Genomic DNA, 72,089 nt, shown 5'->3' with positions numbered 1-72,089 from the left:
GCATAACAATGCTAGATAGATGTGCATAACAATGCAATGAATGAGCATAACAATGCTAGATAGATGTGCATAACAATGCAACGAATGAGCACAACAATGCCAGTGGAACGCGCGTAACAACACCCGTTTGAAACAAAAATACCGAATAAGGGAATACAAGCCTTAAGTAGACCAAATTCCAAACGCAACCTCCGATTTACCTCTCGGAGGGGTCACGATATATTCCAAAAAGGATACACCTCGTGCATGCCGACTGACGATGAGCCACACATCGAAGATATGAGTTGAAAATTCCGCAGAAACATTTTGAACTGAAAAGAGTGGGTTCTCCTTGCACTTTCTTGATTGTACTTCCAAACCGCAGTTACTACCTTTCCTTCCTGGCCATGTTCACAACTTTCCCTATTCTCCAACGGGGTGACAGGCTAGGTTGATTCAGTATCCAGAATCGAGGCGCATTCACATGCTATCTCAATCTATGGGGCTGCCATACAGATTTCAAGCCGAGGGCATGCCTCTGGGTATTTAAACCAGACTTTGGTCTCGGAAATCCCGAACCTTTACGTTCTAGGCATCGGCCATTCGAACTCTAGTTTCCACCGTCGCAGTTGGTCTCCTAGGAACTCATTGCGAACACGGCCAAGATGCCTCTGGCGGGGAATGGTACTCAGGGAGAGCACTTCTGATTACCATTTTGGCTTGAAGCAGACTTGATCTTGAGCTTGAGGTAGAGGCACACTCATACTTCGGAGCCTTGGCAAGACTTGAAGAGGCACACACGGGATGTAGTCTCGGAACTTACTGAAGTTGAAACAAACTCAGATACCCGACATTTCCTCTTTTGCTTTTGCTTTGTAGTTTGGAACCCATATAGCTTCAAATAGGTCCTAGTTCTATTGTTCCGACATGACCCGAGTTGAACCCTGCGATTTTATGAAAGAACAAATTTTGTTTTGTACAAATGTGGAGAATGGCATGGCACTCGGAGCACAAAACGATTTTGTTTTTGAAATTCAGAGATGAGCTTTCGACCAAGTATTGAGCCTATGACTGAACGCAGCAAAACGACGCAACAAGGAAATAAAAGGCACACAACCTAGACACATCGAGTAACACTCGAAACGACTCAAAACAAGAATCGAGATAAAACAAAAAGACACGACACTCAGACGTGCACAGGGAGCCTGTTTCACCGGGTAGTGTTTCCCACCCTTTCTTATTTGTGGTTCTCACATCACTCGGCCCTCAAGCTCTGTTTTTTTCTGAAAAAGCCCCTTTCTCACTTTTTCTCTCATCGTACATCTCTCTATTCTTCAATCTCTCGTTTTTCATCCCTCCCCTGGGTGGTTGATGGATGGACAGGAAGTTGCGGGCTCACGCCCAACATAATCAGCTCGCGGCTATTTCCTTCAGTGACATCTGTCGATGCACCGGATGAGGGAATGGAGCATCTTGATCCATTCCAATTCGTGCTTCGCACTCGGCTTGATACCTCGCTGCTTGGAGGATGAGAGGGCTTTCAGCCCTTTGTTGTTAACTTTAGTTGTGCCCTATTCTGGCAGGTAGAGTGCCCTTCTGGCAAGTATGTTGGCAATGGGGAAAAGACAGGAAGCCTGACTCAACTGTGCCCGTAGTTCATCATTTTGACCATTTTTTAGTTTTAGTTTTCTCCTAAAAAAAATATTTTGACCAAAATGAGAGTTAGATTAACATACTTGTTCAATTTTCTGATTTAAAATCATGCAAGTTAGGCAGTGAGCACTGAGAGTTTTCCTTTTTTGGGTCCAAGAAATGGTCCAGTTTTGAAAATGGAATACTTTTCGAGAAGATTAGTCAACCTCAGTAAAAATTCTCAAAAACTATTTTCGCAAACGACCACTGCTCAACGAGCATGGGACCTACTCTTGAGATGCGCAACCTCGGATCCATGGTAATGGAAAATTGCCCCTTGTCTGAAGGACACTGCATGGCAACGGAATGTTGCCCCTTGTTTGAAATGACACCGCGGTGCATTGAATGGCAACGGAAAGTTGCCCCTTGTCTGAATGGCACCGTAGTGTATTGTAGTCAGTCCTCAGAGCGATGATTGCAACCGAACTCTTGGATATAGAGAAGGCAACGATTATCAGAACCATTACATGGACATGATTGAGTTTGAAGTGTTTTACGGCTGGACTTCAGAATGAAGTTGCCTACGTATCCCAAAGATGGGAATCAAGCCTCACGTAGTTCGGGGTTAAGGTACACTCGGGTATTAACCTCTCCTTTTTAGGCTCTAACTTTTGCCAAGGCGCCCGTTGCGGGTTTTCGACCTTGCGAGCTTTGTTCTTCTTTTCTTTTCAATTCTTTTCATTTCTTTTTCCTTTTTTTGATTTTTTCGTTCTTTTCTTTGCATCTTTCTTTTTTGTTCTCTTTTTTTCTTTTTGCATTTTTTGCTTCTTCTTTTTTTGTATTTTTTTCCTCTTGCTCTAACTTTTGCCTGGGTCGCCCTTCCGGGTTTTCGGCCCAGCGAGCCTCTCAAGGGTAAAAGTATAACAAGTCCATGCCAAATGGTTTTGAGATCCTAGAGTCATCTGAATCCAGGAGAATGGCTGCTGCTTTACAAGAGGACTCATCTTCAGTTCTTCGAGCATGTCTGATATCTTTGCCCCTAGTTCGAGGGGTACTTCTGTTCTAGCTTTGCAAGCTTCTTCTGATCTTCTGATCTTTTGATCTGACTTTCCTGGCCTCTTGTTCGAGGGCTGCTTCAAATCTAGCCACACAGGCCTCACATCGTAGTTGACCATCGAACCTTCTGATTTCAAGTTCAAGGTTTGGAAGCGAAGGGGTTGAGTCTCGAGGCTGAGAGCGATCCTAGGCTGCACAATCTCAAGAGCGATTCCACACAGGTCTTCGCAAGACCGCGCAAAACATTTTGTTTTTGAAAGTTTTTAAGAAAGCGACAAATCGCTCGTGCTGAAGGTAGTGTGAAACCAGTCTGGATCAAGCCAGGGTCCTTCTCAGTACTCACGCTAACAAGCATGATTTCATTCATTAAGGGCTTAGCATGCCTCTCTTTCTCTCAAATGATCAAAGTTTTGCAAATCCCAAGGAATTCCTTCCTCTTCGTTTTTACTGCAATGTTCAAAAAGAGTTTTGAAAAACTTAGGTCGATGCAATGATTCTGGGGCACAAGAGAGCAGGTGGAATGCACTGTCATTTCATTCAGATTCCATCACACCTAGCACACGGCAGCAGCGAACACAGAAGTGCAAAAATTACTGCTGTTTCATTTAAATCTTTCTGGCACAATTGGCACAAAGCAGGAGCAAGCACAAAGCATGAAAAAACACTGCTGTTTCAATCAAATCTGCTGGTGTTACTGGCTCCCTGGCAAAAACAGACTCAAAACAAAACGAAAAGACAAGCATAAAACAAAATGGTGACGCCCGAGGTAACATCCCCCGGAATCACCCGACTTCTATACAACAGGACTGACTCGATACAACAAGACAGACCCAAAACAAAACGACAAGACTGACTCAATACCCAAGTCAGAAAGCACAAAAACTAGTATTTGCAAGATGTTCAAAACAGTGCGTGCCATACGCCACATCCGGAGTAATCTGAGTGCCGCCTGCAGGTGGTTCATCCCTCGATCGTATCACATTATCCCCCACAAGTTCACTGATCAAGTGCCGATAGACTTTGCAGGACTTGGCGCGGGGATGATCCCGTTGTCGATCAGATCTTGTATTTCGTGGCGGAGACGAAAGCACATGTCAGTGTCATGGCCGGCTCGCTGATGGAAGGCACAGTAGTCGGCTGGATTGTGCGAGAGAGGGAGGTTCTTTGGTAATGGTTGCGGCTCCAGGGGCTTCAGATGCCCTTTCTTGATCAAAACCCCAAGAGCCTTTGACAAAGGCATATAAAGTGGGGTGAAAACCTTCTTAGCTTGGGGTGGATATTTGGCCGCTTGTGAGCTACTTCCGGACGCACCGGTGAATGGGGTAGCTGTTTTTGATACGGTGGTAGCAACCATGCCCACATCAGAAGATCTTGCAGCTGCATCACCACTGGTGGTCGCATTCGAACTGCGGGAAAACGCCCTCCTGGGCTGCTCCTTATCCTGGTCAAACAGACCCTGCCTCATTGCATCTTCGATTTGTACCCCCATATCGTGTAAATCTGAGAAAGTGGGAAAGGGAATTACAATCATTCTCTGCATTAGCTTAGGCTGGAGATTGCGCACAATCATCCGAATTTGATCCTTATCAGTAGGCCTTAGAGTCATCATCGAGGCCTTCGCCCTCCACCGGATCACAAAGTCCGAGAAAGATTCCTTGGGCTCTTGCCTTGTCGTTTCGAGATCACGAGTTGTGATCTCGATTTGAGTGTTGTATGAATATTGTGTGACAAAGGCCTCAGCCATCTCATCCCAATTCTTCTTCACTTCATCTTGTAATCTTGCGTACCAATGGGAGGCCACACCCGACAGGGTTCGGCCGAATAGTGAGAGCTTCTGTGGTCGTGTTAGGCCCATCGGCCGCAAGACGTCTGCAAACAGTCGAATATGGACCATGGGGTCGCCGGTCCCGTCAAAGCGGTCGATTTGTGGCATTTTGAACCTATCAGGGAGTGTTACGGCCTCCTCGGTATATCCGTCTCCGATATCCGGCATAGCCTTGGCCCCTTGGGATTTTTTGAAGAGCTTCTCCAGTTTGCTCAATTTCAGAGCTGTATTATCAACCTCGACCTCGAATGGAGAGTCAGGGTGATTGGGTGTATGGACCTTGGACAGTTGTGGTGGAAGCGGGGGCGGAGCTGGCCCCGTTGGAAGACTTGTGTCCTCTTGCTGGTTCTGGATAGTCGGCACAGTATTCTGGATGTTTGGAGGAGCGTTCCGAACAGCAAGTATCTGCTCAGGTAATGGAGCCCCTGCCGGTGGAGGAATTTGTTGTGAAGCAGATGCCTCATTCTGCTGTTGCAGTCTAGTAATCAGTTCGGCCTGTTGGGTCATGATTGCGGCCTGTTGTTTGGAGAACTCCTCCTGACGGGCAGCGTCCTGCTGCATGAGTTTCATACTTTCTTGCATCTGGCGCATCATGGCCTCTATCCCTGATGTGTTCTGCCGTTCCATCTGACTGATTGGTATCTATCCCTTGCCTCTGGTGGAGGAACACTGATTGCCCTTGAACTGAATCTCTGACCTAGCAAAGTCTATCAGCACAAGTTCGATGAACCTCGGGGGATATCGGAGCCTTCAGAAGCTATGGTTCCCAGACTACCTAGCAAAAGAGAAAACAGACAGCATCTCAGCCTGATTCCATCTGAACGGATACAAGCATAGTTGAATGAGTGTGCCCTCTACTGAATTCTGCCCCAAAATCCTGCCCTAAACTGAGTCTGATACCCACGGGTAAAGCTGACTCCCAAATACTGATAGTAATGCCCGCAGGCCTGATGCCCAAACTCGCAAACTGGTGCCCGCAGGCCTGACGCCCAAACTCATACACTGATACATGCATTCCTGTAGAGACGCACTCTAAAGCACATAACAGATAAGTGAGAGCCAAAACACCCCTATGAAGGGGTAAGGTTTCCCTGTCCTATTTTGTCATGAGCTAGGGTTTCACTACGCATGCAGCGGTTTCAAACAACCTATAAACGGGTAAGCAACCTGTCCTAGTATGGAATAGTCACTATGGATTCCGAATATGCACTAGGTCGAATGGTCAAAGAGGGTGCCCCGGTAAAACCGGGGTTTGTGTTCCCATACTGGCAGAGCCCACAACCGGTCAGCCTTATGGTCATGCCTTGACAAGACAAGCCTCCGGCAAACCGTTCAGGAATAGCAGATGGCAAACACGGTGTCCTAGGCGCACCAATGCAAATGCAATGCAAAGAAACACACAAGTGTAGTAAAAAACAGATATCATGAGTTCGAGTCAAGTTCTCTAAATCCCCAGCAGAGTCGCCAGAAACTGTAGACGTCCCCGAACGCCCCGGGAGGGTTAGTCCCGTTCTGTTCATTTGGGGTCACTACAGCTCGGACTCTTAAATGTCACGGTTCTTAATCTGAACCAAAGAGTCCAAATCCGGCAAATTGTTTTGAGAAACTGATTTTTGAAAAAGTACCAAACATGGACTGCTTTGCCAGATACAGAGTCGCCACCTAAATATTTTTTAAATGGGAAATTTAGGAAACCCTGACTCGGTGCCAAAAGGCCACGTGTCCGTCATCACCAAAGTTGCCTCGGCTCGGGAACTTGGGTACGATTGGGGAAGGTCACTTCGTGAGCACCCCCGCTCGCCCGGTCATAGACCGGCCTCTACTAACCATGATATCAATTTTTGAAAACATTGTGAGTTCTTATACCGGTTATTAGCCTAGGTTACTATGTGATGCTCACAGCATATAAGTATAGACCGGGTCGCCCGAATTGGAACAAAACATTTCATGTTTGTTTTTGAAAATGGTTTGCTACCCGTAGGTAGGCTTGAAACATTTTGATGATTCATTCCAATTTAGATAACCCAACCTTCACCCACAGGCATTCAGGCAGATATATCAGATAAGCACATAGCCTCATGGTAAGCATCCTATCATGGCATTCACTCACACGCATGCAAGGATGCTAAAGCATAAAACTCACCGAGTACTCCAAGCCAAAATAGAAACTATATTAGAAATCATGCATGATCCTAAGTGTACAGAAATGCCTAATGCAACACATGCAAAATGCAACTATAGCAGGCTCGGCTATTTTAAACATGGCGTATGGAATGCTACAGCTATCATGTATTCAATTTTGGAATTGAAAGTACAATGCAGTTAGTATGATGCGCCGAGCCCGGTGCATGCAATACAGATGGATGATGCAAACATGCTGTCATACTGTATGCTAATTTAAATATGCCCTAATCTAACCATCATAAGCGGATAAATAAAAGGGAGAAAGACGTGGGGTTGGAAGACATACATCACACTCACGCACACTTATTACAGTTATGCCCTCACTCGGAGGGTCCAAATAAATAATACAGTCCAAATATTACAGTCCCCAAATAAAAGAATATTACAGTCCAAAATATTACAGAATTCTAATTAATTAATGAATTAACTAGAAAGCAAATAAACTGGCGTGCAAGCCAGGGACTGCCTTGCTTCTGGTGGATGATGCATGTCCGGACTGTCTTGCGCGGAAATCCACCGGAATGCCCCAATTAGCCTCTGTTTACACCTGTTATTTTTTGAAAAGCGTGCCAAGTCCCGGAAAGTTGCTGATTCCTGATTTTGCTGCAACAGAGAGCAAGAAAGGGGCATAGCAATGTATTTGCACAAATACATGCATGTCTCGATTCTCGTGCCACCAATCACGCATACCGAGGCATGATGGCAGAGGAGTCGAAATGCACAACTCAATATAGGATGAATGCACATGAAACTACAGCTAAAACCTAACTCCATCATGGATAATCCGGAGTGTCGGTGACTGGGGAATTGAGACACATTCCGTCACTCGGAGTACGAAACATACCTCGTTTCCCGTGCCCGGGCTAACTCATATTCCGGACACGATGCAATATGCATGATATGCGTGAAATGCCACTAAGATGCAATCCTAACATATACAATGCTATGAAAATGAGATGCCTCGAAATGCGTGCACACAGGCACGCAAACCGAGAAAGTGACGGGATGTTGAAAATGAGATGCCTCGAAATGCGTGCACACGGGCACGCAAACCGAGGTAATGGTAAATGCAGTGAAAATGAGATGCCTCGAAATGCGTGCACACGGGCACGCAAACCGAGGCAATAACAGATGCAATGCAAATGAGGTACCTCGAAGTACGTGCACACAGACACGCAAACCGAGACGATGATAGATGCAACGAAAATGAGATGCCTCGAAGTGCGTGCACACGGGCACGCAAACCGAGGCGATGACAGATACAATGAAAATGAGATGCCTCGAAGTACGTGCACACGGGCACGCAAACCGAGGCGATGACAGATGCAATGAAGATGAGATGCCTCGAAGTACGTGCACACGGGCACGCAAACTGAGGCGGTGCTAAAGTGACATGGAAATGACAAATGGGCTTATACCAACACGAGTGAGCCTCAGCCACACTCACATCGGATGCCAATGGCGGAAAATGAAGTGCCTCGAAATGCGTGCACACGGGCACGCAAATCGAGGCAATGCATACGCAATGCATATGACATACAGAATGCAATATGGACTTATACTAACATGAGTGAGCCTCAGCCACACTCACATAAGATGTCGGTGGCAGAAAATGAGGTGCCTCGAAATGCGTGCACACGGGCACGCAAACCGAGGCAATGATGAAATGTGATGCAACATGGCAAAAATGATATGCAAGCATGCTAATGGAATTTCAGCAACAAAACAAGGGGAAAACAGCCCCGGGATGAGGCGAAATGACGTGAAATGCAAGGAAATGTCCCGAAATGTAACATTAGGCACCCGAAATGATCTATAGCTATGCTAAACATGCACAATATGGACATGCAATGCAAAGACAAAAGCTAGACAGTCCCAAAATAAGCACTTTTCCAGTTATAAACATGGCCAAACAGCAAGTATAAGCATGGCAAAAATGGCATGCAAGAATAGGGGCCAAGATAGGGGTAATGAAGCAAGTGGTATAAGCTAAACCCAAACTGAAAAATTTCCTTCTACAACACTGAAGATGGACCAAAAATATGAACATTTACAGTATATGGCAGCCTCAAAATCAGTATAAAAATATGCTAAAAATGGGATGCAAAACAAGGTCCAAAAGGTGCTATAACATGAAGTATATAAAATAATCACTAAACATAAAAAAAGTGTGAATGAAACATGAAGTATAGGCCAAAATAAGACCACTTTCAGTTCGGACCAAGGTCCAAAAACAGAAGCAAAGAGGGCTATTAATTTATGCAAAAATGGGGCTAAATAGGGGATATAACTACAAGTGACATATGGAAATACCAAACAATGTTGAGCTCTTCTCCAATGTTGAAGAGGGGCTCAAAACATGCCTCATATCAGTTTATAACATGCTCGAAAATAAATTGCTCATGGGTCAAAAATAGCATGCAAAATCATGACATACAACATGGTCAATGAAGCAAGTATATTATGGAGGGCTCAAACAAGGTTGAGCCCTTAATGAGAAGTGAATATGAGCTCAAAATATGGCCCTTTTCAGTTAGGGCCGAAGCTCGAAACCAAAAAGAAATGAGGCTTAGAAATAGATCAAAGGAAAGGGTCAAAAGGATCAAAGTGTAACTTACCCTTGAAGATCCAAGCTTTTGTTACTTCTTGGGTTGATTTGCAGCTTCTTTAGCCTTCAAGAATCCCTCCTAGCTGCTGGAAATGAGATGGTGGTGGTGGAGCTTGGTGGTGTAGAAGGAATGAAGATTATAGACTTAGGGTTTTTTGAAGAATTGAAGAAGAAGACAATGGAGTTTAGGGTTTGTCCTTGGAGAAGAATTTTTCTAACCCTCATGAAGAAGACCCTCAGCTGGTTATAAGGTCAAGAAAGGGGTGTAAAAGGGGGGTGAGTTGGAGAGGAATCCTCTCTCCCAAAATATCTCCCGGATACAGAAAATATCTGGGGGATATTGCCCCACAGCTGGAAAGGGTACAGTGAGGAGAGCACGGCCGGCCGCTCACTTTTGCTGGAGGTGGCCGGCCGGCCACACCCCCTAGCCGGCCGGCTAGGGGTCAAAAGGGTCAACCAGCTTTTCTGGCCGGCCAGGTATTGGGGAGGTAGCCCTATGTGTGTACAACACAACCATGTAATTGAAATTCCAAGAAAGTGGGCCCAAGGGGTTCAACAATGGCTCGGAAAGAGGGGGTCAAAAGGGTCAAGTGACCTTAATGGCCGGCCATGAACTTTTAGGGGCCTCTCAGGTGTGTAGATCACAGATATGTGGTTCAAAGTTCAAGAAAAAAGGTCCAAGAGGTTCAACATTAGCCCGGAAGAAAGGGGTCAAAAGGGTCAGGTGACCTTAATGGCCGGCCATGAACTTTTAGGGGCCTCTCAGGTGTGTAGATCACAGATACGTGGTTGAAAGTTGGCAACGCTAGCTCTAAGGTATTCAACATTAGCCCGGAAGTGCGAAAAACGGGCGCCGGGAGGCTCGGGAGGAGAGATAACTGGTTGCTGCAACAATTACTAGCCTCCCACCCTTCAGTGACCTTCCTGGTGATAAAACAGAGGTACCTGCCAAAAATGAACGAAAACTGATGCAAAACGAATGTTCGGGGGCCAAAACACGCAGTTCGGGGCCCCGGAAACTGCCCGTTAAACACCGAAAGTGGTGTTCGGCCACGAAGTGGGTTTCTCAGACCCCAGTGTCCCTCAAAAGGGAGAAAATAGGAAGTATGCCAAAAATCAGAGCAAACGGAGATGGTTAAGTGGTCCCGAACCGAGGCACACGGCCTGACGGTCCCGGAAAACCGGAAACCGGGCTCCGAAATGGGCAAAATGGCCTACGGCCACCAAATGTAGCCTACGGACATTGAGAGATGGTCTACTAGACCTCTCCCTCCCCTCAGGAAAAGAAACTGAGAAAACCGAGTCTGGTTCGCAAACCGAGACAAGGCACAGAAGAGGGTTCGGAAGTCCGGAGGCAGGGCTCACGGCCGCAACTCTGAAATTTCTAAACAAGCACATTATGCAACATCACCAAGCGCTCAATCGGTGACGTCTGAGTCTTAAGGTCGGTGAAAAATGGGGTGTCTACAGCAAGCTATAAAATGGACTGCCTCAGCTCTTGTTCTGAATGATGAAAGATGCATGCATGCTCGCGTCGCCTCGTCGGTAAATTCCATCGCGATGCCTCGCCTCACCCTTGTTTACAATTGATCTCAGAAACTTGCACAAAGCTCCAGAAGGCTGAAACCCCACCTTGGGAAGGCCACCGACCAGTTTTTAGCATGGGAGACCACCTGCCGACCACCCTTTGTAGTGAAGACCAAAGAGGGTGGTCGGCCTGCCAGAAAATCTGGTCGGCCGACCAGTTTCCACCTCTGGTTTCTGGTTTTTCTACAACAAAGGCAAAAGAGAGAAAAGACAATGTATTTTCAACAAATGTGTGCATGACCACTCCCCCCGTCCTTGCACAAGCTCAAGGGAGTGTAGTCCTCGATCCTCATGTCACCAATCACGCATCTTGATGCATGATGGCCGAGGAGTCGAATTGCATGACTCGATGTGAAATGAATGCATATATAAGCAAGTAAAGCCAATAACTCAATCATGGACAGTCAAGAGTGCCGGCGACCAAGAATCGAGGCACGTTTCGTCACTTGGAGTATGAAACATCCCTCGTTTCCCGTGTTCAGACTAAACCTTACTCCAAACACAAAGCAATGAGATGGCATACACAATGTGACTAACATGCAACCTAGCATACGCAATGCTATGGGCTAAAATGGCATACACAATGCACGTGACATAACATGGCATACACAATGCACTTACGAAGACTATCATGCGCACATGAACTAAATGGCATATACAAATGCAAGATGGACTTACACCAATATGAGTGGACCTCAGCCACACTCACATCAGTGGCCATATGATGGAAATGAGACAACCGAAATACATGCAAACATGCACGGATGCAAAGGACTGATCTTAAGGCACAACATGCAACTCTAACTAAGCATGTTAAAGGATGAAGTATGGCATGCAAACACACATTTTCCAGCTCTGAAACATAATGTACAATGGTCCCGAATCATGCAAACACTTCACACGATGCATGCTAGATGGCCCGAATACCGAAACTAGTGAAGTGCATTACACTAGAGGTACACAAAGCAATGCACAAATGGTAAAACCAGCCCCAAACAGACTCTAGGCAGGTCCAATACAGTGGGAAATTGGTCTAAAATGATGGCTCGGAATGCATTCGAATGAAGCCCATGCAATGGTCGGTAAATGAGGCATACAAGCCCAACTCTCTAATGCACTTAAAGAGTGGAAATCATGGGAATATGACATGCATATAAGCTCTAAAATATGATGTGAAATGGCCCCAAAACATGAAAACACCTCAGTATATGCATGCAATGGACCTCGAAACTCAAAGTTAAGCATGGATATTGAACTACAAGCACGCAAAACAAGCATCATTCGACCATAAGACCCAAAACCAGAGCTAAGGCAATCCAAAATATGCATAAAATCAGTTTAAGGCATGGCCAAAAAGTGCTAAGAAAGATGGCCAAAACACCATGCCAAACAAGCCAGTGAACCATGATTTGCACTACAACTATATGAAGCACATGAGAGGTCACCAAACCAGCCAAAAAACAGAAGTATGCCATGCCAAATAACACCCAAAAACCCACTGAAACTCAGTCAATGCATGCAAGAATGATGTGTCCCTTTGAAAGGCCAATAAGGGGGTTATTCTACACATGCATAATAGACCATCAACATGGCAAAACCACCTCTGGTCAGAGGTTATGATGGCCCTAAAACTCACTGAAATGGGCCTGAAATGAGTCTAGGAAGCATGCAAATAAAGGCCCCTTCGAAAGGCCTTGAAGAGGATTACTCTACACATGCATAATAGACATTCAACATGGCAAAACCACCTCTGGACAAGGGTCATGCAGGTCACAAAACTCATCAAAAATGGCCTGGAGCATGGCTTTGAAACATGCAAATAGGGGCTCCTTTGTAAGGCCAACAAAGCTAGTAAACAAAATAAGGGGTGAGAGGGTCACCCCTCTCTGATTTTGAGGCTCAAAACAACATGTTAGTCACTAAAAATCCACTGGATTTTAGTGGCTAAAAGGTCAAACAAAGCACAATACGAAGGCCTAGATACATGGCTCAAAACAAGATGAAAACAAGCATGCAAGGGGGTGGATGACCCCCAACAGAAAAAAGACCTTAAACAAACATGTTTAGAAGCTCAAAAAAAGACTTTTTTCAGTTTATGACAAAGCCTAAATATGCTTGCAAACTAGGCTAAAAGATGAAGCAAAATAGTGCTATAAAGAGGGAAATAGAGAGTTACCCTTGTAGAGCAGACCTCTAGCAACTTCTGGACCAATGTAGCAACCTTTCAACCTCTGAGAAACAGCTCCAAGGTGCTTGGATGGATGGTGGAAAGGTTAAGCTAAGGGTTGGTGTGTGATAGGCCAAGAACTATGAAGTTTTGGAGGCAATATAGAGATACAAGAGGGAGATCTATGCATGTATGCTCCAGCACTTTTATGAACCAAGGCCAAGGAGGGGAGGCCCTTCCTTTATAGAGGAGAAGGTCCAAAGCTTCTCAAAGAAGCTTAAAATCTAGGCCAAACATCTGGAACACAGCTGGAACACACTCAGAGAGAGGAAAAAGCAGATGGCTGCCCGACCAGTTCAGGTGGTCGGCCGACCATGCCCCCTGGTCGGCCGACCAGGTTCAAAAGGGTCAAGCTCAAAAGGTGGTCGGCCAGCCCATATTGGTGGTCTCCCAGGTGAATGCAACTCAGTGGTGGTATGGGAGACCAAAAAATGTGGCTCAAAAGTGAGGGAGACCACCTACTTGTCAAGAAAACCGGCCGACCGGGGAAAAGTGGTCTCTAAGAAGAAAATGTGGTCTCCCACCCTACTACCACCTTCCCAACAATGAAACTAGAGTCCATGCAAAAAATGAACCCACACCGATGCGAAACGAAGGTTCGGGGGCGAAAACGCGCGCCCGGGGGCCCCGAAAACTGACTATTAAGCATCAAAAGTGGTGTGCAACCATGAAGGTGGTCTCCTGGGCCACAGTGTCCCTCTAAGGAGAGGAAACAAGGTGTGTGCCAAAAATCGGAGCAAACGGAGGTAGTTAAGAGGTCCCGAACTGAGGCACACGGCCGACGGCTCCAAAAATTAGAAACTGGTCTCCAAACGGGAAAAATGGCCTACGACCACGAAACGTAGCCTACGGCCACTGAGAGATGGTCTACGAGACCTCTCCCTCCCTTCAAGAAGAGAAAACAGGACTTGGTTCGCAAACCGAGGCAAGGCACGAAAAGGTTCCGAAGCCCGAAGGCAAGGCTCTCAGCCGAGACTTTGTAACCTCAGAACGAGCACAATATGCAACATCACCGAGTGCTCAGTTGGTGACGTCTGAGTCTTAAGGTCGTTCAAAAATGGGGTGTTTACAAAGGGTTGTGTTCCCAACGTGGCAAGGCCCACAACTGGTCAGCCTTTTGGCAAGCTTTTAGGCAAGCCTCCAGCAAACCGTCCAGAAATAGCAAATGGCAAACACAGTGACTTAAAGAACCAATGCAAATACAATGTAAAGAACATATATGTGTAGATAAAAAAATTACATCATAAAGTTTGAGTCAAGTTCTCTAATTTTTCCAGCAGAGTCATCGGAAACTGTGGCTTGCTTTTTATGCTCCTTTTGGATACGACTAGCCCTACAGTTTGGATTCCTGTGGTTCTGAATCTGACTTCACAAGTGCAATGTGAAATAGATAAACACTAATGAGTCCAAATCCAGCAAATCCTTTGGAAAATCAATTTTGAATCAAAATGCCAAAAATAGACTACATTACCAGATACAGAGTCGCCACCTAAATGTTTTTGAAAAATTTAGAAAACCTGAGACTCGTGCCAAAGGCCACTTACCCATTATCACCAAAGTGTCTCGGCTCGGAAACTTAGGAATGAGAGGGGAAGGTCATGAATTGAGCACCCCACTCGTCCAATCAAAGATCGGCCTCTACTAATCATGATGTGATTCTTATTTACCTTATATGCTCTTGTTCCATTTATTAGTCTAACTTTACTATGTGTTGCAGACGAGTATAGACTAATTTGTGAAAGTTGGAACACTTCGATTTCATGTTTGTTTGAAAATTGTTTGAATATGTACCACTTGAAAAAAAAAAAGTGATCTCATATGTACATTGATCAAATTGTCCCAATTTAAGCAATTAGCCTTCATCCACAGGCATTCAAACAAGTATATCACTTAAGCAATTGGCCTCATGGTAATCATGCTTGATGTGGCAACAATCACACGCGTGCGATATGCTAAAGCAAAAACGCTCACCTAGTACTCCGAGGTGAGCCAAAGCAAGTAAAAATAGTTAGAAAAGAATGCATGATCTTAACTATTCAAATGACTAATGCAACACATGCAATATGTAATTTAATAGGCTCGGCTACTAACATGACATGTGAGTTGATTTTGATAGCATGCGGTTTAAGCACGTTTTCAAAGAAGTAATATACAACAGTGTTTGTTTAGAATGATGAGCCGAGCCTCGTATGCATACGAGACAAATGGATGCAAACATGGGAAGTGTTAAAAGAAGCATGATGTTCTAGGTTATCCATTGTAAGCAAAAAAATGAAAGGGAAAAAAAAACAGGGGTTGGAAGACATACACACGTTATTACATATTTGCCCTCACACAAGAAGGTTCGAATGAATGATTTAGCTAAGCTAATTAACTCATTATTACAACGCCAATTTTAACTAATTATTCTAGCTAATTAAAGCATTACAACACAAAATTAATTAATTTATCCAACTAATTAATTGCATCACCAAGATTACTTAGCTACTCTAACTAACTAGCCAATTAGTTATAAGACAGAATTAATTAGCTATGTAATTAATTATTACAAGTCTACCACTAAAACATAATTAAATAAGTCCCGGGAAGTGAGGGATGGCCCATGCATGAATGCGGAGTTTCCACTCGAAATGTCCTCTGTTTGGCTGCCAAATGTTTCTGTTTTGCAGTCAAAAAATTACATTGTTTTTCACCTTAACCTCTGCTCTGTTTTGCAGAAAATATGACACTGTCTAGCTAAAAAAAGTGGCCGGCCGGCCAGAAGTGGTGGCTAGCCATACAGTAAAAGTGGCCGGCCGGCCACAAATGTTTGGTACTGCCTTGCTGCAACAAATATGAAACAGAGCACAAACAGAGTATTTTCAGGGGATGTTTGTCCACCCTACCTCTCCTTATCATTTAAATAGATCAAAGGAAGGGGTAGGCTTGGTTCACAAACCATCAATTGACACAAATTCATTGTGTGATGATTTGTGGATCAAGGGACAAAAGCTTAATAAATGAAGCTAAAAAAAAAAAGACAACAAAACCCCTCCCTATCATGCTTGATCAAGGGAAGTGGTTGACCTCGAATCTTGGATCGTTGTCATCACTAACAAGTATGACAAGACTCAAGACTCGATGAGCTCAATTAATGTCTGATTGAACCCAAGTTGGTATTATTATCTTGTTCCATTTTAGTTCCAATTTTATTACCTCTGTTAATTACCTTTCCATTCATTAGTCATTTTAGTCCAAAAATGAGCACTAAGTCCGCTAATGGAGGGAAGTGTCAAATAAGAAGTTGTTTGGGCATGAAAGAGAGGTCATGCCTTTGGTAATGAACCCTCGATGGGATTAAACCATTAAGCATGGAGTGACCTCTTCCTCAAGCTTAAACAATACTCGGTTGAAGCAACCCTCAAAGAGATTAAAAAAAAAAAGCCAATAAATGAGGGAGGATGCAGAGGTGTTTATGCCATGAACACAAGTATGAAAAGCTTGAAATAAATGCTATCAACTCAAATAGGTTGGTGTCTAATGCCTAAAATACCAAACCTATGAGGACTATTACACTACAAGCATACTATATAAAGCATAAATGAAACTAACAGATAAAAACAGTCCTAAGAGGCTCAAAACAGGGGCTCTTTGCTGAGGAAATCGAACGTTCATACTACGGAAAACTTTCATCATCGGGTGATCAATCGGTGGCGCCCAAGTCCTAAGGGCGGTCAAAAATGAGGTGTCTACATCTGCGCTTGAGCGGTTCCTTCTGTGCTCATGCGGGCTCAGCTCGAGCAGCCTTTCTTGCGCTCAAGCGTTGGTCTATTGTCTGAAAAACTTCTTGCAGTGTGCATTCTGCGCTCAAGCAGCACTTCTTACGCTCGAGTGGAACAACTTAGTGTGCCTGACACTCGAGTGTCACTTCTTGTGCTCGAACGGACTGTGCATATATCAGTTTGTGAAAGTGGCTTTATACATCACCTTTTCATATCTTTTCTCTCAAAACCCAAAAGTTGAGACCCTCTATCTCTAAAACCTACATTCTCTCTACATTCTCATCTAGATCTAGTGGTTTCTCCACCTATGTGCCTTTGTTAAAAAGGTAGAGCATGCGGTGGACTCTCTTTTCATCGGAACAAAAGTTGGTTTCGGTTCATTTGAGGTTACTCCACTCTCTCCTTGATCTCTAGCTTCAAGGTAGGAACTTTCTACACTCTTCTATGAGTTTTAACTTAGTTATTTGTTGATGTGTAAGAAATATTGAAACTTGAGGAGATTTTGAACAAACCTAGGGTTTTAGTTTAAAATCAAAAGAGAGGTAGGCTATACAAGCTTTCACGGATATTTCGTTTATGGGAAACCGTAACCAGCACCCATGTAAATGTAGGCTATACAAGCACTACTTCCACCATTTCATGGATTTTCATCCGCGAGAATCGAAACCCATGTATATGCGCAGTTTTCAAGATTTTCACCCTAGACACACAAGCCAACTTAATTCAATGGAATACATCCCCTTTCTAGTTCACCCATTTTTCTCCAAAACGTTATACATGTACAATGTATCAAGATGTGATAATGTTCAATGCAAATGGATGATAAATTAGTTTCAATTCACCTAATCCTCATGCAATTTCTATAACAATCATAGCTATCCTCCACCGATAGCCCAAAACAGATATTTCTAAACAGATATAAAATCTCTAATACGGATAAACTTTCCAAATTTCAAGATATAAGTGATAATACATATCCAACTCCACCATCCATATCAATATCCATTCAATTTTACATTTCCAACATCAATTCCATTTATTTATACACAATAAACATTTGAGACATTTAGGGAAAAACCCCTTTTTCTTCCAAAATCCATTCCAAGTATTAAAACAATAATTTTATCACAACTCAACCTCATTTTCGCTCCCACAACCATTTTCAATACATCCATTTGAAAAACCCTCTTTTGATTTTAAACCAAAACCCTAAGTTTGTTCAAAATCCTCCAAAACCACAAGATTATTTTATAAAAACAAATAGCTAAGTTAAAAATCATAAAAGAGTATAAAGGATCCCTACCTCAAAGCTAGAAGACAAGACAAACATGAATGAAACTCAGATAAAGCTGAAACCCAACTCTATTCAGATGAAAACGAAGCTCTAGGTGAGCTCTACCTTTTTAACAAAGGGAGTAGGGTGCAGAGATCAATGGATGATAGTGTATTTGAGAGTTAAAGATGAGTTTTAGAGAGAGAGGGTCTCAACTTAGGGTTTTTAGAAAGTTTAGAGAGAGAGAGAGAGAGAAATGAAAAAGTGATGTAAAAAGTGACTTTTACGAACTAATATACGCGCAGTCCGCTCGAGCGCAAGATGTGACGCTCGAGCGTAAGACACAAAAATAATCACCGTTCGAGCGTAGGAAGTGATGCTCGAACGAAGAATACAAACTCTTAGAAATTTTACAGACAGAAGACCAACGCTCGATCGCAACAAGGGTCGCTCAAGCAACACCCGCTTGAGCGAAGAATACCAATTCCTAGTAGTTTTGCAGACCTGCAAAAGTACTGAGAGTTCACAAAGACCACTCGAGCGCAAGAAGCGACGCTTGATCGTAGAAGCAAAATTTTGGGTGTAGCTCGGCTTTTTCGCGCCCTTTTTTTCGGAAGTTCGAAACAAGACCTACAGTTTGGACTCCTGCAGTTCTGAATCTAATCTCACAAATGCAATGTGAAATTGATAAACACCAAAGAGTCCAAATCTGGCAAATCCTTTGAAAAATTGATTTTGAATCAAAAATGCCAAAATTGGACTGCTTTGCCAGATACAAAGTCGCCACCTAAATATTTTATTTTGGGTAAATTTAGGAAACCCATGACTCGTGCCAAAGGCTACGTGCCCGTTATCACCAAGATTGTCTCGGCTTGGGAACTTAGGTACAAGAGGAGAAGGTCATGGATTGAGCACCCCCGCTCGCCCGATCAAAGATCGGCCTCTACTAATCATGATACGATTTTTTATCAACATTATATGCTCTTGTTCCAGTTTATTAGGCTAGCATTTACTATGTGATGCGCACAAGCAAGTATAGACCGGTTTGCCTAAATTGGACAATTCAATTTCATGTTTGTTTTTCGAAAAGAGTTTGATTTTGCCACTTAACAAAGTGGGCTTAAAGTTTATGAATTTGCCACTTGACAAAGTGGGCTTAAATGTACATTTATTAAATCATTCCAATTCAAGCAACAAGCCTTCATCCACAAGCACTCAAACAGTTTATCATTTAAGCATTTAGCCTCATGGCAAGCATGCTAGTCATGGCAATCACTCACACTCACGCAAGTATGCTAAAGCACTAAAAACTCACCTAGTACTCCAAGATAAGATAAACAAAAGAGTTGGAAAAGTATGCATGATCCTAACTATACAAGATGGCTAATGCAACATGCAATAATGCAACTAAATAGGCTCGGCTACTTAATATGTTTATTTGCAACAATTTCGTAGCATGCGTTTAAACATATATTCAACGACGTAATAAATGACAATTCAAGTTTGAATGATGAACCGAGCCTCGGTGCATGTAATACAAATGAATGGATGCAAAGATGGAGAATGCTAATCGAAACATGATGCTCCTAATCTAACCATCAAAAGCAGATAAATAAAAAGGAGAAAGACGTGGGGTTGGAAGATATACACATTATTACATTGCGCTCTCACAAAGGAGAGTCTAAATGAATGAACTAGCTATCCGACTACGCTAAGCTAAGTGAAGCTAATTAAGTTAATTATTACAAAACCAATAAAATTAGCTAAACTACTTAACTAATTATTACAATACTTACATTAATCAATCAGCTATCACTAATTAATTACAAACAATTAATTGCATTTGATAAGAGCGTATTGGAAGATGGACGAAGGTTGCATGCGCAACGCTTGGAAGATATTCTGTCTGCCCAAGTTGCCTCTGTTTCACCTTAAGCCACTGCCTCTGTTTCTATAAAACTACACTGCTGGCCACACACCGAGGGCCAGCCATGCATCACCGACAGCCGACCGGGTCCACAGATGACCGAGCGTGCATCAATTTGGTACAAAGCTCTGTTTTTGTGTTCTGAGGCGAAATCAGTGCAGACAGAGCATTCTCAAGCTCTGTTTGTCCTTTCTTCCTTTTCTGTAATAGGAAAGCCTTGAAAGAAGGTAGCAATTAATTCCAAAGCCATCATTGAGCAACATGATTGCTTGATGGTCTCGGATGCAATTTTGGACAAAAGTTAATAAAATGTAAAGAGTAAGACCACCCCTTCCTCTTGTCATAGTATGAACTCAAAGAGGGAAGTTGCAACGCTTCGAGAATCGTCAAAATGCCATGGATTAGGATATGACGACTCTTGACACAAGTAACTTGGCATAACGTCCGGCCAAGTTAAAGCAATTCAAGCCACTTTCTTTATGTGTGTTGATCCAAGTTTTAAACCAATTTTGTATTAGGCCTTGCCATTCTTTAGTCTATTGGTCCATAGTGATGTTAAGTCCTCTAAACAAGAAGTAATGTCAAACAAGAGGTCCTTCGAAAGCATGAGAGAAAGACTATATCATTGGCAATGAATCTTCGAAAAGATTAAGCCATTAGGAAGAAGTCTCTCTTACATATCTTGAACAACCTCAATCGGTTGAAATCATTCTAAAGCTTTAAAAAATAAAAATAAAAAAAAGATGGATGGTGGATTGATTGTTGAAATGAAGCTTTTAACATGAAGATGAGTAAAAGAAAGCTGGGAACAACATGCATCAAGTTACATATGCTAACTTATGAGACCACAAATGAATTAAACATGGCATGAACTAATTGAAAAGGCTTAGATAGCCCTAAAACAGCCCTTAATACATGGAAAACAGAGGCTAAACATGCATGAAAATAGCTTGAAAAGCCAAACCATAAAGAGAATAATTAAGGCTAGTAAGCAAGAAGAAGGAGGGGTGGCTAACCCCTCTACTTTTAACACCTCAAAACATAATTTTTAGCCTTTTGAAAACTCTAAAAATCAGTGTAAATATCAAAGGAAAATAGTAGAGAAATAGAAGGTTTGAGTTATAAGTAAAGGTATAGATAGAGCAAGCTCTCTCTACCCTTTTGGTAACTCTTCAAACCCAACCTTAAACACTTCAAATAGGCTCAAAACAGTACAAAACAGCAAGAACTATGAAGCAAGTGATAGAAATGAAAGCAAGAGAAAAGATAACAAGCTTATACTTTTCAAGTAAGCTTATTGTTGATGATCCAAACTTGGTTTCAACTCACTCTCAAGCTTGAATTATGCTTCTCCAAGGTCAACCAAGGCTCTAGGGTAGTAAGACAAGGTTGTGTATGGAGTATAGAGAAGACACAAGGAAGTTAGAGCTTTGGTTTCTAAATTTTGTTCAACTCTCAAAACAATCTTAGAGCTTTGTTTATATAGAATTCAAGCTCAAAAGGTGATAAATATCTTCAAAAATAGACAGCTGGTGGGCTCCCGCCCAGAATAGTGTTTATCGCTATCGAGGGCTGGCCAGCCATTCATAGCCACGGCCGGCCATCACTGATGCACGACCAGGCTTTGATGGCCTCCCCTGTTTTTTTCGTTCAAACTCAACTCAGGCTGGGAAAAGGTCCAAAAATAAAACCCACAGGTTCAAACAAGGTAAATGTTGAAGATTTGAAGTTATTTTAAAAGCCTAACAGAATCCGAATCGTTGCAAATTCATAATTCAACTTTCATCATCGAGTGCATCGAACCAAGCGCCTAAGTCTTTTGGGTGGTCAAAAATGGGATGTCTACACTGGGCAACAAGGTTTTTGAAAAACAAGGTACCAACTTGTTCCAAATGCAACTAACACAACCCTGTAGCTTGCTTTTCGTGCTCCTCTCGGATACAATTAGCCCTACAATTCAGACTCCCGTGGTTCAGAATCTGGTTTCACAAGTGCAATGTGAAACAGATAAACACAAATGAGTCCAAATCCGAAAAATCTTTTGAAAAATCAATTTTGAATCAAAAATGCCAAAAATGGACTGCATTGCTAGATTTCAGAATCGCCACCTAAATATTTTTGGGGAATTCAGGAAATCTGTGACTCATGCCAAAGGCCACTTGCCCGTCATCATCGATGTGTCTCGGCTCGGGAACTTAGGTATGAGAGGGGAAGGTCATGAATTGAGCACTCCACTCACTCGATCAAAGATCGGTCTCTATTAATCATGATATGATTTTTATGTACAGTATATGCTCTTGTTTTGATTATTTTGCTATCTTTACTAGGTGATGCACACAAGTATAGACTAATTCGCTCAATTTGGGAATGCTTTGATTTCATGTTTGTTTGAATATGTGTCACTTGAAAAAAGTGGGCTCATATGTACTTTAATCAAATTATCCCAGTTTAAGAAAATAGCCTTCATCCACAGGCATTCAAGAGATATATCAAATAAACATGTAGCCTCATGGTATTATGCTTTTCATGGCAACAATCATACGTATGTAATATGCTAAAGCGAAAATGCTCACCTAGTACTTAATCGAGGCAAGCCATAGGAAATAAAATCATTAGAAAAATGCATGCTCTACTATGCAAGATGACTAATGTAACACATACAACATGCAATTACTAGGCTTGGCTACTAGTATGGCATGTGAATCAATTTATAGCATGCAGTTAAGCACGTATTCAAGTAAGGACTTTGAAATTGACATTGATTAATATGATGAGCCGAACCTTTATGTATGCAAGACAAATGGATGCAAGTCATGAAAAATGCTAAAGAAAACACGATACTCTATGATATCCATCATAAGCAAGTAAATAAAAGGGAAAAAGAAACGGGGGGTGGAAGATATACACAATATTACAGTTTTGCCTTTATGCAAAAGGGTTCAAATGAATGCACTAATTAACTAATTATTACATTACCAAAGAAATGGATTAACTACACTAACTACTTATTACAAATTAGAATTAAACTAACTAATTAGTTACAACACGAAAATAATTAACTAAGTAACTAGCTATTACAAATTGAAAGCTAATTAATTACAACACATTATATGAAATCTAATTTGCGTGGGAACTGAAGAACCACACATGCAACCAAGAACATCCCCCCAAAAATGCCTCTGTTTTGCTGCCTAATTCTGTTATGTCCGCAGTCAGAAAATAATTCTATTTTTGCCTCAGCTCCTACTCTGTTTTGCAAGAAAAATCTCACTGTTTGCTCAACAAGAAGTGGCCGGCTGGCCAAGGAAAATGGTCGGCCGATTTCAAGGGTGGCCGGCCGGCTACTAATTTTTGGTACTGCCCTACTGCAACAAAATAGAAACAGAGCAAAAACAGAGTGTTTCCAGTGAATGTTTATCCTCTATGCCTCTCTCTATCATGAAATTGATCAAGGGACGAGTATAATCAATTTACAAATCATCAATGGTCGCAAGGTTGTTGCATGATGATCTATGAATCGATGAGACAAAGGCTTAATGAATGAAAATGAAATACCAACAAAAACAACCTGCTCCCTATCATGGAGTTACCTCAAGAGAAGTGGTAGACATTGATTCTTGAACCATTATCATCACTAGAGAGTATGAAATGACTTAAGACTCAATGTGTTCAATTAACGTTCAATTGAACCCAACTTGATTTTATTCTCTTGCTTCTTTTAGTTCAATTTTATTACCCCTTTTTAATTACCTTTCGATTCTTTAATCATTTTAGTCCAAAATGAAAGTTATGTCCACTAAATGAAGAGAAGTGTCAAACAAGGAGTTGTTCTTGGCATGAGAGAGATATAATGTCTTGGTAACGAACCTCTGAAGAGATTAAACCATTAAGCATGGAAGGGTCTCTTTCATATGCCTCAAATTACTCTCGTTTGAAACGACTCTCAAACAAAGAAAACCAAGAAAAAAGGGAGGTTGCAGAGGTGATTATTGCAAGTATGAGTACATGTATGAAAAGCATGAAATAAAAGCTATCAAGTCAAATAGGTTGGTGTCTAAGGTCTAAACCACCAAACCTATGAGGACTTACAACAACAAAAGCCGAATATTCAAAGTATAAATAAGTAAACACACTAAAACAGTCCTAAAAATAGCAAAATAGTATTGGAAAATAGGTTTGAAAAGCTTAAAAAAGTGAGATAAAATATGAGAGAAATAAAGCTAGTAAACAAGCCTAACTACCCCTCCACTTTTTGGACCTCAAAACCACATATTTTAGTCTCTGAAAATAGTCCAAAAAAGTCCAAAAATAGCCTAAAAATATAGTGGCTAAAATCAGATAAATAAGTGAGAAGAAAACTAGTAAGTAAGACTAAGGAAGGGTGGCTAACCTCTTCACTTTTTGGACCTTAAAATCACATGTTTTATCCTCTTAAAACTCTGAAAATCAGTGGCCAAAAGTTAAGAATCAAGTGGGAAACACAAGGGTAAAAGCTTAGATAACAAGGTTCAAGAAAAGGGGGATTAACCCCTCCACTTTTGGTAACTTTAAACCACAAGTTTCAGCCCATTAAAACATGTAAAAATAGTCCAAAAATAGCAAAGAAAGAGAGGGCAGAAGTAGTGCAAAGAAGGCCAAAGTTATACCTCTTGAAACGGAGTTACTCTTTTGTTCACAAACCACAAGATATCCACTTTCAAGAGCTGAAATTTTAGCTCAAGAATCTCAGCAAAGAGCCTCAAATATTTGGTTTAGGAAGTGTATGGGTAGTGTGTGTGTGTGTGTGTGTGTGTGTGTGTGTGTGTTGCAAGATAGAGAGAGAGAGAGCTTTTTATGAATTTGAGCTTTTGTAATTTTTTTCTAACCTTGAAAATATAAGGGAAGGTCAAGTATATATAGAAAAATATGTCACTATCTCAGAAATATCCGTATAGAGATAGCTGGTGCAGTGCATGCACCTGTGAGAACAGCTGGCAGCAAAATATCTGCTCTGCCGAGAAACTTGGTCGGTCGGCCGGCCACTTGGGGGACGGCCGGCCACCAAAATCGGCCAACCGGGACATTGGCCGTCCGGGCACTTGAATTGGCCAGAATTTTTATCAACTGGTCTGCTACTTAGTGGTCGGCTAACTACTTGCAAGAAAAACTGTTTTTCAAGCCCGACTTTAAACGAGCATATCTTCCTCATCCAGACTCAGTTTTAGGTAATTCTCCAGTCTAAATTGAATCTCCAGAAGTCTACTTTCCAATGGTGGTAGCTTCACATCTAAATTCTAAATGTAAAAAGATATCTGCCTATTTTAGTGAAGGCTGCTCATTTATTTCTTAACGGCTTGATGCCCAACCTTTTACCCAACTAGTTTTCTTCCAACCCCTCCTATTTCCTTCAACTCTAAAGCTACAAATAAGATGTTTTTAAAGATTTTTTTAAAGAGTTCACCTCACTTCCATTTTGTCCTTGCTCGGTTTACCGAAAAGTGCAATATTTTAATCGAAATACGAGCCTCAGAACATCATAGAAGCATTTGAAAAAATATTTTGAAAAATAGGGTTTTAAGGTCTAAAATAGTTTTGGTCTAAAACAGTTTTAGTCAAAAATGGGGTGTAAGGTTGGGATTTAGAAACTCAAAACCGAAGCCTCTTGTGAAGGAAATCGAACGTTTGTACAACGTATCTTTTCATCGTCAAGTGATCAACCTGAGGCGCCCAAGTCTTAGAGGCAGTCAAAAATGGGGTGTCTACAAACCCAAAAGCCAAACTCAAAGAGGTATAAGGGAAATAAGACATGAACAACAATACAAAACAATGAAACTGAAATCTAGAATATCAAATGGGTCAGGTCTTAAACCAGAATCGCTATAGTTTTCAAACCCATACACAGATAGCCCTTAACTTGCATAACAAAACAAAACAAATAAATAACTGAGCCTTGTGCTCCAAAAAGATCCTCCACACCTTCACTTCGGCGAAGGCACACCACAATCGCCTAAAAAATGGTTTCTACTAAGGGATGAGCATAAAGCCCAGTAGAGATAATCTAAATAAAGTGCATGCAGTTTAACAATATCATGAGGTGCAATGCATATGAGATGCCATTTCCAAAATCATAGATTTTCCCATTTTGAAATTCTCACTCCATGCACTTGTTCAAAAACATAACCAATTCAAAGATCCGTTCGATAGAACAAGAGGCGGTAAATACGACACTGGTAATTCGTAGACTGGTGTCTATAAGTAGGCATAACTAGCACTACCAATCTCCACTTTACCGGTCCCAACCAGAAGGCACGTGGTACCTACTCTGCGCGTGTTTTGGGTCTTTCACCCTTGACACTCAAGCCAACTTAAACAATACCAATCTATACCCCTATCTGGACTTACCAAACGTATTTACCCCATAACTCAACACATTTTAAATATTCCTAATGAATCGATTTGAAAAATAATCAATTTCTTAAATCTAATGCGAGGATTAAATCATGAGATTATGCAATGTTCAATGCCATGCATGAATTTGTAAATATTTCCATTTACTTATTTCACATGTAATTTCTACAATAATCAATACTACCTTTTACGGTTGCCTGAACAATTATCTCTATACAAAATATAAACTTCAAGAGGACAAGTATAACTCATAATCTCATATTTTCAATTATTTCAGCATAGGAATAACAATCACATGTTCAATCTCCTCTTTCCCAACTCAACCAAGAATCATAATATTCTTAAAAAAAATTCATCAATCTTCCATTTTTATTCATGCACAAGAATTCACCCAGAATTTTCATAATGCCAAAAATAACATATATTTCTATCAACAATTCTCAATACCTCAACATGATAAATATTTTTCATCTTTCTCAAGTGTTCAATATTTTAAAATTAAAGAATTTCCAAAAAGAACCTCAATGCTCTCCAATATTCCCAACAACATTCTCATCAATCTCATCCCTTTGAGTTGGTTAAGTCAAAATATTTTCAAACTCTTAACATGTGAAGTATTAAGGCTTTTGTTAACATAGCATCTCCAACCCACTAGACATATAATGTTTTTTAGTCAAAATATCTAGTATAACTCACTTTTTTCAACTCCAATGCACTAGTCATATGATTAGACATTTTAGCTCAACTCACATTCACTAGTTACATGTAGCTAACCTTCAAAGGCTAGGCAAAATGTATTTACTCATTAGGATCATTTCCCTCCATCTTTGTTGCTGATGTGACATTCTATAAAATTAATAGTATTTGGATGAATAGCTAAAATAAAGAGCATGGTTGGAGTAAAAACATGAAATAGTTAATAGGCAAAGTAAATGTACACTCTATAGTAATGTTTAGATAGGTAAAATTCCTATTAAGCATTAAATTGGTACAACTACCTTCATTAGTATAGGAAGTTGTAAAAATTGTATAGGAAGTTGTAAAAATTTAAATGTTGTCTAAATTAAATAGTTGTTTTTTTTATAATAAGTCCAAAACACTCTTATTGTTTTTCTTTTTCATTTTAAAATTTTATTTATTTATTTATTTATTGGTATAGAAATAATTTTTAAAAGTCTGAAAACATTTTTTTTTTGTTTGTATTTATTTTTATTAAATTTATTTTTAATTTTTCAAAATAAGTTTTGAAAATTCAACCACACAAAAATAATATCCAGGTCTTTCTAATTTGGATTAACTTGTTATAAAAATAATGAAAGATACAGTACATAAAATTAAGAATAAATGGTCAACAATTAAATAACCATTTATCATAAAAGTTTGTTGGGCTCTCACATGACAATTTTAGTTTTTTTTTAATTTTAATTAATTATTATTTTTTTAACATTACATTGTAATAGTTAAAAAATTTACCATCAATTTCATACCCCGAGAATGGGGTATTTTTGTCCACATAAAAGAAAATATCAAATTTATTAAATTTTTAAAAAACATTAAATTTATCTATACTTTTGTTCAACATTCTCCATACTAGTGGAAGTAAGTAAAGCTAATTATTGCTTTCTGTGGAGATGTATTTTGAGAATGACGCCACGTGGCCGAGGTGCCGCTAAGGAGTCGGCTGAAGCGCCATGTGGGCTAGGCACGTTGCCGAGGTTCGATGTGGCAATGCTGGAATCCGAGATATTTGGATAGGGGACAGGAGTCCTAGATAAGAGAGGACACTTAGTCTAGATAATGATAAGGCTCTCGAGGAGTTTATCCCTATCTAGCTAAGAGTCCGAGATAAACATTGTGCTTAAGTCCTATGAAGTGAGACTTTCTAGGGGACTAGGGCACTGTTGGCTATAAATGTGAGGCACCCCTGTGGGTCTAAGGCATGCTTTTACTTGTGCATTAAGTACTTGTTTGATATCTTTGAGAGATAAGATTGACTAACTTGATCGTTGGAATGCCCCTAGGTGGACGAGCCACCGAGGTATTCTTGTCTTCTTGTTGGTAGGTGCTTGTCTATTCTACTACGTGCTCTCCAGCTAAGTTCCCTATTTAGTTGTAAAGTCATAAATCGACACCCACAATTTGGCACAGTCTGTGGGAATTTAGTAAGGATAGATGGCAAACAATAGACAGGAAGTGAAGATGAAGGACGACATTCACGGTGAGGAGGAAGAACACATGGATTCCAATATTGGAGGGGGAAACAACAATGAAGAAGTGCATGGGGTAGATCCCAAGGTGACCAATGTCGTCCGGGATCGAAATGGGAATATGAAAGGCAACCGAGATGAGTACTACCATGAAGGCGATATTCAGGTATGGAATGATAGATGCTTGAGAAGGGATGAAGAGTTAAAGGAAATGGCGAAGAAGTTGACAGACTTGCAGACAGTAGTTGTAGACTCGACTTTCTTCGCGCCCCCTTTCGGAGAGCTCGAATTGGTCCTACAGTTCGGACTCCTGTCACGGTTCTGAATCTAATCTCACAAAGTGCAATATGAGACTGATAAACACCAAAGAGTCTAATCCGGTAGATCATTTTGAAAAATTAGATTTTAAATCAAATATTGCCAAAACTGGACTGCTTTGCCAGATTACAGAGTTGCCATCTAAATATTTTGTTTTTGGAAAATTTAGGAAACCCTAACTCATGCCAAAGGCCACGTGTCCGTCATCACCAAAGTTGCCTCGACTCGGGAACTTGGGTACGAGAGGGGAAGGTCCTGAAATGAGCACCCCCGCTCGACCGATCAAAGATCGGCCTCTACTATCATGATATGATGTTTTATAAACCTCATGTGTTCTTATCCAGTTATTAGCTAACTTTACTATGTGACGCACACAAGCAAGTATAGACTAAAATCGCAAGAATTTGAACGAATTCAACTCATGTTTGCTTTCGAAAATGGCCTGAATTTGCCACCCTCGTGTGGGCTAAAACGCGGATTTGCCACCCTCAAGTGGGCTTAAAACATGATTTGCCACTTCGCAAAGCGGGCTTAAAATTCACAATCATTGAATTATTCCAATTCAAACAACCAAGCCTTCATCCACAGTTAATCACTTAAGCAAATAGTCTCATGGCAAGCATGAAAAACATGGCAACACTCACACTCATGCAAGTATGCTAAAGCGTAAAACTTACAGTGTACTCCAAGCCAAAACAAAAGCTAGTTAGAAATAATGCATGATCCTAGCTATGCTAAGATCCCTAATGCAATACATGCAATAAAGCAATTAATAGGCTCGGCTACTAAGATAGCATATGAATGCAACAATTTGATAATATGCTTTGAAACACGTATTCAAATAAGTATTGAAATACGATGCAGTTTGAATGATGCACCGAGCCTCGGTGCATGGAAGACAAATGAATGATGCAAGCATGCAAGCATAAGGTATGCTAAACTGAAATTGTCCCTGCAGACACCCCATTTTTGACCATCCTCAAGACTTGGACGTCACCGTTTGAACACTCGGTGATCATCCATGTTTGTGTTCGTTTGGAGTTCCCGGAGGTCTCGGCTACGTGCCTTGCCTCAGGATCTCCGAATTCGACCGTTTAGTGTCTGGTTTTGCACCAAACACTTGCATTTTGCCTTGGAAGGGTAGGGAGTGCCTTATGAGGCATCCCCACACACCACCGGCCATGGCCAAAGGCCACCGGCTGGTTTTTGCTTCCACCGGCAATGTATATTGCCGGTCGGCACTATTTTTTGCCAAAATGGCATCTATGGCCGGCCGACTACTGTGCATCTGCTTTTGCAGATATTTTAAGACAGCTGTCTTGCTTTTTGCTCCCCTCCATACACGTGTATGGAGGGATCTCTCTCTTTAGAAGCTTGTCTTGTAAGCTTTACAAGACAATAAGCCCTATAAGAGAGGGTCTTCTCTCTTGTTGCAAGGGTTAGACACTTGAGATATTTTGGAGAGCTTAGATAGCCATTTTTAGGGTTCATGAGTTCTAGGGTTAGAAACCATACACTTTCTATCTCTATATCTCCCTCTTGTGTGTGTTTTAGTGTGTTTGTGTCTTACTATTGCACACAAACACATAGTGTTTCACCTTCACTTAGCTACTGAGGTTCTAAGAGGTTGGTTTTGAAGTTTTGGAGCTGTTTTCAACCTAGAATGAGCTGTTGGAGCATCATTGTTGAAGAGGTCTTCAAGGGTAAGAATCTTACCCCTTTTTACCCTATTTTTGCATCTTGTTTTTGCCTATCTTAAAATCGTTTTTGAGCTTAGTGTATAATACAAAAACGTTCTGTTTTTAGGCCCTCTAAATTGTTTGTTTAGAGTGTTTTGTGGTTTGGAGGTGTTTGATCCCTCTTAGGCCTTGAAAGGCCTCATTTTGTGCTATTTTGTGCAAGTTTCGAGACTTTGGTGTTTGGGCATCTTCACCACTGAAATCTTGAGGGATTTCAGTGGTGAAGATGGCGCCTTGAAGTCTCCAAAAGGGGAGGGCCATCCCCTCTCCTTGTTGTCCTTGAAACGGACCATTTTTGGCCTCTTGAGGGAGCATCTAGCTAAGCTTCATGTTGACCATGCCTTGGCTGTTTTTTATGCTTAATATGTCATAACATACCTCTGTCTTTTGTTGGTTTTGGTACACCATGCATGCTTAGCATACCTACCATGTAATGCCTTGTTATTGCCTTAATATGCCTTAGGTTGTTAGCCCTTGTTCAAGCATGTTTTAGGCTTAGTCTTGTGAAGTTTTTGTGCGTATTTTGCTATGTTCTAGGTCTGTCCATAGTTGTTTGGGTCAGATTTGGCATGCTTAGTATAGCCTCTTTGCATTCCGGCTTGTTGGCCTGAAGTATGTGAATGTATAGCATGACATTTTCGCATTGATTTGGTGATTTGGAACCATCCACTATGTCATTTCAGTCCCATTTGCATGCCTATATGTTTACCTTGGATGCATCTTTAATGCCTTGAAAGCTTGTGTAGCATGTTCCATGTTTTGGCCATTGTGCATGCTTTGAAATTGAGCCACTTAGATGTCATCTAGGGGGCCCCCTTGGCATAGTCTAGGTCTGTCTTGAACCTATCTTAATCCCTCTTAGCCTTGTGAGGCTTGGTTGGCTTAGCCATGGTTCAAGTCCCCTTGACTTGCTTCAAGTACTTGGACCATTTGCATGCTAATGTTTAGCCTATCTTGTTGCTTGGTTTGACACCATCCTAACATGATTTTCAATGCTTACCTTGCATGCTATTTGTCCATGATTGCTTCATTCAAATGTGCTTAGAAATAGCCCTTTGATGCTTAAGCATTTGTGCATGCGTGTATGTGTATTTTGGTCCCTTGTTTTGGTCACTTTAGCCACTGTTTTGGGCCTTATTAGAGCTGCCTAAATCATGTCTAAGTCCATCTTGCCATTAGTTGGCATTGCTACATGTGTGCTTGTATGCTTGCATAAGTGCCTTGCCATGCCATGTTGCATCCTTAGCTTATATGCCTAGGTTGCATAACATCTCGCATGCATGCCTTGTTCCTTGACTTGGTGATAGGAATTGGGCCTTGGTTTGTTTGTTTGGTTTGCATTTCATTTGACATGAAAATTGCACACTTGATTCTTTGGGCCATCATGCATGGAAATGCGTGATTGGTGGTCCGAGAATCGAGGCACATGTCCTTTTGAGTCACAAATATGATAGGGGACATGATTGGTGCATATATGCCTTGAATTGTGCTGCCATGCTTTGCCTTGCCCTCTGTTGCTGTCAATTGCAGATTCTGCAGGAACACTCTGCCGACCGGCAGTGCAAAGTGCCGACCGGCAATCCTCTCTCTGCCGATAGCTTCACCAATGGCCGGTGGCCACATCCCACTGCCGGTGGCAATCCCATTCGGCCGGTGGTGTTCCCCAGTGTCCAAGGAAGCAGTCCTGAGGTTTTGGCAGCCTCCAGAGGAGTAAAAGAAAGAAAACAGAGGCAGCCCATGCATGGCAGTGTATTTCCGAGCAGGATCGAGCATGCATTGCATCGAGCTCTTCTCCCAGGGCGGTTTATCTATTTTTCTAGCTTTAGTTAATTTGCTTAGCTGATTTGGCAATTTGTAATATTTAATTAGCTTACGTAGTTAATTAATTTGTATTATTTATTTGGTCCCTCCGAGCGAGGGCAAATCTGTAATAAGTGTGTGTGAGTGGTGTGTATGTCTTCCAATCCCCACTTCTTTCTTCCTTTTTACTTACCTGCTTTGATGGTTAGTATTAGGGCATGTTTAATTTAGCATACTTTATGCTATGCATGCATGCATTCATGCATTTGTATTGCATGCATTGGGCTCGGTACATCACGCTAACTGCATTTGTACTTCAATTCCAAATTGAATACGTGCATCAATTGATCGCATTTCACATGCCATGCTTAGGTTAGCCGGGCCTACTTTGATTGCACCCTGTGTGTGTTGCATTAGCCATTTTTAACACGAACTAGGACATGCATGTTTGCTAACTAGTTTATTGTTTTGGCACGGAGTACTATGTAAGTATTCTCGCTTTAGCATGTTGCATGCGTGTGAGTGTTGCCATGACAGTATGCTTGCCATGCGGCTAAATGTTTATGTGATAAACTGCTTGAATGCCTGTGGGTGAAGGTTGGATTGTTTGAGTTGAAAAAACTCGTTGAAATCCGTGTTTTAGCCTACTTGCGAGTAGCAAATTCCAAAGTGTTTTCTAAAAAAACAAAACGGATATGCAATGCTTATTTCCAACTTAGGCAATCTAGTCTATACTTGTTTGTTGTGCGCATAATATAGTAATTCTAGGCTAATAACTGGAATAAGAACACATAACGTTTTCAAAAACGGATATCACGGTTAGTAGAGGCCGATCTTCGGATCGGGCGAGAGGGGGTGCTCATAGCTGACCTTCCCCGATCGTACCCTAGCTCCCGAGCCGAGACAACTCCGGTGATGACGGACATGTGGCCTTCGGCACCGAGTCGGGGTTTCCTAAATTCTCCCATTTTAAAATATTTAGGTGGCGACTCTGTATCTGGCAAAGCAGTCCATGTTTGGCACTTCTTTCAAAAAATCTGTTTTCTCAAAACGATTTGCCGGATTTGGACTCTTTGGTTCAGACTTAGAACCGTGACGATTTGAGAGTCCGAGCTGTAGTGACCCCAAAAATGAACCGAACGGGACTCACCCTCCCGGGGCGTTCGGGGACGTCTACAGTCCCTAATCTAACCATAGAAAGCAGTTAAATAAAAGGGAGAAAGACGTGGGGTTGGAAGACATACACACACACACGCACGCTTATTACAACATTGCGCCCTCATGAAGGAAGGTCCGAATAAATAAGCTAAGCTACACTAAGCTAAGCTAATTATTACAAAACGAACTAATTAACTATTCTAAGCTAATTAATTGCAACACAATTGAATAACTAGCTATGCTAAGCTAATTAATATATTACAAAAAATATTAAACTAATTAATTACAACACATATATTAATTAGCTACAACTAGCTAATAAAGCAATAAAGTGGCCTCGCGGGCGAAGGATGTATGCATGCTTAGTTGGCTTCCTTCCGAAAATCCACCGCCTTGCCTTTGGATGCCTCTGTTTGCACTTTGCTTTGATCTCTGAATATTGCACCAATTTCTAGACTGCTTTTGCCCCAACACAGGAACATTCTGAACAACTTTTTCAGTGATGGCCGGTCGGCTACTGTAGACGCGCCTGCGGAGGGGGACCTCATGCTACTACAGTTCGGACTCGATTTGTATCACGGTTCTTAATCTGAACCAAAGAGTCCAAATCCGGCAAATCGTTTTGAGAAACAGATTTTTTGAAAAGAAGTGCCAAACATGGACTGCTTTGCCAGATACAGAGTCGCCACCTAAATATTTTAAAATGGGGAAATTTAGGAAACCCTGACTCGGTGCCGAAGGCCACGTGTCCGTCATCACCAAAGTTGCCTCGGCTCGGGAACTTGGGTACGATCGGGGAAGGTCAGTTATGAGCACCCCCTCTCGCCCGGTCTGAAGACCGGCCTCTACTAACCGTGATATCCAATTTTGAAAACGTTATATGTTCTTAATCCGATTATTAGCCTAGAATTACTATGTTATGCGCGCAGCAAACAAGTATAGACCAAATCGCCCAAATTGGAACAAAACATTTCATGTTTGTTTTGAAAATGGTTTGCTACTCGCAAGTAGGCTAAAATGCAGATTTTGCCACCCTCAAGTGGGCTTTTAGAAAAGATGATTTTGCCACTATCTAGTGGGCTTAAAACTCACAGTTTTAATGCATTATTCCAATTTAGGTAATTCAACCTCCATCCACAGGCATTCAAGCAGTTATATCACATAAGCAGCTAGCCTCATGGTAATCATACTGTCATGGCAACACTCACACGCATGCGATATGCTAAAGCATAAAAGCTTACCTAGTACTCTGAGCCAAAACAGAAACAGGTCAGTAATCATATGCATGATCCTAGTTCATGTTAAAAATGGCTAATGCAACACATGCAAAGATGCAATCTAAACAGGCTCGGCTATCCTAAAGATGGCATGTGAAATGCTGCAACTAACAAGTACTCAACTTGGGATTGAAATACAAGTGCAGTTAGCATGATGTGCCGAGCCCGGTGCATGTAAGACAAATGTATGGATGCACGCATGCTATCATACTGTTATGCTAATTTAAATATGCCCTAATCTACCATCATAAGCAGGTAAATAAAAGGGAAGAAAGAAGTGGGGATTGGAAGACATGCACACCATGCACACACACTTATTACAGACACGCCCTCACTCGGAGGGACCAAAATAATAATACAGCCCGAATAATTATTACAAAACTTCTAGTCTAATCAAAAAAAGGTGCCAAGGGAAGATGGCCGCAGCCCCCCGCCTTGGGATGCGTGAATAATGCACGTTCGATCCAACTTGCCCGGAAACTCGTTGCCATAGCACTACTGCCTCTGTTTTCACTGCCTTTTCTTCTCTGAAAACTTGTCAAAGTCCCGGAGAACCTTCTATGAGCATTGCAGAACATCATCGGCTGGGAGGAATAGCCACCGGCCGTGTACAATATCCATCGGCTGGAGATAAAGCTATCGGCACTGAATAAATAGCCGGTCGGCACTGAATGTTGCCGGTCGGCAGAAACTTCCTGCAGAAGACAATTTTGACAGCAACAAAGGACAGGCAGTGTATGGCATGAAATTTCAAGCAAATGTGTGCACCAACACATCCCTTATCATGCTTTTGACTCAAAGGGGTACGTTCCTTGATTCTCGGACCACCAATTGCGCATTTCGATGCGTGATGGTCCAAGAAACCAAGTATGCGCTTTGATTTAAAATGTCATGCAAACCAAACAAACACATAAAGCCCAACCTCTATCACATGATCAAGAGGCAAGGCATGCATGCCAATGCAATGCAACCTAGGTATGCAAACAAGAATACAAGCATGCTATGCAACTACATGGCATGCACAATGCTAACAACATAACATGCACAACGCTTTGAAACATGGCATACACAATGCAAGATGGGCTTACACCAATACAAGTGGACCTCAGCCACACTCACATAGGAGGCCTTAAGATGAAAATGAAGTGCCTCGAAATGCGTGCACACGGGCACGCAAACCGAGGCAATGGCATATGCAATGCAATGGCTAAAGTGGCATATAGAATGCAACATGGGCTTATACTAACATGAGAGAGCCTCAGCCACACTCACATAAGAGGCCGATGGATGAAAATGATGTGCCTCGAAATGCGTGCACGCGGGCACGCAAACCGAGGCAATGGCATACGCAATGCAAATGACATGGAAAATGATATGCAAACATGCTAATGGGATTTCAGCACTGAAAAGTGGGGGAAAACAGCCCCGAAATGAGGCGAAAACACACCCGATGCATGGAATCTCTCCCGAAATGCAAATTAGGCACATAGAATGAACTACAGCTATACAAAGCATGCATGATTGGTACATGGAATGAATAGACAGAAGCAAGGAAGCCTCAAAATAAGCATTTTTCTAGTACAAGTCATGGCCAAACAACAAGCAAAGATAGGGCAACAATGGCATGCAAAAATGGCCCCAAACATGAGGTTATGAAGCAACTCACAGCTGCTAACTCCAAACAGGTTAGGGCCCTTCAACAACATTGAAGAGGGGCCCAAAATAAGCCACTTTACAGAACTGTAAAAACCCAAAAACAGTATACAAACATGCTAGAAATGCAATGCAAAATGAGGCTCAAAAAGAGGCTATAACACAAAGTGTGCAAAATATTCAACAAACAGCTAATGACCCTTAATAAAACATGTTAAGAAGGTCAAAATAAGACCTTTTCTAGGCCTGTAAAAAGATCAAAAACGGAAGCACAATGGGCTGCCAAAGCATGCAAAAATGGGGACCAAAAGAGAGTATAAAGGCAAGTATAGCATGGAGGTCCCAAACAGTGTTGAGCCCTTCTTCAATGTTGAAGAGAGGCTCAAAATAAGCCTATTTACAGTTTACATCATGCTCCAAAACAGATCACACGCAAGCCAAAAATTCTATGCAAGATTATGGCATTCAAGGAGGATATTGAAGCAAGTGCAATATGGAGGGCTCAAATAGGGTTGAGCCCTTAGTGAAAGATGAAATACAGCTCAAAAGAAGGCTACTTTCAGTTTTGGCCGGAGCTCAAATATACCAGCAACTATGGCTTAGATATGATGCAAGAATAGGCTAGAAAAGGGAAGAAGAGGACTCACCTTTGTAGACCAATGAACCAGCAGCTTTTGGTTGAAGTTTGGGTGCTCCTAGCCTCTGCAAATGACCTCCAATGTGCTGGAATGAAGTGTAGGGGTGTGGTGCTATGGGTTGGTGAAGAAATGGCCCAAGAACAAGGGTATTTAATGATTGAATGAGAGAGATATGGAGAGAGATCAAGGGTTGTATGTATGTATGTATATCAGATATACATGGTATATCTTTGGTTTTTTTGCTTTAAACCATCCAACCTAGACAAAGGGAGAGGAATGGTGCTTATATAAGCAAGGGGAGCACTTAACTTACAAGCTAAGTAAAGGGAAATGGGTCAAAGGGGTTCAAGGCTTCTAGAGGAAGCTAAAATAGCTGGCCAAGCTTGGCCAAAGGGTTCAAGCTTCTAGAAGGTTAGGGGGTTCAAAGGGTGTGCAAAGGGTGCAAAACAGCCACACACGTGCATGGGGAGCAGGGTCTGTGCATTCCAGCTGCCACAGCTGGCATCCATTCAATCTGTAGAATACTCCGGAAGGTCATCGGCTAGCAAACTTGGTCGGTCGGCCATCTTTTCTTGCCGGTCGGCCATCTATTTTGCCGGTCGGCCATTTGTTTTGGCCGGTCGACAGGAAAAATCTGCTCTGCAAGTCCAACTTCAAACGGGCATAACTTCTTCATATGAACTCCTTTTCAGGTCAATCTTGTGTCAACATTGAAGCCCCGGAAGTAAGCTTTCCAATGGCACCAGCCTTGCATCAAAATTCCAACCGTGCAAAAAGTTATGCTTGTTTTAGTGAAGGCTGCTCAGTTTCGGTCCAACCGGGATGATGCCTAACTTCAACCAATCATATCTCCACCCTCCGGGCTTGGATTTGAGAGATTCTTGAATGAAAAATGAAGCCCCGGAAGTTTTCTTTCCAACGGTGGTGGCCTCATAGATTAACTCCAAGTGTACAGACAGATGAGCCCGATTCAGCGAGGGCTGCTCAACTCGCTTCTACCCAGATCCATGCCGAACTTCTCCCAAACTAGTTTTCTTCTTTCCTTTCCTCTCTTCTTCAACTCCAAACCCCTAAACAAAGTGTTTTGAAGGATTTGCCTCTCGCCTTGCCGAAGAAACTTAACATTTTCCCTGCATACCTTTCTCCGCCAAGCAAAACATCAGTGGTGCCCAAGTCTTAAGGGCGGTCAAAAATGGGGTGTCTACAGCTACCATAAGTGGCTGTCGGCCACCCTTTTCCTGGAATTCTCCCTTTTGCTACAACAGAGAGCAAACAGAGGCAAAGCAATGTATTCTCAAACAATATATGTATTATTACCCTCCTTATCATTTCTCAAGCTCAAAGGAGTGTAATTCTTGGCTCTCAAGCCACCAATCAAGCATTTTCAATGCATGATGGCCAAAGAGTCAAGCTTGTACAAAGTCAATGAATGCACAAATAAGACTCGAAGGACCACTACCCTATCATGCATGATCAATGGTGATAGAGACAAAGGAGATTAGCTCATTTCATCACTTTGAGTATGAAATGAACCAATCTACCTTGTGTTCAATATAACGTCCGATTGAACACATGCAATGCAACTACAACATGCTTATGTTGCTCAAATTTTACTTTCCTTGTTTTGTTTACACATTTTAGATTACTGATTAGTCCTTTAACCGATTAAGTCCAATGTGAGAGTCCTCTAATTAGAAAGGTGGCCTAAACCACAAGTGTCTTGAGCATGAAAGAGGCCATATAATGTTGGATAGGAGGAACCCTCAAGAGAGGGTTAAAACCATTAGACATGAGAGCCTCAAGTTCACACTCAAGCCAACAAGAGGCTCAAGACCACTTTCAAAGAAAATTAAAAAAGTGAAGAATAGAGGGAGGTTGCTGACTTTTCAGTGCTAAAATGGCATGAAAAATAGCACTAAATCATGCAAGCAACACATGCACAACATGTTCAAAAGCCAAAAGCATTAAACTAGTGAAGAGTATTACACTAGAGGCATGCAATATCAAGCTCGAATGACCAAACCAGCTCAAAATAGAGCTGAAACATGCTAAAACAGTGGCTAAAACATGCTGACATTGAAGCATAAAAGGCAAGAAAAACATACTCATTTGTTAGCTCGCAAACAAGGCTCAAAACACAACTCTCAAAAGCAAAGAAAGAGTGAAATAAGTGAGAGTGTGATAGAGCTATATGCAATGAAATCACATGTTAAATGATGCTACAACATGCAATCATCTCATGCAAAACATGTTAGAGGCCTTAAAACACTAAGCTAGTGAAGGCATTTACACTATAGCTATACAAAACATGAGTCATATGACCAAGAAAGCTCAAAATAGAGCTAAATCATGCCAAATTATAGGCTGAAACATGCTAAGATCAAGTCACAAAAAGGTAGAAAAACATGGTCACATGTTAGGCTATCTACACTTGCAAACAAGACACAAGGAGGAGAGGTCACCCCCTCCTATTTTGGACCTCAAAACCAAGTTTTTGCCACTGAAATTCCCCTGGAATTCAATGGTTTTAAAGAAGTTTGACTTTAGTATGTTAAAAGATGATGTAAGAAGCTCACAAGCTAAGGAATAAAAGGGAGAAACAACCCCCTAACACAAAATAGGCTCAAACCAACATGTTAAGGCCTAAAAAATAGTGTAGTTAAAAACCAGGCCAAAAATAGTGTAAAAAGATGGCAAAGCAAGCAACTAAAACAAAGCTTATAAGGTAAAGTCTTATACCTTTGAAGCACAGCACTAAATAGGTGCAATTCTGAGCTCAAACCAACCTTAGGAGCTCCAAATAAGCCTCAAAGAACCTCAGCTCCAAGATGAAGATGTTTGGCTAAGGGTCTTAGTGCAAATGTGTAGAGAACTCTCACTTTCAAGCACAAAATAGAAAGAGAGAGAGGATTCTAGAGAGAGAGTGAGAGGAAATTTACTCACAAATTTTTGTAACCCCTCAAATGGGGGAGAGACCCCCCATTACATAGAAAAACAAGCCAAAGGCTTGCCTTCATCCCTCCATACACGTGTATCGAGATGAGCATCAGTGATCAACAGCTGGCAAACAAATATCTGAAAAAGGAGAAAAATGGCCGCCGGCCATCAATGTAGCCAATCGGCCATCAACATAGCTGATCGGCCACCACTGGTGGCCGGCAGGCACAAGTCATGGCTGGCAGGCTAAGGGGATGGTTGATAGGTCACTCTCTCCTCCAGAAGTGAAGCAACAAGCTCTTGGCCCACAACCAAGCACAAAACAGACAAGATTAGAGGCTCCAAGGCAAGGCGCTCAGCCGAGACCTTCAGGGACTCAAAACGAACACGAGAGAGCACAATCATCGGGTGTTCAAATGATAACATCCAAGTCTTGAGGACAGTCAAAAATGGGGTGTCTACAGTAGTCAACTTTATGATGTAGAACAATGTGATGCAACCAGCATTTCTCTTGCAAAATGCACCGGCACCAATAGCTAAAGTCGATGCCCAAAAGGGAGGACAGAAGGCAGTACCAACTGTCCCATAACATGCTAAGCGACAAGGAAATTCATATCGGCAATCACGAGATGCCAGGTGGATAGAGTCAATGCGGAGGAAGTCTCAAAGGACACCACGAACCAAGGGTACCTACGTCAAGGGATCTCGGCAGATCCATGGGCAAGGCCTTTATTTCGATGATGCAGGGGACGTGGAGAAGTCCAAGAGAACGTACCCTTACATAGGAAGCAACGCGCCGAAAAGGCTGAAGTTGACTAACAGTTGAGCTCCCGGACAAACGAAGGAGGACCTGAAAAATTACCTCCGTAGGAAGAGACACGATGCCGAGATCACATCTAACGCCCAGCCGAAGACACCATTCTCAGTGGAGTTGGATGTTTTCAAAGCACCGAAAAGGTTTAGCATGCCGAGGTTTCAGATCTATGATGGTGAGTTTGACCTGAACTTTTATATCTGTTTATACTTAAATTCAATGGCTTTGTGGAGTGGGAATGAGCAGCTACTGTGTAAGGTGTTCCCATCGTCATTTGGGGAAATAGCATCCGATTGGTCTCATAAACTCCCGAAAGGATGTGCGAAGAGTTGGAAAGGCTTGGTCGAGATGTTTGTGGTCAGGTTTGTTATAAACAGATTGCAACCACTGAGGGTAGGCTCCCTATTGGCTTTAAAGATTAGCGATAGTGAAAGTCGTAAGGCCTACGCCAAGAGGTACTATGAGGTTTACGACAGGATCTCGGCTTGTAATCAGGAACTTGCAGTCGTGTCTTTTAAGAACGACTTGGATGATGATTGCCCACTCCAGCAATCACTTGCAAAGACTCTCCCGAAGAATATGGAAAAACTAAAGGCGTGGATTGAAAAATATGCCAAGGTAGAGGAAGACAGAAAGGCAAAAATAACAAGCACCATGAAAGAAGAGAATAGAAACGGCTCACCTAAACGCAGCCGAGGCGCCGATAGACCGGTGGTAGGCTTAAGGGCAATACAGGCAGTAAATATAGTTTTCAAGATTCCCATTTACAAGATTTTAGAGAGAATCAGGAATCAATCATACTACAGAGCACCGCAGAAGGTCCTGGCAGAATACATTGGTAAGAGCCCTAGAAAGCACTATGCCTACCATGAGGAAACCAGACACATGACCCAGGGATGCCAGGCTCTGAAGTCACACCTGTGAGAATCTAAATTTTTAGACAACTAATTAGTTTGTTAATAACAATATTAAGTCAATTAATAGTGATTATTAAATTATCAAATTTTAGTGTTAATAACATCATGATCAATACCAATGTTAAATTCCTTTAAATAATATTATTTATCATCCTATGGAAAAAAAATAACAAAATAAATAAATAAAATTCTACAACTAATGCAGTTGTGAAAACTAAATGGATTAAATTAATAGTAAATAAGCTAGTTAGAGTTTAGTAGGAAGAAAACCATCCAGTTAAGAATAATAATAATAATAATAATAATAATAATAATAATAATAATAATAATAATAATAATAATAATAAAAAATAAATAAATAAATAAAAATAAAAAAAGGTTATATATATATATATATACTAATATTGTATTCGCATCAATTTCAATTCAATTCAAAAAAAAAAAAAAGGGTCAAATTGCAAGAAAAGTGGCTGACTGCCCCTTCTTTTTCCCTAGGCTGCTCTGCTGCATGCAAAGGCATGCTTGTTTTCCCAATTTCACACTCAACATCCCTAGAGAAGTAAGCATGGCATAGGATGGCAATTTCAAGCAAATAGAATTTTTTTTGCTAAAGAAAGGAAATAATAAAATAAAACAAAAAGTTGCTCCCATATTCCCTACATAAGGCACCTCACCATCAGCCATAATACATACTCATGGCTGTGAAAGAAAAGAAAGTGTGGAGAGAAAGAGGAAGAGAAAACAAGAGGGAAAGGAGAGAAGAGAGGGGAAGAAAGGCTCAAGACTTGGGGTTTTTTTTTTTACTTCATTGAGGTAAAAATACTCAACCCCTATCCTCCCTTAGATGTTTTTCTTAACTAAATCTATACATTAAAAATATGCAAGGGTGTATATTGATAATACACAAATGCTCAATGCATGTTACATTTGGATAGAATGATAATCTTAGGATTATGTGATTTCGGTTCTTCTTGAAAGTATGGATTAGATGGTTTAGCTACTGATTTTGCTCCTTCTGTGTTCAAATATTCTCTATTGTTGAACGAATCTTGCATGCTTATGAATTTGTGTTTACTCTTCATAAATATTATTTTCTGTTACCACTAATGAAAGTAAATATGAAGGATTAGAGTTTCACATGGAAATAATATTAAGAAACATTTTTTTTTTTTTTTGGTCTTGCATGTGATTCGTGGTGAATACAAAGTGTGTTTTTCACAAACTAATAAACTTCCAGCAAAACAGATTTTTAATTCATTTTGAATAAACCCAAACAAACTCATGGGAACATTTTCATAGAATCTGAAACTACTAGAGTCAGTTTAATATGTTTTCATGGTACTAGGATATTGAAAAAAACTATTTGACAACGTTTTGTGGTCAAAACATATTTTTAACATCATTGTTGTCTGGAGACAGCAGCAATGCTAAGTTTACCAGGTCACTGTTTATTCTACAGAATGAGTTTTCAAGTGATTCAAATTGGAAAAGTTATATTTTTAAGTTACCTTTCAAATGCCTCTGGTTTCATAATTTTTTATTAAACATTGCGTGTGAAACGCCAATTTTTCCAAAATGTGACAGAATCTGTCCAGTTTTCTTATAAAAATTATTTGACCATCCTCCACTGGTTTTCAGTCTTCAAACTCTCCTGGAAATATGTTCTAAACTCAAATATTTAGCAAGCCGTTCTAACCATGCTTCTTTTCGACACCGTTTGAGGCCCCTTTTTATTTTTCAAACAAAGATCACCTGTGCTGGAGTTTAATGTAATTCACTGTCCCAGAAAACCAATTTTCTTCCAAAATTTATTTCTCTAATTTAAAATCATTTTTAGCCCTGGTATTCTTCTCGAAATATTTTCCCAACTCGATGAAATAGCACCAATTAAAATATTGTAATGGTTGAACTTCGTTTGGTATGGGTTTCATATTTTTTTGTCTAACCATACAATGCTGAATGAGGAACTGTGTGAATTCTTAAGAAATTTTGTGATGATTCCTAAAACATTCTATAATATTTATTTTGGTTGCCATATATACATAATTGTGTTGTGCTATTGTAGACCGCCCAGAACTCGTTCCGCGCACCCCCCTTTCGGAGAGGGCGCGAATTGGGTTCTTAGTTACTACAGTTCGGACTCCTATCATGGTTCTGAATCTAATCTCACAAAGTGCAATGTAAGACTGATAAATCACCAAAGAGTCCAAATCCGGCAATTGGTTTTGAAAAATCAATTTTGAATCAAAAAGCGTCAAACATGGACTACTTTGCCATATTTCAAAGTCGCCACCTAAATATTTTGTTTTGGGAAATTTAGGAAACCCTGACTCGTACTTAAGGCCACGTGTCCGTTATCACCAAAGTTGCCTCAGTTCAGGAACTTGGGTACGAGGGGGGAAGGTCATGAAATGAGCACTCCCGCTCGCCCGATCAAAGGATCAGCCTCTACTAAACATGATATGTTGTTTTAAAAACACATGTATTCTTATTCCGGTTATTTAGTTAATCTTTACTACGTGATGCGCACAGCAAACAAGTATAGACTGAATCACGAGGATTGGAACAAAACAACTCATGTTTGTTTTTTAAAATGGTTTGAAAGTGCTACTCGTAAGTAGGCTAAAATGCGGATTTGCCACCCTCAGGTGGGCTTTAAAACATGATTTTGCCACTTCGCAAAGTGGGCTTAAAACTCACAATCGTCGAGTTGTCCCAATTCAGGCAATCAAGCCTTCATCCACAGGCGTTCATGCAGTTTATCAAATAAACACATAGCCTCATGGTAAGCATGCTATCATGGCAATTACTTACACACATGCAAGGATCCTAAAGCATAAACACTCACAGTGTACTCCGAGCCAAAACAAAAGCTAGTTAGAAATCAATGCATGATCCTAACTATACAAGATGCCTAATGCAACACATGCAAAATGCAACTAAATAGGCTCGGCTATCTAGTCATGGCATATGAATGCAACACTTGATACATGTATTCAAATAGGAATTGAAATACAGTGCAATTTGAATGATGCGCCGAGCTCGGTGCATGCAATACAAATGAATGATGCAAACATGCAAAGCATAACGTATACTAATCGAGATATGCCCTAAACTAACCATCAAAAGCTGATAAGTAAAAGGGAGAAAGAAATGGGGATTGGAAGACATGCACACACACACACTTATTACAACATTTGCCCTAGCGATGAAGGGTCCGAATAAATAAGTTAAGCTAATCTAAGCTAAGCTAATTATTACAAGTAAACTAATTAACTAACTTAGCTAATTAATTACAAACCGAATTGAAAACTAGTTATGCTAAGCTAATTTAGAATATTACAACACTTTAATTTAACTAGCTACAACTAGCTAACAAAGCAATAAAGCGGCCTCGCGGGTGAGGGGGACATGCATGCTTGATCACGTCCTCCCAGAAATCCATCGCCTTGCCTCAAAATGCCTCTATTTGCACACTTTTGGATTTTTGAAAATTGTGCCAACTTCCAGATTGCTTCTGACCCATCTCAGGGACATGCTGAGGGATGATCGGCCATGATTGGTGGTAATCGGCCAGTACTAGTGGCCGGTCGGCAGCCTTGGTGGCCATTCGGCTGGCTTTGATGGCCGGTCAGCCACTGCTTCCTGAAATTCCTCCTTTGCTGCAACAGAGTACAAACAGAGGCATGGCAGTGTATTTGCAAGGGAATGTGTGTGCAACTACTCTCCTTATCATTTCTCAAGCTCAAAGGAGTGTAGTACTCGGTTCTCGAGCCACCAATCACGCATCTCAATGCATGATGGCCAAAGAGCCAAGCTTGCACAATGTTAGTGAATGCACACATAAGACTCAAAGTGTCGTCACTCTATCATGCATGATCAAGGGCGACGGCGACTAGGAAATGAGGCACGTTTCATCACTTTGAGTATGAAACGCCCCTCGTTTCTCGTGTTTGGATTAACGTCGGATCCAAACACATGCAATGCAACACAAACATGTTATCTTGGCATGTTTTACTTTGATGCATTTTGTTTACTCATTTTAGATTACCAATTAATCCTTTAATTGATTTTTCCAAAAGTGAGAAGTCCTCTAATTGGAAAGATGGCCTCAACCACAAGCACCTTGAGCATGAAAGAAACCTCATGCTTTTGGTTGGTAGAAACCCTCAAGAGAAGGCTAAAACCATTAGGCATGAGAGCCTCAATTCCATGCTCAAGCCAACAAGGGGCTAAAGACCTCTTTCAAAGCGAATGAAGGAGTGAAGCATGGAGTGCAATGGCATAATTTTCAGCACTGAAATGACATGCTAAATGACTTAAAATCAAGCAAATGATGCATGCAAAACATGCTTGAAGTCAAAGGCATTGAAACTAGCAAAGTGCATAGCACTATAGGCATACAATACTAAGCCTAAATGACCAAACTAACCCCGGACAGAGGTTAAATATGCCAAAACAGTGGCTGAAATATAGTAAGATTAAGGCATATAACACAAGGAAAATATGCACATTTGATGGCTCGCAAACAAGGCATGAAGACACAACTCTCAAACACATTGAAGGAGTGGAAAATGTGAGAGCATGGCAATGACATATGCTCTGAAATTACATGCCAAGTGATGCCATATCATGCAAACATCACAAATAAGGCATGTTAGGGGCTTCAAAACACAAGACTAGCAAGGCCAACTACATTATAGCTATACAAAGCATGAGCCACAAGACCAAGACCACTCAAATCAGACCTAAAGCATGCTAAATTAGAGCCAAAAACATGCTGGAGTGGAGCATACACACGCTAGATTAATAGGCTAAAACACCAAACATGCTAGGCTAGTGAAAAAAATTGCACTACAAATGCAAGAAGCATGCAAGAGGTAACCAAACCAGCCAAAAATAGATTTAAATCATGGCAAATCAGTGGCAAAAACATGCTTAAACCAAGCTTCAAAAGGGTGGAAAAGCATGCTCATTTGTTAGGCCATCAACACATGCAAACAAGAAACAAGGAGGGGAGGCCAACCCCTCCTATTTTGGACCTCAAAACATGGTTTCCATCACTGAAATACCTCTGATTTTTAGTGGTAAAAAGGCCAAAAAAGTTGGATTTGAAGGTGGTGAGAAGTTGCACAAAAGGCCTCACAAGCCAAGAAACCAAAAGGGAGAACAACCCCCAAACTCACCAAGCCTTAAACTACCATTTTTACACCTTAAAAACAGAGTTTTGACAGTCCAAAACCATCCCTAAAATAGTCCAAAACAATGGAAAAAGAATGGTGAAGCAAGTGTGCAAAACAAGTACAAAAAGGGAGAGTTATACCTCTTGAAGTCAAGCACACTTTAGAGCAACAAAACCAAGTTAAACCAAGCCAAAATCCTCCTCTAGAGCTCCAAGAAGGTCCAAAGTTATCTCAGCCCAAATATGGTCAAGTTTGGTTAAGGATGTCTTGGCAAACTAGTTGTGTATCTCTACTTGTATGCACACCTCTACTTGTATGCACAAAGGGGCAAGAGAGAGAGAATTCTAGAGAGAGAGGATTTTTTTAGACAAAGAGGCTCCCAAACTTCTAACCCTTGCCAAAATGAGAGAAAGCTTCCATATATAGCAATTCAAGAGCTTTGGGTCGGAAATATCTCAATTTAGAAATATCTGGGACAGTCTGGAACAGCTGGAGCAAAATATTTGCAATTTCTGAGCTTTCTGGGCACAAGTGGCCGACAAGAACCATTTGTGGCCGGCATATGGCTGGCATGCTCCATTTGTGGCCGGCACACTTCCATAGGGGCCGGCAGCAAAAATCAGTCCTGGTCCCCTACTTGAAGCAAGCCTAACTCCTTCATCTGGACCCCTTTTTAGGTCATTCTTGAGCCTAAACTGAAGCCCCGGAAGTGTTCTTTCCAATGATGGAAGCCTCACATCAAAATTCCAAGTGTACTGAGAGATATCCCTCTTTTAGTGAACACTACTCAGTTTTGGTCCAACCGGATTGATGCCCAACTTCAGCCAGCTATATCTCCCTCATCTGACCTCGGCTTTAGGAGATTATTGAGTGCAAAATGAATCCCTGGAAGTCTTCTTTCCAATGGTGGTGGCCTCATAGCTGAAATCCAAGTATACAAATTGATAGACCTAATTCAACGAGGGCTGCTCGATTATCTCTTAATAATTCATGCCCATTTTCTCTCCCAACTTGGTTTCTTCCCTCCTCTTCTCTTTTTTCCAACTCCAAACCCCTAAATGAGATGTTTTGAAATATTTTTCAAAGATTTCATCTCTCTTTCATTCATTTCCACTTTGTCTTTGCTCGGTTTATCGAAAAGCGCAACATTTAACAAAATGCGAGCCTCAGAGCATCGTAGAAATTTTATTTCAAAAATATTTTGAAAGAGAGGGTTTTAAGATCTAAAAACCATTCCAAATAGTTTTGGTCCACAAGGGGGTGTGAGGTTTGGATTTGATGCTCTCCTTGACAAAGAAATATCAAACCCTTGCATAGCATAGCCTGCTTCACTAAATAAGCCATCAGTAGCGCCCAAGTCTTAAGGGCGATCAAAAATGGATTGTCTATAGCTATATAAACATTATGTCACTGTGGTTTCAAACTAAAACTTGCACATGCATAAAAATGTGAATTCAACAAAGTAAAGAAACACGAAATTGAACCGATGATACATTAAAATTTAAAAGTGATGGGGTGAGCCCGGTTTAGAATCTTGCGCAAGTGAGTTGCGAACCCTAACATGGCACGGGAAGGTATTTTGGCTCTTATCAGTGTAGGCGATATAAGGTTGGTGGTGCTGGTGTCACAACATAGACCGTTCCCTTGGGACAGACCGTGATGTCACGACTCGGGTACGTAACCCTGGTGCATGGGCATCATTAGTAGTTACAGCAAGTAACATTTGAATATTTGACCAAGGGGGAGTCAAAATTGCCCGTGGCCATTGTTTAGCGGTCGAGTGGAAATAGTGCTCCGTGTGGAGTTACTTAAACTTATCTGATAAACCAAATCTATGTGAATTTGAAAAGAAATGTTGGCATTTTTCCTTATGATGAAATACTGCTTCCGCTTGCCATTGTTCTTATTATCTATTGTTATCACTTCAACTGATAGCATTCATGTTATGCTTATTAAATGCTGCTTGTTATTCTGTTAACTACACAGTATTTATTAATTATGAGTATTATTATCGGGGTGGGTATTTTCGGGTTGTAGTATCTTATTGAGCTCGTCACTCATTGGCATTCCCGTTGCCCTGGCATTTTATGCCAGGTACCGAAGAAAATGAAGGAAACACCAAGGCCTTGCAAGGCGACATTCAGCCTTGGTTAGCTTGAAGAGTCCCCAAGTTCCACAAACTATTTTCTAAATTTCCTGGTTTTTCTCTAGTTTTCTTTTATATTTGTGTTTTTTTTTTTTTGTACTGAGACTAAGTTTTAAGTCTTTTTTTTAGAATTGTAATTTGAAAACTTTCAAATTTCTGGGTTGTTAATTAATGGATGTTGGTGATATTAGTGGCAACATTGATTTTAAGTTCTAAATTTTATTGTGATGTCCTTAAAATTTTGGGGCATCACAACACCTGGAGGATTTGGTCAAACAAGGACCCCTAAGACACCTGGTTGACGATGCCAAAACAAGATAGGAACACGCGAAGTTAGCCCAAGCGCCGGCAGCACCACCGCCTCCACCACCACAATAAGCGGAAAGACCACGAGTAATAAACGTGATTCACTCAAAGGTTAATGAGAATGAAGTTCATGGGGAGACTCATAGGGTAAGGCATCTGCAGCATATCTACCAAATCTAGCAGAAGAAGCCCAGGACGGATGGATGTCTGGGGCCAATGATGTCTTTCACGGAAGTAGATTGGTACAGTATCTATAAAATGATGCTCTGGTGGTGACATTGAAAGTTGGAAACTGCCAAGTGAGGTGCATCCTAGTTGATCAAGGCAACTCTTGTAACATCATGTACGTCAGATATTGCAAGGAGCTCAGCCTCCGTAAGGATGATCTAGAGCAATCTGGCAGCCCTATGATCGGATTCAATAGGACGCTGACATGGCTGCTAGGGACCACGAGTCTAGAGGTGCAGGTAGGGACTAAGAAGGTAACTACAAAGTATATCGTGATAGATGCCCCCTCCCCATACAACATCATTCTAGGAAGACCTTGGTTGCATGTAATGAAGGTTCTTCCCTCAACGCTACACCAACTGTTGTGATTTCCAATTGAATAAGGGATTGAAGAATGGAGGGGAGACCAAGTGCAGGCAAAAAATTGCTCCATGGCAGCAATGAAGTATACCTGCAATATGAGGGAAGTAGAGACAACAGAGATTGAAAGTGAAGACCGGAAGGTCTTGGATAATGTTGGCAAAGAACCTACCGACAAGAGCGAAGAACCCTTGAAAAAGGTTCTAGTACAGGAAGGCAATGAGGAGCGAATCTTCCTTCTCAGCTCTGGCTTAGCCGAGGAAGAGGAAAGAAAACTAGAGGAGTTTCTAAGAGAAAATATAGAAGTGTTCACCTAGACACCCTATGAGATGCCAAGGGTCAGCCCCGAGGTTACATGTCACAAACTGAATGTGGATAGGTTGGCTAAACCTATCATTCGGAGATTAAGGAGACGAACTTTGATCCGTGTACAAGTAGTTGAAGAAGAAATGAAAAAGCTATTAGAAGCACAGGCAATCCGAGAAGTGAACTACCCCACCTGGCTGTCCAATACAGTGGTGGTAAACAAGAAGAATGGCAAGTGGAGGGTCTGTGTAGACTTCACAAAGCTGAACACGGCTTGTCTAAAGGATTGTTTCCCTATTCCAAAGATCAACCAACTTCTGGATGCCACATCAGGACATGGAAGAATGAGCTCTTTGGATGCATACAGAGGTTATCACTAGATAGTTATGCATGCACTAGATAAAGAAAAGACAGTATTCATCACCCCCAAAGGACTTTACTATTACAGGGTAATCCCTTTGGGTTGAAGAATGTAGGAGCAACATATTAGAGGTTGGTTACCAAAATGTTCAAGCACCTAATTGGGAAGACCGTGGAAGTTTACATAAACGACATGGTTGTCAAGATTAAGGAACCAGGAGATCATTTAACTGACCTAAAAGAAGCTTTTGACATATTGAAGGCATATCGGCTTTGACTGAATGCCTCGAAGTGTGCATTTGGGGTAGGATCTAGTAAGTTCTTGGGGTATTTGGTAACCAGGAGAGGAATTGAAGTGAGCCCACATCATATCAAGGCCATCATTGATCTGAAGAGCCCAACAACATTGAATAAAGTCCAGATTTTGACCAGCAAGGAAGCAACTCTAAATAGATTCATTAGCCAAAGTTCAGACAAATGTAAGCCATTTTTTCAGTTGTTAAATAAGGCCACAAACTTCCTATGGACACAAGAACGCGAAGTTGCCTTAGCCAGCTTGAAAAGGTACCTGACAACTACACCAGTGTTGTCTAATCCAGTACTAAGGGAAACGTTGTTTTTGTACTTAGCAGTCTCGGACCACACCGTCAATGCCGTGGTTATCCGAGAAAAAGAAGAAAGAGGACAGGTGCCTGTCCTTGGAGAAACTAACACTATCCCTGCTAATGGCGCCAAAGAAACTAAACCATTATTTCCAAGCTCATAAAATTGTGGTGCTTACAGAACATCCACTAAAATCATTACTACAACAGGGAGACTTGACAGGCAGAGTAGCGTGATGAGCTGTAGTTCTAGGTCAGTATGACTTAGAGTTCAGACCAAGAATAGCAATAAAGGGTTAGATTTTGGCCGACTTTGTTATTGAATTCACACCAGTTACCTGCCCAAGACCAACACTGGCGAACCTCAGCCTAGGGTGCCCAGGACAACTAGAGAAAAATTAGTTGGAACCACGGAACCCCGAGTCAGCAGGATGGAAAAAAGGCGAAGAGAAGTTAAAACCCTGTGATATTTACACAAAAGTTCTTGCCAGTCTATCATTCCACTGGAAATTGGCGTCCCTGGGATCAAAACCCAAAGAGTAGAGAACGGAACAAATGAGACATTCCTTACCCGAGATCTAGACCTAACTGAAGAAAGAAGAGAAATAGCAGCAATTTGGCTGGAGACAAACCAGCAGCAACTTGCCAGGGCATATAACAAGAAGGTCAATCCTAGGGAGTTTTAGATTGAAGATCTCGTCCTAAGAAAAGTTATCGGCAATAAGAAGGACCCCAAGGAGAGTAAGCTTGGCCCAAACTGGGAAAGACCATATCGCATCATCTCGGTCCCCGGTAATGGTGTTTACCAGCTTGAAGACACTAATGGCCAAGAGTTTCCATGACCATGGAATACCAGCAATTTGAAATTTTTCTACCATTGATTTTTGTTTTTCAAATTTCCTCTATATGTAAAGGATTTTAGCCGAAGTATTAATAAAATACTAGTATCAATTTTGTTCATTACAAAATGCTGTTTATGATTGTGAGATAAGACTGAAAAAGTCATAAGGCGATGTTCCCGTGGTGAACAAAACGATTAACTTAGACTTGCCATGATGGCAAAGTTAAACTAAATATAAGGTGATGTTTCAATATGAAACAAGGCGAAACTTGTCACATTTTGGTCAATTTGTGCAAAATGCCGAGGTAGATAATACTCTCGGTACACTGAGGTCAAGCCTCAAGTGTTTAGTTTAGGTGAGCCAAAGCGATGACCTCGACCATGGATGTCTAAGTCAGATTTAGGCAAGAACCAGGTGATGCATCCTTAATGTGAACATAAGTGATACTTAGATTCACATTATGGGGCATGTATCATGAATAAGTATAAAAAAAACTTGAGGAAAATTTTACAAGTTTGATTATCTGAGATGATTAATGGAAGTTATATCCGACGTATGATAATCCGAGATAGTTCATTCGAGAAGACAAGAGCTCAGCCTAAGTAAGTAAATCCCAAATCCCAAAAGGCAAGATCTCGGCCAAGATTATTAGGTCTGAGAAGGCAACAGCTTAGCTTAAGTGAGCAGATCCTAGATCCAGAAGACAAGATCTCGGCCTAGATAAGTAGATTCGAGAAGATAGGAGTTCAACCTAGGTGAACAATTTTGAAAAGATCAGAACTTATCGGAGGTGAACAGAGTTGAAATAAAACAAAGCTAACCTGAGATTAGAAGATCTTGACGGTAAGGGATTGCCGAGGCCTTGGAATGTGGCTTGATGAAATTTGGAGCTCGGCTCTACTGATGTCAACAACCTCAGTTGAAGTTAAGAGTAAATCGAAAGGAATGACCATTGAGTGGAGAAAGACCCCTGAACAAGTTACCTTAGGCTTGCCAAGAAAGTAGAGCTGAAACTAAGGGATGTTATAATGAGGAACTGTGCATTTAACTTAGGCTTGTTGGGAAGGCAGAGCTGATGTTTCAACGAGAAACAAGGTGAAACTGGCCATGATCTAGCTAGTTTGTACGAAAAGCCGAGGTAGGTAGTACTCTGGGTGCACTAAGGTTAAGCCTTAAGTGTTCTATTTAGACGAGCCAAACACAATGGCTCGGCCATGGATGTCTAAATCAGACTTAGGCAAGAATCAGGCAATACATCCTTAATGTGAACATGAGGGACACTTAGGTTCATATTAGGGGGCATGAAGCATGAATGAGTATAATACTTGTGATTAGACAGAAGTTCTATTCGAGGCATGATAATCTGAGATGATCAATTATCCGAAGTGTTTTAACTCGAGATGAATGGTTAAAGTTTTATAATTAGAAAGATAAGAAAAAAATCTAAGTATGAAAACATACAAGGCATACAAGGTAGTAAGCATACAGAAGCAACATTGAACACGTGGATTGGGATAATGGAGCATGACAAATCATAAGCAATAGCGATTCTTGGAATTCTTAAACTATTAGGGTGTGGACTCGCCTTTTTCTACGCCCCGCCTTTCGGAAAGGGTTTGAAAAGAAAGGCCTCACAGTTGGGACTCCTGCGGTTCTGAATCTAATCTCACAAAGTGCAATGTGAAACTGATAATCACCAAAGAGTCCAAATCCGGCAAAACTTTTTCAAAATCGATTTTAAATCAAATAATGCCAAAATTGGACTCCTTTGTCAGATACAGAGTCGCCACCTAAATATTTTATTTTGAGAAAATTTAGGAAACCCTGACTCATGCCGAAGGCCACGTGTCTATCATCACCAAAGTTGCCTCGACTTGGGAACTTGGGTACGAGGGGGGAAGGTCATGAAATGAGCACCCTCGCTTGCCCGATCAAAGATCGGCCTCTACTAGTCATGATATATGCTTTTATAAACATTATGTGTTCTTGTTCCGGTTATTAAACTAGTTTTACTATGTGACGCACACAAACAAGTATAGACTAGTTTGCTCAATTTGGAACAATTCAACTCATTTTTGTTTACAAAAATGGTTTGAATTTGCCACCTCAAGTTGGCTTAAAACATGATTTGCCACTCAACAAAGTGGGATTAAAAAAAAACGCATTCGTTGAATCGTTCCAATTCAAACAACAAGCCTTCATCCATAGGCATTCATGCAGTTTAGCATTTAAGCACATAGCCTCATGGCAAGCATGCTAATCATGGCAATATGTCAATCACACTCATGCAAGTATGCTAAAGCATAAAACTTACCGAGTACTCCAAGCGAAAACAAAAACTAGTTAGAAAAATGCATGATCCTAACTATACAAAATGCCTAATGCAACTCATGCAATAATGCAATTAATAGGCTCGGCTACTAATATGGCATTTGATTCAATTTGAACAACATGCGATTAAACACGTATTCAAAGAAATATTGAAATTGCAATGCAATTTGAATGATGCGCCGAGCCTCGGTGCATGAAAGACAAATGAATGGATGCAAACATGCAAGCATAAGGTATGGTAATCGAGATATGATCCCTAATTTAACCATCGAAAGCAATTAAATAAAAAGGAGAAAGACGTGGGGTTGGAAGACATGCACACACACACGCACACTTATTACAACATTATGCCCTCGTGAAGGAGGGTCTGAATGAATAAGCTAACTAGCTACACTAAGCTATTACAAAACGAATTAATTAACTATTCTAGCTAATAAATTATTACAAACCGAATTAAGCTAATTAATTACAAAAATGAATTAATTAACTAAATAGTTACAACACTTGTATGAATGGATTAGCTACAGCTAACTAATTTAAACAAGGCAAGTAAATGGCCTCGAGGGGTAAGGGATGCATGCATGCTTGGCTTCTTCACTCGAAAATGTCATGGCCTTGCCATTGCAGCCTCTATTTGCACATTTTTTATCACTGAAAATTGCACCGACTCCCAGAACACTTCTGATCTACCTCAGGAACACACTGAGCAACTTTCTTCATTGATGGCCGGTCAGCTACCAATGGTGGCCGTCGGCTACCATTGGTGGCCATCGGCCACTGCTGGTGGCCGGTCAGCCACCTCTACCCTGAACTTCTTTTTTTGCTGCAACAGAAAGCAAACAGAGGCAAGCAGTGTATTCTTATGGTTTATGTGTACTATTACTCTCTTTATCATTACACAAGCTCAAAGGAGTGTAACTCTTGGCCCTCAAACCATCAACCAAGCATTTCCACATATGATGGCTAAGGAACCAAGTTTGTACAAGCGTAATGAGGGCAAAACAAGATTCAACAAAACCACAACCCTATCATGCATAATCAAAGGTGACGGTGACCAAGGAAAGTGGCACATTTGATCACTTTTGGGTATGAAATGTCCTATTTTCCTTGTGTGCGAATTAACGTCCAATCCGAACACATGCAATGCAACACGAAAGATGTTTTATCTTGCCTCTTTTACTTGTTCATTTTTGTTTACTCATTTTAGTTACCGATCCATTCTTTAATCGATTAAGTCTAAGGTGAGTGTCCTCTAATGGAAGAGGTGTCTTCCAAGGGATGGTTTAAGGCAAGAGAGAGGTCATTTCGTTGATTAGTCGAAACCCTTGAAAGAGGATTGAAACCATTAAGCACATACCTCAATCTCAAGCTTAAACACAACCCAAAGGTTAACCAACCCTCAAAGCAAATGAAAAAGTGAAGAAATGAGGGAGGTTGCAGAGATTTTAAGTGCTGAAATGGAGTGCAAAACAACACTAAAACATGCTTTCAACTCAAAACAAAGATGATCCAAGCATTAAAACACTAGGCTAATTAAGTAATTAATACTACAACCATGCCAAACAAGACTCAAAGGACTAAACCAGCCCCAAACAGAGCTAAAACAAGTCAAAATAGTAGCAAAAACATGCTGAGATCAAGTTGCAAAATGTTAGAAAAACATGCCCACATGTTAAGCTATCTAGGCATGCAAACAAGACACAAGGAGGGGAGGCTAGCCCCTCCAATTTTGGACTTCAAAACAAAGTTTTTGTCACTGAAATAACTCTGATTTTCAGTGGTTAAGAGGCCCAAAAAGTTTGATTGAAAGGTGACGAAAGATGGCACAAAAAGCTTCACAAGTTAAAGAACAAAAAGGGGGAACAACCCCCTAACTTACCAAGACTCAAACTACCATTTTTATGCCTCAAAAACAAAGTTTTTTAAACTTCAAAAACAACTTTAAAACAATTGAAAAAGAGAGCAAAGAAAACATGCACAATAAGCTTAAGTGAGGTTAGTTCAATACCTTTAAAGCAAAATGCAATTCAGCCACTAACTCAAGCTCAAATCCCCTTCCAAGGCTCAAACAAAGCTCCAAGGGACCTCAGCTCAAAGGTGAGAGTGTTTGGTCAAGGGTTGATGTGTAAAAGTGTAGAGAAACTAAGCAAATGTATGCAAAATAGCAAAAGAGAGAGAGAGAGGTCTAGAGAGAGAGAGAGAGTTTTTTGGTTTAAATTTTCTAACCCTCAAAAATAGGGGAGGACACCCCCTATATATAGAAAAACAAGGTTTGAGCTTGAATTCATCCTACCATACACGTGTATGAGGATGCAGTTCAGTGAGCAACAACTGGCACAGCTGGCAAATAAATATCTGAAAAAAGGAGACTGGTGGCCGTCGGCCACCAAAGTAGCCGGCCGACGGACACCACTGATGGCCGACAGGCACAAGTCATAGCTGATAGGCAGTGGGACTAGCCGATAGGCCACCCTCTCCTCCAGACTTGAAACAACAAGCTCTTGGTCCACAACCAAGCACAAAGCAGATAAGGTTCAAAGGCCCCAAAGACAAGGCACTTGGCCAAGAACTTCGGGCACTCAAGACGAACACGAGCATACAAAATCATCGAGTGTTCAAACGATGACATCTAAGTCTTGAAGACGGTCAAAAATGGGATCTCTATAGTTGCCCCTCTTTGACAGAACTCGAAAGTCATGAAATGACGGAAATGAATGTCAAAGCCCAGAGACGACTCATTTTTTACAATGCCGAAGACTTGGACAAATAAACAAGCAAAACATAGAACGATTGCGCCAGCAGGCTGCCTACGTATCCCTTTGCAAGGAATCAAACCAGCGTAATACCGGGGCAAGATGCAAATGATATGCACGATGCGACATCATAACTTATGATCATGCAATGAGGCTGTAATGAAACATTTAGATGCAAGTGTTATGCAAAGAAATGCTACATTTGAACCAAAACAAGGTACAACAAACTTAAACATGAACAAAAGTAAGTAAACATGAACTAAACCACATTTCATGCAGAAGGGATGCAAGAAAATCATGCAATCTTAACTACGCATCACGCAGGAAAGGCAAAATACAGCACAAACATCGGGCACACCCGAGGCGTCGAACAAGATTCCAATGCGTTGCACACGGAAGGAAAGAAGGGATGGTTTAAACACCGGGACATGCCCAAATGTTTCTAACCGAAGACGTCCTAATGCATCGCACGCGAGAGGAGAAAAGGCGACGCAGAACACCGAGATGCACCCAAATGTCTTTAACCAAAAATGTCCTAACGCATCGCACGCGAGAGAAGAAAAGGCAACGAGAACACCAGGACGCACCCAAATGTCTCTAACCGAAAACGTCCTAATTCGTAGCACGCAAGAGGAGAAAAGGCAACGAGAACACCGGGACGCGCCCAAATGTCTCTAACCGAAGACGTCCTAACACGTCGCACGCGAGAGGAGAAAAGGCGACGAGAACACCGGGACGCACCCAAATGTCTCTAACCAAAGACGTCCTAACACGTCGCACGCAAGAGAAGAAAAGGCAACGAGAACACCGGGACGCGCCCAAATGTCTCTAACCAAAGAGAGTGTTGTAAGCACCCAGGGACACTCGAATGCTTCCAACCAAATCAAGGTGTTCAAGGGATAGGAATGATCTCACCTAGAATTCCTCTGAATGAACCGTACATACAATATCATCCAGTTGCACCAGCTTTGAATAAACCGTACATACAATGTCGTGCCTGCATAAGAAAGAAACTCAACAAGCATAACACAACAAGAATGCATGTTCTATGCAAGACGAATAACCATGACACAGTGTTAGGGACATGTTTCATGCACAACATGCAAGAAACAAAACAGAAGCATATTCTATGCAACGAAAATTGGAGCATGTTCTATGCAACGAAAATTGGAGCATGTTCTATGCAACAAATACGAACATTTTCTATGTAAATGTAAGAGCATGTACAACGCAATATAATGCAATATGCATATTCTATGAAAAATAACAACAATGCATATCTTATGCAAAGCATGTCCCAGACTAAAGTACAAAATGCATGTTCAATGCACAATTAAAAGCACGCTCTATGCTAAAGTACAAAATGCATGACGCACGCCTTACACATGCAATGAACAAAAATGTTCTAATGCAACAAGTTCAAAAAAAAAAAGGATACACTTCGTCCAATAAGAGGCAAACAATGACCACCGAGAACACAGTTTCAAGCCTCCGCAAAGAGGATTCGAGCTCGACAGTAATTTTTCCTTGCACCTCTTGGGAAACAGGGACAAACACAGTAGAAAAACATCAAAAAAGGAGCACTGGGAACTGAAAGGCCACCAGGGAGGGGTGTCGACCACCCATCGGCCACCCCTAAGCACTATCGGCCACAAATGGGCTTTGTCGGCCACAGGTGGTGGCCAGTTGGCCACAAATGGTGGCTGTCGGCCACCGATGGCAGATTCGGGGTAGGATGGACATTTCACCTTGGGTCTTTAAGTATACTCACCTATACTTCATTTCCCCACAACCTCAAGTCCGAAAATCTCCCCTCTCCCTCTCTAGACCTTCCTCCTCTTTAGATCCAAGCATTATATGTGTTTTCCAACGCCCCATAAACATTTTCTTCGCTAAACCCTCTTAGTTTACTCCGTTTTGAACCGATTGAAAGTCGATTTTGGTGCTTCTTTCTTCATTTTCACCACTTGACGCTTGCTTCCCTCAAGTTTCCCTTGGGTTTGGTGCCCTTTCCCGGGCTTTGACTTTTTCTTCCCCTTTCTCTCTCCTAGGGTTGACTCTTGGCCTTTTCCATGCATTTTTCCCATTTTGACCATTTTCTCATCTTCTTTCAAGATGGCGGACGACATCCCACATGCCGGAGCTTCTCCGAAAATGGAGGTGGATCCAGAGCTTGTGCCATTGCCACTCAGTGTTCGCCTTTTAACCCGGCGACGTATCATCCTGAGATACATGTGCTACCACCCGATAGCATTCTTCAGTTCAGAGGGTTTGCACGAGGCGCACCAGAGGACCTATTGCTGTGCAAGCCGGAGTCTCATTTATCTTATGGTGCCTCCGAGGTGTACACTGTATCCTTACATTTTCCCAATGTACCTTGCATTGCTTACCTAAATCACACTCTTGCACTGTATCACTTACATTGTCTTTCATCTGCTTGTTGCAAATACAGGGGGATTCACATGCCATCAGAGGACACGGGACCACCTCCGCAAGGGAATGGTACATGGAGCTCCCCAACGATGTTCGCTACATCATCGATGAGGCCAGCTTTGACTCATTCTGTATGGGACTCTCACGCCTCATAGTGAGTAGGCCTTTACTGGGTGCTTTAGTAGAGAGGTGGCGGGATACCACCGACTCCTTTCATTCCTCTACCACAGGAGAGATGACGATGACTCCCTTCGACTTCTCTATGCTCACTGGCATAGAGGTGGGGGGTCATCCGATTCCTTACGATACGGATATGGGCGAGTGGGAGGCCGCCTGGATTTATTAGCTAGAGGGACGCCCACCTATCTCTCAATTAGGGATGGTCCGATACACCTGGTTTGCAGATCATTTCAGAGGGACGGCACCAGCGACCTGAGAGGAGATCATGCAGTATGCCCGAGGTTTTTTGATGTTCCTCTTTGGCACTAACTTGTTCGCATACAAGGCGAACACTGTCAGGCTATATCTCATGAGTGCCTTGGTGGACTTGTCCCATGTCCGATTCCACGATTGGGGTGGCGCAGGCCTAGCCACCTTATACGGATACATGAGCTCGACCTCTCGCAGGAGTGGACATTTGATTGGAGGCTACTGGAGGGCCTAAGAGGTATGCTTTACTTTTTTATTTTGCATTTCTTATCATACTTTCTGCTTTGCACTTTCTGTACACTGCCTATACTGTACACTGCACACACGCAGTCTACTTTCTGCTTTACACCCTCTGTATCCTGCATTCTCTACACATTGTATTTTCTGGACATGACACACATACTCTGCTTTCCGCATTACTTGTGTTTGTCTGTAGTATACTCACTGTTGCCCTTTCGCTTTCTGCAACTATGGATATATGCCTATTTTCTGACGCTTGCCCCAGAGCCGGAGGTGGAGATGCCTCTCAGGGTGCCATACTCGCATCGATACGACGGCAGGTGCCTACGGAGGACCCGGGAGTCCTTCCCATTCTTCCGTCGATACTTCGACACTGTAACCGCAGCTGAGGTAACTCAAGGTTCACTGTTATTTCCATTTGCCTTTGATTATGATTCATATCGCAATATCTGATGACAGCTAACAATCTGCGCATTCTCTATTTATAGATCACTTGGTAGCCTTGGGCGATGATGCCTAAGGGAGTCAGGGATCAGTTTGCTAGTGCTCGAGAGGCTTCCACTTCGGGCTCCTATTCGAGGGCCTAGTTTGTCAGGCATGGTTCTTAGGGGAGCGGTTCTTACGCCAGACCATTGGCTTGCCCGAGCCAGTAGCTCCCATGCCACCTCTGACATATATGAGAGCCACAAAGAAATTCACTTTTCAGGAGATGATTAGTTTCACCAGGGGCTGGGACGTTGACTTTTTCCAAGTCGAGAGTGATTATACAACCTTCATTCAGACATACCTCATGCCACCTCTGACTAGCGCCTGTAGAGGTGAAAGAGCGAGGAATCTAGTTGCAAGGAAGAGAGACAGAGGAGCCAGGGCAACCAGGACCGATTGCAGGAGAGATTCTCAGATGAGACAGAAGACGGGGTGGCCAAAGTTGCCTACTACACTCACCTGTTGGCGGCATGCCGGGGAGGCTTACCAGATCCCTATTGAGCCCAGACCAACCAGGCACGAGCTTGTCGGGGTTCGAGGCCCAACTCCAATATATACCACACTTTACATTTTGCATGTTCAATTCATTTTAGTTATGCTTGTAGAACACTAATCCTTTCAACGCACTTGCAAGCACCTATAGATTACACTGGGGAGGCTCTTGAGCTAGTGGTGCAGAGGAGCATGAACCTACTTAGCCTTTACAGAATTCCAGTAATTTCCTTCAGTTTGCGCTTCATGTCATCAAACTTCTGCTGATATATTAGCATTTCAACTGTAATTTGTTCCATACTACACTGATCTGATACACTGCATTCATTCATACACTGCATCCATACACTCATGCTGCATATCATCTTTGCATCTGATATACACCGCGACTGATGTATTTGAAAAACTGTCCTTTTCAAATCCCAGCCACACAGGGCGCTCCAGCGGGAGCTGCAGCTGGACCATTAGTGCCTTCTCTGACAGTAAGGAGAGAGAGACCGGAGGCTCCAGCACACAGCCGAGGCAGAGCTAGGGGCACCCATGACGTGAGTGGCCCTTCAGAGCCCGTCCTGGACGACGCTGATGATGAGATGGGCGAGGACGAGGAGGCAGCGAGTCCACAGTCAAAGTCATCTGAGGGTGGAGATGACGACGCTGGCTCAGATTCTGAGAGTGGAGATGATGCTGAGGTAGGTTTAGCAGCTAGCTCAGATACGGGGGCCACGGACAGTGGCGCCGATAGAGATAGCTCTGAGTCCGTGCCTAGGAAAAGAATGAAGAGGGCCTCTTGATCCTGAGGTGGCTGACACTGATTCATATGTTTTTGCTTAGTCTCTTTTTGCTAGTAGTGTTAGCACATTGTACAGTTTTAGACAGTTTTATTTTCTTAAAAAAACTTGTGCTCTTTTGTAAAAAGAAACCATGATCGAAATGAAAACAACTTTTTGATGATGAAAAAGTGTTGTGTTTTGCATCCTGAGCATTACATTGCATCACATAGCATAGAAAACGAGCTTGATGGACATTGAACATTGCGCACTGTATTAGGTAATGAACCGACCAACACATAACAAATAGAGCAAAACAACTCGACAAACAATGCAACAACTCGATAAACAAAAACAAAACAAATAAAACGCGATAAGTAATACAACAACTCGATAAACAAATTAAAGCAATTTACAAGCAACTCAACAAAACTTAAAACAAAATAGCAAAATGCATCAAGAGCGGAACAAAACGCAGGTTCTCAGCACTCTTAACACACAGGAAGACCAGAGGAATTATGCCGGCCATAAATAGAGGTTATCAGCCACCAGTGGTGGCCGTCGGCCACCAGTGGTGGCCGGTCGGCTACAAAAGGTAACCGGTCGGCCACCAACACTGGCCAATCAGCCATTAATGTAGGGGGCCCCCAGATTGCTGCCACCTGTCTTCCACTCAGTGCCTTATCTTCTACAAAAGTTGGGACTTCGTAGTTTCTTCATTCTAGCTCTGTTTTGGCCACAAATGGAGCCATTCTTTGTCGAAAAACTCTCAAATTGGATTGCAACTTTAGATGGCTCGAAAAAAGTGAATGTCCAGGGTTTTGAGATAAATGCACTATTCCCACTAAGTCGTTCTCCATTGTGTTTCCCGTTTCCCCATGCCGCAGCTAGATGTTAGAACCCGGTTACACATGTGTTTAGCTTCGGGGGGTAAGAGATATGCCCTACAATTGAAGAATTCCAAGTTCTAATGGAATCCCAGCGTGAGAAAGAAATCTTGCCCCAGTCCCGTTTTGGTCACGTCCAGGCTTTAGGAAGGATGTGTGGACTCACTCTACATGATGCCCGATCTTTGGTTCACAATGGAGAGCTGGATATTCCCAATTTGATTCATCGATTTTCTGACGCCAGCGTCCGCGGCGACCGTCTTTGGCAAAGTTTTCGATAGCATGCCCTCTGTTTGTGTATGTTGACTCATTTTCTGCTTGCCCTGAGTTTCAGAGGGTCTAGCATTCACTTGATCGAAGTAGCCCAAAGCTTGAAAGAAGGCAAAAACTGTATTGGCTTAGCATTGGCCGAAACTTTAATGGGCTTGGACACCGTTCATCGACGGGAGACAACCAAATTCACAGGAAGTCCACTACTTTTGCAAGTAAGGTTTCCCACCCAATCTCACATGTGTTTCTCACATCACTCGGCATTCATGCTCTGTTTTTCTCTCAAAACCCTTTCTCACTTTTTCTCTCCACGTACACCTCTCTATTCTTTAATCTCTCTTATTTTTCATCCCTCCCCAGATATAACTCATGGACAGGTTGAAGGTAGTGGATTCTTGCCCTGCATATTCAGCACGAGGCTATTTCTTTCATCAACGGCTAGTTGATTTCCCGAATGAGAGGTGGTGGTGCCATTGGATGTGCAACATGTCTGCTATTGACATTGCTTGGCGTTGCCCCTAGTTTGATCTGCCCGAGATGAGCTACAGCATGGCTCGACAACCTGGCATTCAGTTGATTCGGTTGACTCATTGTGTCTTCTATTTTCCATTACGGTTCAGGCTTCAGTTCAGACATGACCAGACTTGCCCAGAAGATAGGGTAGAATACCCGACTTCATTTCTAATCTGAGGCTCACAATTAGCTCGATATCCCACTGCATGGAGGACAAGAGAACTTCTGGCTCCCGTTCCCAATTTTAATTGCCCCCTTTCTGGCGAATGCATTGCTTGGCTTAAAGATGAGGCGCAAACCGGACCTACTTTAGCATGCGAAACTTCCACAAGCTCTGGGAGGGAACGTAGGAACACCTGACTCATCACTGTCCCAAGTTTATTGCTTTGATCTGTACTTTCAAGTTTTCCTTTCGAATGTAATAAAAAACAACTTTGTATTGAAATCAATGAAACTGAAGTTGTGGGCACTGAAAAGTTTTCTTTTGGTCCAAAAATGGTCTGAGTTGTAAAAAAGATTAATTTGAACAAAATCAACTTTTATCAAAACTTTTCAAAACTGTTTTCGATAAGGATCACAACTAGACACACCTGGAATCTATCCTCAAGATATACAACTCCGAATCCCGAAATGAAAAATTGCCCCTAGACTGAATAGCACTGCTCAGCACGGTACTGTAACCAGCTTTCATAGTGAAGATCACAACTGAACTCTTAGGATACAGAAAAGAGAAAGATGACCTGAACAATCTCATGGACAGGACAGTTGAGTTTAGAAGTGTTTACGACTGGACTTCAGAATGAAGTTGCCTACGTATCCCGAAGATGGGAATCAAGCCTTACGTAATTCGATCCGGGTTCACTCGGGTATTAACACTCTCCTTTTGTGCTCTAACTTTTGCCAAGGCCGCCCTTTCTGGTTTTCAACCATACGAGCTCCGTTTTTCTTTTTTCTAATTTTTTGTGCTCTAACTTTTGCCTAGGTCGCCCTTCCGGGTTTTCGACCTAGCGAGCCACTCAAGGATAGTATTTCTTCAACTTGTCCATGTTGATTGGCTGGGAGAATTCGAGGCTATCTAGGTCCATAAAAATGATAGCTTTACCCGACCAGATAGATTTGATTATGTTAGGACCAGTTCAATTAGGTCTGAACATGCCCATAGGGTCATGGATAGGAGCTCGGTTGTCTTTGAGCACTAGATCCCCTTCTTTCAAATTCCTGGACTTAACTTTCTTGTTGAAATCCCTAGTAATTCTACGTTGATAACCTTGGACTGGTACAGTGCTTTCATCCTCCTCTCATCGAACAGCATTAATTCCTCGAACCTGCTCTGCTGCCAATTTGCTTCTGCTATCTGGCACTCAACCATAACTCCTAGCGACGGAACCTCAACTTCAATCGGCAAAACAACTTCCATCCCATAAACCAGAGAATACGGATTTGCCCCAGTAGAGTCTGAATTGATGTTTTGTAGCCCCAGAGAGCAAATGGCAGTTTGTTTGGCCAGTCCCTGTTGGTCTCCACCATCTTCTGCAGAATGTGCCTGATGTTCTTATTGGCGGCCTCAACAGCTCCATTGGTTTGTGGCCGATATATGGATGACTTATGAAAGGCCACATTGTATTTCTCTAACAAGTCGATCACTTCTTTCTTAAAGTGGGAACCATTGTCTGAAATGATCTCATTCGGGATCCCATAACGACAAATGATGTTATTCCTGATGAACTTGGCTACATGCAATGCTTTCAGCACTACATAGGATTGGGCATCGACCCACTTTGTAAAATAGTCTATTTCTACCAGGATATACTCATGCCCATTCGAGCCTTTCGGCGTAACTGCCCCAATAACATCAATTCCCTAGACTAAAAAAGGCCATGGTGAAGTCATGTTGTATAATTTTGACGGCGGGATATTCATGCGATTTGCATGAATTTGGCATTTGTGGCATCACCAAATAAAATCGATACAATCCTCCTCCATGGTTGACCAGTAGTAGCCCTGCCTGAGAATCTTCCGGGCTAGCATTACTCCGATAATGTGCAATCCGCACTCCCCCCCATGGATGGCCTCCATTAGGCACTTCGACTCTTCTACATTAACACACAGCTTGGGCATTCCCAGATGGCCTCTTTTGTATAACTTACCCCCGCAGATGATAAACTAAGTAGCCATTCGCCGTATTACCCTTTTATCTTTGGCATTTACGCTTTTATCTTTGGCATTTATCCCTGGTGGATAAACCTCCTTTTCCAAAAAGTTCCAGATATCATGATACCAAGGGTTCTGATCTTGTACTTCATCTATTGTGGCAATCAACTCATAGGCCGGCACATAGCTCTGCTCAATGATGATCGGACGTATCCGGACTCCCAAAGGGATGTCTGTCATAGAAGATAGAGTTGATAAGGCATTAGCGAACCTGTTGTTCTCTCTTAACAGATGCATGAAGGTTAGCTTCTCAAACCTAGGAATCAGAACGTCCAGGGTTTGGTGATAGATTTTCATTCTTTCTTCCTTAACCTTCCAGTCTCCTTTTGCCTAAGATACAACGAGGTTCAAGTCCCCAATAATGTCCAACCATTTTGCCCCTAGTTCCAGGGCGGCTTCCAAGCCAGCGATACATGTCTCGTATTCTGCCTCATTGTTGGATACTTTGAACCGGAGTTTGAAAGCTAAGGGTGTGTAGGAATTGTCGGGTGCTATCAGCAACACCACTATCCCATACCTGTACTGATTAGATGCTCCGTCAAAGTACATTGTTCAAATTTCTTCTTCGACCTGCAGAACATCCTCATCTGGGAATAAATACTCTACTGTTTCGCCTCCCTCCACTAGGTGAACTACCAAGAACTCAGCTATAGCCCTGCCCTTAATAGACTTGCGAGTCACATATTACAAATCAAATTCAGAAAGAAGAAGCAACCAACGGGCTAGCCTACCCGTAAGCGCTGGTTTCTCGAAGAGATATTTGATGGGATCTAATCTCGAAACCAAAATTACAAAGTGAGCAAACAAGGAGTGCCTCAACTTCATAGTAGCCCATACCAAGGCTAAGCAAGCATTCTCTAGCGGGGTGTAACAGGTCTCATATTCTAACATCTTCTTGCTCAGGTAATAGATGGCTTTTTTCACTCTATCCTCAGATTCCTGCGCAAACATGTAGCCCATAGTCGTGTCGGTTACTGACAGATGCAAAATCAATGGCTTCCCCAGCTCTAGTGGTAATAACACGGGTGGGTTCTGGAGGTACTACTTGATCTGCTCAAAAGCGGACTGGCATCAGTCATCCCATTGGAATTTATTTCCTTTCTTCAGGAGACAAAATAGTGGTTGACAAGTCAAGGTTAATTTTACAATATACCGTCTTATGAATTGCACTTTACCCAGAAAGCCTCGCACCTCCTTTTCAGTCCGTAGTGGTGGCATTTCTAATATGGCCTTGATTTTGGAAGGATCAACCTCGATGCCCCTCTGTGTAATCAAAAACCCTAGCATTTTCCCTGTTGTGACACCAAAAGTGCATTTCTGCGAATTCAGCCTCAACTGATATTCCCTGATCCGTTGGAAGAATTTCTTCAAGACGGTGTAGTGGCCCTCTCTTTCCTTGGCCTTGACAATCATGTCGTCTACGTAGACCTCAACCTCTTTGTGGATCATATCATGCAAGATAGTGGTTGCAACTCGTTGATAAGTAGCCCCAACATTGTTCAGACCGAACAGTATCACCCTGTAGCAGTAGGTTCCCTACGGCATGGTGAAGGCAATCTTCTCTCTATCCTCGAGTGCCATCAAGACCTGGTTATACTCAAAAAACCCATACATAAAGGAGAGCAACGCATGGCCTACGGTGAAGTCCACCAATTCGTTGATGTGCGGTAGAGGAAAGTCGTCCTTCGGACTAGCTTTGTTCAGATCTCTGAAATCCACACACACTCGAATTCTGCCATCTTTCTTCAGCTCCGGAACAATGTTGGCCAACCAAGTAGGATACTCAGATACTAGCAAAAACCCTGCATCTAACTGCTTGGTGACCTCCTCCTTGATTTTCAAAGTCCAATCCGGGTGTATTCTCCAGAGTTTCTACTTGACAGGTCAGGCCTTGGGGTCAACGGGGATCTAGTGTTGTACAATCTCAGGATCGATTCCAGGCATGTCTTCATAGGACCACTCAAAAATATCTTTGAAATCTTTTAATAAAGCGACTAAGCACTCGCGTTCCTCAGGAGACAACATGGACCTGATCTGGACCAGACGTGGATCGTTCTTAGTACCCACATTAATTGAAATGATTTCATCAACAAGGGGTTTTACAAACCTCTCATCCTCTCGATCAATCAAATGTTTCAAAACTAGAGGAATTCCTTCCTCGTCGTTTTTATCAAAATTTTGAAAGTCGTGATCAATGCAATATACAAGTGGCACAAAAAAGTACTCAGAAACAGCAGTGGTATCATTCTCATTCAAAGCTTCCAACTCGCCCAATTCCTCGGTTACAACCGACTCAAAAGAAAAAGAAAAAGACGACCTGGGCAAAACTACGGCGTTCGGGTTATCAGTCCCAGGAATACCGGACTCCGACTTAGAAGAACTAGAATCTGATTCTGACTCCACAGACTCCGTGGAATCAGATTTTGGCTCACTACTTGATGCAGAACTGCTAGACAAAAAGCCCTCCTCTAGCTGCCAAGTGAGAGAGGGTGCGTTAGATGCATCCAGAATACCACGGGGAGGGTCCACACCTAATTGATCTCCGATCATGGTAACAGTGAAGTCATCCCCCAAGCTCTCCGGTTTGATCTGAGGATCCGAAAGGAGACACGCCAGCGCTGCTCCTATCTCAAGTTCACTGCTGTTGGACTCACCCCCTGTACTTTGTTCAGCCTCAGCAGGTAAGTCAGTCTGTTCTTCTGTGGCTTCATCCTCTTGCAGTTGTAGGTCAAAGAAAATCTCAAAACCAGGCAAACGCCACTTCTTAGAGTTCAACCATGGCTTAGGAAAGCTGCAAAATGGGAAATTGTCCCCCTCCTAGACAAAGCGACCATTTAGAGTTCCCTAAATTGGTCTATGTACAAGCTCATAGTGCTTCCCACTTTACTTAGCTTTGGCTCTTCCTACCATTTCTTTCGCTTTTCTTACCCAGTCCTCTTTGGTAGGTGTGTAACCTAGACCAAAGGTATGAGGACTATGTGGCACTTCGGCCAATGCAGTAACACCCTTCCGGATGCTCTTTCCTAATCCCATACTGGGTATATGCTGTAGCTTATTCATGAGGTGGACTGATTGAGCACTGACTACAACCCCTCATCAATAGCCAGGATATCTTGCACCACCCGCCCTCAGCCAAGGTAAACCCAAACAAAAAGACATCCTTATCTCTGTGTACAATTTCCAGTACCGGTGTAGTGAACTCAGGCGGAGGATGGATCGATGAATTTCTAAACACAATGGCCACCCCTTTTCCAAGAGGGTACTTCAGCATCTAATGAAGAGTGGAATAAACAATTTTTACTTGGCACAGCCATAGCCATCAAAAGAGTAAGTTAAAAGTGGCTGGAACATCCAGGACGTGAAACTCAATATCCTGTAGTGCCGGGCCAACCTACGTTCTAATCTGAACTGTCCCCATCACCTCTCGACTTGTGTTGTCGTAAGCCCGGATCACCTAGGTTGTTTGTACAAAATCTGTTGGCTTCAAGCCAATAGCATAAGCCGTGCGAGATGGACAAACGCTGATTGCAGACCCAGTGTCACCTAGTATAACCGACACCCATTTCTCTCTACACTCAACTGAGATGTACAGTGGTTTGTTATGCGCAGAGCCCTCGAGCGGCAATTCCTTGTCTGTGAAGGTCAAAGTCGGCAAGGCCCCTCCCGGGAAAACAAGTCCTACTAGTTGTTCGAGAGTTGTGTCGATAGACAGCTTAGCCTTATCCATTGCTGATAAGACGGCTTGCCTGTGTACCCGTGAAGCCATAAGCAACCCCAGATGGATATATCTGCTTGGATCTTCTTTAGCTGCTTCAGTACAGCTTCTTCGTCCAGCTGTTTATCCTTCTATTTTTCTGCCTCCTTATCTTTTTCAGATGCTTCTGGTTGGTCCAAGTGTAGGGGCTTGAAGTACCGCCCACTTCTAGTCATGTGATCCACTTCCTCAGAACAACAAGTATCATCTGGCAGGTTTTATCCCTAATCCTCGTCTATGTGGGCAAGATGCAGATCATCATCTTCCCACCAGACTCTTTCGGCAACCGACAGGCAGTTGTCGGGTTCCATTGTAAATACTCCAACGTCAACGTTACAATTATTTCCCGTAGAGCCTTTGGCTTTTCTAGCCTTCTGACTATTCTTGTCATTTTCCTGTTCAAACCGCTTCAGTGCGGCTTCTTGTTCAGTGTCCACAATACTTATGACGCCCATTTCTTTAGCGAAATTCTTAGTACCGACGCTCTCCTGCAACTTCCCCTTGTCCAAGGCCATTCCGGCCCTTGTAGCAGTTCCTGTTTCCAGCTATTCCAGCTTTGGTTAAGGCCCCTTATCCATATCTGGTTCATCACTAAGCCATCTTGAATTATCCGTTGACCCGTTCAAGTCGAACCAATTAATCTATACATTCCCCGGATCTTGCTCATCGAAGAACTGTAGATTGTTGATGTCCTCCTCGAGGTTAGCTAAGTCATCCAGTCCCTGGCTTAGTCCATCCTCCCGGACTACATTAACCCCTATTCCTGACGGCAATTCCACCTCTGGCTTGGCCTGATTGGTTGGAACAATGTAACGGCATGGGTTACATTCCTCCTCGGATAAGTCCACGGAGCCCTCAGGTACTGAACTAGCACTCCCATTCTCCACCAAGACAATCCTGCCTTTATCTACCATGATCACTACCATAGGTTTGGATTGGGATGTGGACGTGTTCAACATGCACAAATCTGTGCTTTCCGGGATGTGGCGTTGTTCTAACGGTTTCAAATGCCCTTTTCTGATCAAGACCCTCAAGGCCGCAGACAGAGACATATAGAGTAGGGTGAAAACCCTCTGGCCTCAGGCCTGATGGCGGGAAGTTTGGGGTTTTTATTGGCTGCACCAACAAAGGGGTTGGTAATTTTCAGTGCAGTAATGACCATGCCGACATGGGAAGGCCTTGCAGTTGCGCTACTACTCTTAGTGACATTTGAACTGCGTGTGAAAGCCCTCTTGGGCTACTCTTTCTTGTGGTCTATCAGACCCTACTTCATTGCATCCTCTATCTGCACCCCTATTTCATGGAGGTCAGCAAATGTAGATAGAGGTAAGGCTATCATCTCCTGTAGCAGTCTTGGTTGCAAGTTACGAACCACCATTCGGATCCAGTCCTTTTCCACCGGTCAGATGGTCATCATGGAGGCCTTGACCCTCCATCAGGTTACAAAATCGGAGAATCCCTCCTTCGACTCTCGGCGGGCTGCTTTGAGATCACAAGTTGTGACCTCGATCTGTGTGTTGTAAGAGTATTGAGCAATAAAGGCCTTAGCCATCTCTTCACAGTTCCTCTTTACAGAGTCTTCAAGTTTAGCATACCAAATGGTCGCGATACCTGACTGGGTCCGACCGAAGAGGGATAACTTCTGCAGTCTAGATAGGCCCATCGGCCACAGAATGTCTGAGAATAGCCGCAAGTGGACCATGGGATCACCCAAGCCATCAAAGCGGTCTATATGCGGCATTTTAAACCTATCTGGCAAAGTCACCGCCACATCAGTATAGTCGTCCTCTATATCCAGGATCGAATTGACACCCTAAGCTCGTTTAAAGAGCTTTTCCAGCTTGTTCATTTTCAGTGCAGTAGGGTCGACCTCAAACTCAAACGGTGCCTCTGTTGGGTAAACCGGTGCTTTGGAAGTCTGAGGTGGAACTGGCTCTACCGGAATGTCCGCATTTTCCTGGACATTAGTTGTAATTCCGGGTATTGGAACCCTGACTGGGGGTGGATGCGAAGCAGAAGCTGTTACTTTTTGTGGTTGTTGTTATTGCTGAAGCCTATTGATCAACTCAGCCTGCTGGGCTGCAATTTTCACTTGGCGGGCAGCGACATCCGCTTGGCGGGCAGCATCCAGCTGCATATTCTCAATAGTCTGTTGAAGTTGGCGGAGCATTTCTTCCATGTTGACTAGGGGGTGCTGATTTATCGAAACTGGTGTGTACTCTCTTTCAGAAGTGGAAGCAGAAAATCGGACTTCACTGAATGAAGGTAACTGTCGAACCAGTGAGT

The 72,089-nt window shown here is 42.1% G+C and overlaps 1 protein-coding gene across 1 annotated transcript; it reads left to right on the top strand.

Annotated features, from left to right (window-relative positions):
- The first annotated feature begins 28,618 nt into the window (after positions 1-28,618).
- LOC145791578 (uncharacterized) lies at positions 28,619-41,911 on the top strand. Its single transcript, XM_082871943.1, has 2 exons — positions 28,619-28,894; positions 41,234-41,911. Exons 1-2 carry the CDS (start codon positions 28,619-28,621, stop codon positions 41,909-41,911), a joined length of 954 nt encoding a protein of 317 aa, XP_082728069.1.
- The last annotated feature ends 30,178 nt before the right edge of the window (positions 41,912-72,089 follow it).

Source organism: Camellia sinensis, chromosome 5 (assembly GCF_055761805.1).
Source record: "Camellia sinensis isolate YWXY chromosome 5, ASM5576180v1, whole genome shotgun sequence".
NCBI classification, from domain to species: domain Eukaryota; kingdom Viridiplantae; phylum Streptophyta; class Magnoliopsida; order Ericales; family Theaceae; genus Camellia; species Camellia sinensis.
This window is presented reverse-complemented; position numbering and strand designations above follow the sequence as displayed.

Coding starts and splice junctions, on each gene's coding strand:
- LOC145791578 (XM_082871943.1), top strand. CDS start 28,619: ATGGCAAACAATAGACAGGAAGTGAAGATGAAGGACGACATTCACGGT. Junction 28,895..41,233: donor AGTTGACAGACTTGCAGACA/GTAGTTGTAGAC, acceptor GGGAATGAGCAG/CTACTGTGTAAGGTGTTCCC.